The sequence below is a fragment of the Scomber japonicus genome, chromosome 20, assembly GCF_027409825.1.
Source record: "Scomber japonicus isolate fScoJap1 chromosome 20, fScoJap1.pri, whole genome shotgun sequence".
NCBI classification, from domain to species: Eukaryota; Metazoa; Chordata; class Actinopteri; order Scombriformes; family Scombridae; genus Scomber; species Scomber japonicus.
In genome coordinates, this window is record NC_070597.1 from 22,705,767 (window position 1) to 22,773,591 (window position 67,825).

General features: G+C 40.7%; 9 protein-coding genes across 11 annotated transcripts in view; 4 read left to right on the top strand and 5 right to left on the bottom strand.

Annotated features, from left to right (window-relative positions):
* Positions 1-1,272: 1,272 nt before the first annotated feature.
* Positions 1,273-4,777, bottom strand: mrpl38 (mitochondrial ribosomal protein L38). Its single transcript, XM_053341367.1, has 9 exons — positions 4,692-4,777; positions 3,639-3,827; positions 3,417-3,548; positions 3,095-3,297; positions 2,889-2,961; positions 2,235-2,280; positions 1,978-2,136; positions 1,692-1,828; positions 1,273-1,515 (listed from the first exon to the last, which is right to left on the bottom strand). Exons 1-9 carry the CDS (start codon positions 4,774-4,776, stop codon positions 1,379-1,381), a joined length of 1,161 nt encoding a protein of 386 aa, XP_053197342.1. The 5' UTR covers position 4,777; the 3' UTR covers positions 1,273-1,378.
* A 517-nt stretch (positions 4,778-5,294) lies between these two features.
* trim65 (tripartite motif containing 65) lies at positions 5,295-12,611 on the top strand. Its single transcript, XM_053341591.1, has 8 exons — positions 5,295-5,359; positions 6,582-7,035; positions 7,132-7,227; positions 7,775-8,005; positions 10,121-10,289; positions 10,385-10,474; positions 10,624-10,841; positions 11,602-12,611. The coding sequence occupies exons 2-8, from the start codon at positions 6,586-6,588 to the stop codon at positions 11,908-11,910; spliced, it is 1,563 nt and encodes a 520-aa protein (XP_053197566.1). The 5' UTR covers positions 5,295-5,359; positions 6,582-6,585; the 3' UTR covers positions 11,911-12,611.
* wbp2 (WW domain binding protein 2) lies at positions 12,605-19,778 on the bottom strand. 2 transcript variants are annotated; one of them, XM_053341593.1, is made up of 8 exons: positions 19,577-19,778; positions 18,505-18,613; positions 18,232-18,367; positions 18,029-18,121; positions 17,784-17,930; positions 17,575-17,697; positions 16,338-16,414; positions 12,605-14,907 (listed from the first exon to the last, which is right to left on the bottom strand). In XM_053341593.1, exons 1-8 carry the CDS (start codon positions 19,633-19,635, stop codon positions 14,860-14,862), a joined length of 792 nt encoding a protein of 263 aa, XP_053197568.1. In that variant the 5' UTR covers positions 19,636-19,778; the 3' UTR covers positions 12,605-14,859. The 2 variants fall into 2 exon arrangements, with proteins under 2 accessions (XP_053197568.1, XP_053197567.1); XM_053341592.1 differs by having other exon boundaries at positions 17,575-17,673; positions 19,577-19,750.
* Positions 19,779-24,500: 4,722 nt separating this feature from the next.
* unc13d (unc-13 homolog D (C. elegans)) lies at positions 24,501-35,637 on the top strand. Its single transcript, XM_053341997.1, has 34 exons — positions 24,501-24,622; positions 25,539-25,565; positions 26,579-26,635; positions 26,740-26,796; positions 26,879-26,986; positions 27,095-27,154; positions 27,354-27,420; positions 28,034-28,214; positions 28,318-28,362; positions 28,461-28,532; positions 28,623-28,692; positions 28,778-28,882; positions 29,122-29,214; positions 29,295-29,395; positions 29,758-29,875; positions 30,041-30,162; positions 30,263-30,353; positions 30,439-30,495; positions 30,595-30,692; positions 30,800-30,851; positions 30,937-31,067; positions 31,515-31,632; positions 31,738-31,890; positions 31,999-32,094; positions 32,186-32,392; positions 32,501-32,575; positions 32,660-32,739; positions 32,859-32,973; positions 33,560-33,631; positions 33,757-33,840; positions 33,914-34,034; positions 34,121-34,244; positions 34,351-34,577; positions 35,054-35,637. The coding sequence occupies exons 1-34, from the start codon at positions 24,563-24,565 to the stop codon at positions 35,164-35,166; spliced, it is 3,357 nt and encodes a 1,118-aa protein (XP_053197972.1). The 5' UTR covers positions 24,501-24,562; the 3' UTR covers positions 35,167-35,637.
* Positions 35,638-36,651: 1,014 nt separating this feature from the next.
* On the bottom strand, positions 36,652-43,498 carry unk (unk zinc finger). 2 transcript variants are annotated; one of them, XM_053341998.1, is made up of 15 exons: positions 43,302-43,498; positions 42,464-42,673; positions 40,626-40,802; positions 40,405-40,535; positions 39,968-40,103; positions 39,754-39,871; positions 39,578-39,662; positions 39,154-39,473; positions 38,986-39,051; positions 38,649-38,832; positions 38,459-38,560; positions 38,164-38,349; positions 37,897-38,078; positions 37,495-37,755; positions 36,652-37,132 (listed from the first exon to the last, which is right to left on the bottom strand). In XM_053341998.1, the coding sequence occupies exons 1-15, from the start codon at positions 43,448-43,450 to the stop codon at positions 36,977-36,979; spliced, it is 2,463 nt and encodes an 820-aa protein (XP_053197973.1). In that variant the 5' UTR covers positions 43,451-43,498; the 3' UTR covers positions 36,652-36,976. The 2 variants fall into 2 exon arrangements, with proteins under 2 accessions (XP_053197973.1, XP_053197974.1); XM_053341999.1 differs by lacking the exon at positions 36,652-37,132 and having other exon boundaries at positions 37,600-37,755; positions 37,893-38,078.
* A 712-nt stretch (positions 43,499-44,210) lies between these two features.
* Positions 44,211-46,282, top strand: LOC128381964 (histone H3.3A). The gene is made up of 4 exons (XM_053342004.1): positions 44,211-44,273; positions 45,046-45,183; positions 45,296-45,449; positions 45,557-46,282. The coding sequence occupies exons 2-4, from the start codon at positions 45,056-45,058 to the stop codon at positions 45,683-45,685; spliced, it is 411 nt and encodes a 136-aa protein (XP_053197979.1). The 5' UTR covers positions 44,211-44,273; positions 45,046-45,055; the 3' UTR covers positions 45,686-46,282.
* A 2,159-nt stretch (positions 46,283-48,441) lies between these two features.
* On the bottom strand, positions 48,442-52,244 carry si:ch211-250n8.1 (uncharacterized). Its single transcript, XM_053342001.1, has 10 exons — positions 52,085-52,244; positions 51,815-51,922; positions 51,473-51,548; positions 51,194-51,350; positions 50,983-51,028; positions 50,785-50,843; positions 50,555-50,590; positions 50,362-50,414; positions 50,143-50,275; positions 48,442-48,710 (listed from the first exon to the last, which is right to left on the bottom strand). Exons 1-10 carry the CDS (start codon positions 52,119-52,121, stop codon positions 48,480-48,482), a joined length of 936 nt encoding a protein of 311 aa, XP_053197976.1. The 5' UTR covers positions 52,122-52,244; the 3' UTR covers positions 48,442-48,479.
* A 3,163-nt stretch (positions 52,245-55,407) lies between these two features.
* Positions 55,408-59,260, top strand: zgc:194990 (uncharacterized protein LOC568410 homolog). Its single transcript, XM_053342000.1, has 9 exons — positions 55,408-55,544; positions 55,673-55,771; positions 55,851-55,958; positions 56,040-56,195; positions 56,443-56,583; positions 56,920-56,971; positions 57,340-57,366; positions 58,399-58,425; positions 58,541-59,260. The coding sequence occupies exons 1-9, from the start codon at positions 55,482-55,484 to the stop codon at positions 59,098-59,100; spliced, it is 1,233 nt and encodes a 410-aa protein (XP_053197975.1). The 5' UTR covers positions 55,408-55,481; the 3' UTR covers positions 59,101-59,260.
* A 1,843-nt stretch (positions 59,261-61,103) lies between these two features.
* itgb4 (integrin, beta 4) overlaps positions 61,104-67,825 on the bottom strand; it is a 19,537-nt gene continuing 12,815 nt past the window's right edge. Inside the window, exons 33-41 of the mRNA XM_053342006.1 lie at positions 65,259-65,426; positions 65,018-65,167; positions 64,535-64,669; positions 63,741-63,890; positions 63,447-63,635; positions 63,146-63,301; positions 62,811-62,975; positions 61,455-61,574; positions 61,104-61,365 (exon numbers count right to left, since the gene is read on the bottom strand). Of these exons, the coding sequence (XP_053197981.1) occupies positions 61,235-61,365; positions 61,455-61,574; positions 62,811-62,975; positions 63,146-63,301; positions 63,447-63,635; positions 63,741-63,890; positions 64,535-64,669; positions 65,018-65,167; positions 65,259-65,426 (1,364 nt within the window). The 3' untranslated portion in view covers positions 61,104-61,234. The remainder of the gene's footprint in view (positions 61,366-61,454; positions 61,575-62,810; positions 62,976-63,145; positions 63,302-63,446; positions 63,636-63,740; positions 63,891-64,534; positions 64,670-65,017; positions 65,168-65,258; positions 65,427-67,825) is intronic.

Here is a 67,825-nt window from a genome sequence, read left to right on the forward strand (position 1 = left end):
TTATCACAAATGCTGTCAATCAATTTTCTGTCCCGCAATGAATCAATGAATCAATGATTGTTTCTGGACTTGTTATTTTTTATTTTGAAACAAAAGTTCACTATTATGAAATGTTATTTCATTGCAACATTTTATCTCAATATGTTTCATAATGACACTTCATCACAAACCTTTCATGAGTCTTTTGGTTCAGGCGCTTTATGGTGAAAAGACTATATTTAGGATAAAAGCTGCAATTTGTTTTAAATAAAAGTAGGTTGCATATTTTCATTTTACACAATATGCAAATGAACTGAAACTTTACTGAAAATAATTATAATTAATAATAATGTTAATAATGTTCAACTTTCAGATGGCATTAATTGCATAATTAATCATGTCTTGAGATGAAATAAGTTAACGTTTAGCTATGATGGTTGTTCCTGTAAGAAGTTTATTCTTAGGAATCCCAACCCAGTCCTTCCAGGAAATTGCAAATGAGTTCAAAGAGACCTTGAGTGTATGACAATGTGTAGTGTTGGGAAGATTACTTTGGAAATGTAGTTGGTTACAATTACAAGTTACCCTGTTGAAAATTACTTTCTCAAAGTAATGTAACTAATTACATTTGATTACTTTTCTTAATTTGAATGAATGCTCTCGACTGTTAACCATTTTCACATTTTAAGACCTGATAGTGTTACTGTTTACCTTCACCGCTGGCAAACACTCTTTGCATTGTACTACAATGTTAGGGCCCACGTCTGCTTTCTGTATGAAGTGGTGTTTGCAGACATCCCAACTTGCAAAAACTAATTTAAGGGAGTTTCGGTCCGAGGGGGGGTTACACTTGGGGTCGGTCCGGGGGAGGGGTGCGATCGGCGCGGGTATAAGGACGCTTTGCTCTCACGCACGCTGCATTTATAGTCACACAAATACACACACGCGCAGACACTCTCTAGTATGCACTCTGCTCATTCACTCCAGATTCAGGAGATTGAGTTTTATTTGCGGCCGTCAGGGAGTCGCTATCAATATGCGGGAGATGGGATGTCTGTGTTTGTATTTCCAACACAGGAACGTATTCTTCTGTGCCTCCCACATGTTGCTGAGTCTGACTGAATGGCACATGACCAAAGACAGCATCAGGATCTAATGTGTGTGTGTGTGTAATGTAGCCAGAGCTGGTAGTGTGTCACTAGTCACTGAACACTTTCCATACTGAATGATTTAGAGATAACTCAGACTTTACAATGTTTTGCAAAAGAAAAAGAAGACCATTAATTGACGTGAATGCTAAAAATTCTTTATTATTTTTACATAAATATGCTGAACATGATTCCACATTTGCAAGACAATGTGTTACAGATATGTGCAGCTCTGTGAGTGCGTCTCATCATCAGTAGATGCCATAAGTGTGCTCCTTTCCATCTCTGTATCTGTCCAGATAGCGTAAAGGCTTTCCTTTAGGGAATTTGACCTGGGGAGGGTGGTACACCTCGGGCCGGATGAACTCAAACACCGGCTCCCTCATGTCTGCGGGGGAGAACATACGACAGACACACTTCAGTATTAAGACAAAAAACTATTTCTTCCTGACTCAGAACTTCTAGGAAATCTACAAAAGATGGCGCCAAGTTGTTTGATTTCTCTTTGTAAAAATCTTACGTGACCGAACATGAGCCGTATTTGTGATCATTAGCGTGACTCACTGAACGTGCTGTGAAAGGTGTTGGTGACGGATTCATCCCACTGGCACTGGAAGAACGACAGGCCTGCGGGTGTCAAATTGTCCTGGTGCTTCCTGTAGAAATCCACCGTCTTAAATGTGCGATCCTCCAGAGAATGGCTGAGGAGGAGAAACGACACTTAAATGCATACTCGTGGATAGTCTTCTACTTTTATAGCCTCATTAATTAGCTGAAAAATGTGAATCTCAAAATCCACAAACATATTCACCAAAAACTCTAAGCTTAGTTGTGACTGTGTGTTTCTCACCATGGTGACGGCCTCGCATCCTCCTGGAAGTTTATTGGTCCCTCCTGCTTAAAGAGGACGTAAATGTAGCGGTGGAAGCCTGTTCCTCTGGCGGGGAAGGGGGGCAGGTAGTGACACAGCTCCTCTCCAGCCTGCACTGATCCGCCTGGTATGTTCCCCCTGAACAGGATCAAGAGAGAACACATGAGCCTCATTTTCACTGTTCACAACTCATGCTGGACATTTAGAGTCATGTTAAGATGATTTGAAGTACTTACACTAGCCAGTGCATGTATTCTGACTCATTATCCAGAAGATGCTCATCTGAAAAAATATATATATATATTTTTTAAAAGTGAGCAAAAGCTGAGAAGCCATGAATCATCTGTGTTGATTCCTACAAAGACTGTGTTAAAAAGGATCAAGTGGTGATTTTCTACATGTTCAACAAATCTCATGTTTGGAGTCAAACCAGGAAAAAACTATGGCCTTATTCAAAAAGCTTCCCGGTACAAAGACGTTTTAAGTTACAAACCTGGTAAAGATAAGAGTTAATAATAAACATCTTAGAGCCTTAAGAAAGAGAGAAGTGAAAAACTGTAAAGAGTATGGAGGAGGACTTTAAGAGTTTAAGTAGAAAATTGGGTGTTAAAATGTTTTCCGAGTGCTGAATGATAGTAAGTTAATGAAATGCTACAGATTAGGTGGTGCAGAGATATCCACTCACAGCTCCCACCCAACACAGTAACAATTAAAGTGATCACAACTGTAAAAACTGAGCATTTTCTGGCAGCTGAAAAAGAAAAACACACATGCTAAACAACACTGCTACTTCTATAGACTGAACAGTATTCACAGAAACTGATGACAGCTGAGCCGTTGACTCTCCTGTTAATAGCAAATACATTAAGTATCTACTACAGCAGTCTGACCTGGGCAGGTGAGCAGAAGGGTCCACAGAGAGCCCTCCTCTGCTTCAAAGCTGATTTTGGGGGCAGATGCAGCCTAGAGAAAAAAAGAACAGTCAGAGAAGACACATGAATATGAGTAGGGGGTAAAATATAGACCGATACAGCCAGAAGATGCAGACAGATGTGCAAAAACTAGGCTGAGACAATCTACTATTCCTTTAACATACTTCAGTTGGTGTCAGCCGATTCCCATAATGCACTTGAGCGCTGCTGTCCTGACTGTAGGAGATCTGCAGTGAGACTAGAGGCAGAAAATGGGCCTTGGGGAAGAGATCTTTGTAGACCCCATAGTGCTCTGCCAACCTCTTCACATGAAACGGACCGCTGTTCTTCTCCCAGGTCTCTTGCACTCGATCCAGAGGAATCTTAACTGTGGCAAAAAAAAAGAGAGAGAGAATAAAGATGTTACCATAAGTAGCGAGAAGAATTACTCATTTATTTCATTTTTTTAGTTTGAAGCTGTGTAAGATTGTTGCGGGCGATGCTTACACGTGCGAAGACGAGAAGACCTCTCCAGCTCCACGTTCTTCTTGTTCTCCTTCATCACCTGCCTCCTCTCCCTCACCTCTTTGGTCCTACGGGGTCGACAGTAAGGCAGCCCGATGTCTATTTGCTCTGCGCCTGCAACAAGATAACGAGATAAGACATCATGACGGCGTAGAAACACAGGATACGTCTCCATTTTCTACAGCTTCCTTCTTGGTTCCTCACCATGTTCAGGATCTGCGTTCTCCACGTAGCTCCTGTAGGTTTTCCACCAAGCCGGGCTGTTCATCGCCTCCTCGGCTTGTTTTAAGTAACGAGTGTAGCTGCGATATTTCTCTAACGACTTCAGGTTCTTCACGTCGATCTCCTCGTTCGGCATCGGACCCAACGGAGCAACCCGTCGACAGAGGAATGCTGTTGTGTGGAAACATCCGACAGTTAGTTAAATGAACATACTACACAGTTCTTTGGAATAGAGTGTTTACACCTGCTGTTATACATAATATTAGAGATAGCAACATTTGAATTTATTAAGGTTATCCATACCCAGCTGCTCATACATCTTACAGTGATTTATAGCAGAAAAAGCTAATTTTACATTCAACGCTGAACATAGCCTCCAATTTGAGGTTAAGGGAAACATAAATACTGAGATTGTACCCATTATTTTGCTATGAAAACACAAAAAAGGGCGATTCCGCAGTTTTTTCAAATCTTAGTTATAATAATCTAGTACAGATTTGACAAGTTTAAGTACAGTGGCTTTTGAGCTCTTTTGACCTCTTCTAATGTGTTGTGGATGGGGAAAAAGTAGTGAAATTGCCCTTTATTGTGTTTCCCTTCATTTTCCCTTAACCGTGAATCGGAGCTAGCTTCAGCAATGTGTTTTACATATTAGAAGGATTAATATAGACATTTTAAGTCACTGTTTCTTTCCACGTACAGTATTAATAAAATATAAACATTAGGCAGCTTTCATATTTGGTTGTGCTGCTGTCCCTCAAACAAACAGTGAGAAGCAGCAGTGCTCACATTAAAATGCTATTTTCTTCTTGGCGGTGTCTGATATGACATAAATTAGTATTAATGCTGAGTTTCCCGTCTCCACAGTTCTCTGTAAATCATCGTTTTTTTCTGTGGAGTTTGGTGAGAGAAGGTGAGAGCATGTATCTGTCAGTCAGCACGCAGGCTGTACATGCACTAGCTAACCTTACTGAAGCCCGGCACCACACTACTATTAATGAACACTAAGTCATATTTACTATATCGCTACATTACCTGTTGTGACAAACGTCCTCGCATTGTTGACCCCTAAATCTGTCCCACTCCTCAGGACAGACGTGCAAACCGTGCGTAACGCCATCTTGGAGTGATGGACTATTTTTTTTCTCTATTATACGGTGGCCGTGAGGTAGAAAATGAGTCCATTCGCTTTAACTGTTTTGTCTCAACAGTATCATATATTATTGGTTTTTTTTACACTAATATTACTAGACTACATTTTAAATATGATTTTTGTACACAGTTATCGTACAGAAATTAAAATAGTTATTTTAGTAATAACTGTGTTGCTGTTAAACCACGCACAATTGTTTGTAATGTCACAGTGTAGAATAGGTAGATGTCGTTATTCAATTAATTATGTATTATCTATCATTATTTTGTATATGAGTCATTTAAATGTATAATGCCAACACATTCAATTACCGCAACAATCTCAGTGTGAGTATTAACAATATACAGTCTATAGTATTAACGTAGAACGCAGTCCTGATCCAGTCGTCTCTGTGCGTATGTCGACTCTCCTGACAATCCGTGAAGGCAGCATTTTTACGTGTATCGACTTTCCTGACGGTCCATGAAGGCAGCACCTTTGCGTTTGTCGTCATCAGGGAAGCTTCAGTGCTCTCTGTCAGATGCTGTGCATGAATGTCACTGCTGAAGTGGTAAGAATTCATATTGTGTCCTTTTTTCTATTATGTCAAGGCGGAGAGTGTAAAGTGGGCGCTTATTAACAGTTAAAACACCGGGCCGTTGTCATATTTAGACTCTTATATATCCCTAAAGAGGGCCAGCTAACGTTAGCAAACGCTAGCTTTTCATTGCACTTGGCTAATGTGATGTGTGGAGGCTAGCTGAGCCTTGTGTTGCTGATGCTTTGTTGTTGCACAGTCGGATAACTGGCACAATACAAATTAAGGTAATTTTAACCTTTGTATACTGTTCATGTTCTGACCATTCACACTACGGAGCAGGTAATTTCTCACCCTCAATAATTAATCTCTGCCCATATTTGAACCACAAATGTATTTTACATCCATAGATGTGTTATTATCAGTCATTAATAAATAGGTGATGGATCCTTTATTAATGTTTCAGAGATGAGAGAATCATGTTATCTAAAACTTTTTTTTTTAAATGACACCCTTAATTATTACTATGAATTTAATTAAAAGTTTGGAAAAGTAGGTTTCATTATAACCATGACAACCATCAATACCACTGCCTGTAAACCACATGCCCTGATTTTCTGTCAAACTACTCAATCAACTCTACTTTGAGAGTATCTGTCATAAAACAAACAGCAAAAACAAACTTATTAACTTATTTAGGAGTAGTCCTAAAATGTCAGCTTTAAAGAATGTCATTTAGTGTTTTTAAACATGTTAAATGGGCCAAATTTGACCTGAACAGTCAGTAAAGGTTAAAAGTAAAGCCCGACCGATACTGGATGCAGACTCTGATATTAATTCCAATATCAATATATCAGCTGATAATTTTATATTTAAAGAATATGTACGTAAACATAACTTTTGAATTGAATCATTATAAATAACTTTAACAAAAAATAATAATAATATATGTATATATATATATATACATATACATAACAAATAAAACATGTCCATACATTTATAACTTGAATTAAAATCAATCAAATATACATAAAATGTTGCCTGTATAACTTTTAAAAAAATATGTCATATCGGACATCATGTATGCTAATACCTATCTGTGATAGGCCAATATTAGCTGACTGATATATCGGTCAGGCTCTAATTAAAACGTTTATCTGCCCTTCTGAGAAACAGTGTCATCCTGTCATTGAAGGCTAATCACTGTCATCTTGTAATGACCAAACTGTTATTTCTTTTCTCTTTTTCTCAGAGAGATGTCTGCTCTTTCTTCAGAGATGGAGGCCCACAATTTGAACCTGTCCTGTCCCATATGCCTGGACTGCTTCGAAGTCCCCGTCACCATCCCCTGCGGACACACCTTCTGTCACAAGTGCATCAGTGCCCACTGGGACACGCTGAGCAAGTCCGACGCCGAACCTCAATGCCCCTTGTGCCAAGAGAAGTTTCCTACCAGGCCTGTTCTCAAGCGCAACGTGTCCCTGTGTGTCCTCACCGAGGCTGCAAACAGCAGCGGCCCCTCCCACAGAGAGTCACTCACGAGGGGCGGCAAAGTGGCCAAAGCCATGCTGCTGTGCGACCGGCATAAAAAGCCTCTGGTTTATTACTGCAGGCAGGACAAGATGTCTGTGTGCTGCGAGTGCGGCATCTCTGAGTGTATGAACCATGAGAAGGCTATGCTGGATGCAGAAAGGGAAAATCAAGAGGTAGAGTAACAGAATGCCACCAGCTGGTAGTGATTGTCCTTCCAGTTTACTCCCCACATCAAAGGGTGGTTGAAATTGTTTGTGTTTTCTTTACAGCTGCTGCTGGAGAGGAAGAATAAGGAGGTGGGGAAACTCATCGAAGAGACGGAGAAAAGTATCAAGGACCTGGCTGAAAATATTGATCAAGCTAAGGTGGTGAATCTATTCTTTATGTCCAAACTGTGGCTGCAGGTTTGTATTCCAACCAAACAGGAGCATGCCAGGCTCCTCTCATTTAATCAACTCATCTCAGTATTCAGATGAAATCAGGTGCTCTTGATTGGTTGGAATGAAAACCTGCAGGTACACAACCCTTTTTATGGAAGAGTTTGGACATGCCTGCTCGATGTGGAAGTAATCTAACAAACAGCTTTACTCTGCTTCAAACACACTCAGCTTTCCCAACATGTCGGACAGTAGACTGAAAAGTGTTTCAAACTGATCTAATCTCAAAATTGAAGGCAGGCAGTGCTAACTCAGCAGTTAACCATGGCAGAACCCAGCACTTCCTGCAGCTGTCTCACAGTTTAAGCCAATTTTCATCCGAACTCTGTCGAGTTATTGTTCTCATTTCACACCCACAGCACTTGTAATGGATTTACACGAAATGTTCAGGTCTTCACTGACAAAGCAGAAGCTCAGGAAAAAAATGAAGCTTGATACATAGATATATAAATAATTGTGTATTTTCTCTCCTCAGGTGACTCTTCAGCAGACATCCACCTGGGTGAATGTCAAGTTCTCCACCTTGATAAAAATATTGTCTGAGAAGCAGAACACTACGGAGGTCTTTGTCGAGGAGCAGAGACAGGCCGCCATCTCAGACGCGGAGGCCCGGCTAGCCGAGCTCCAGGATCGCGCCCAGAAACTCAAAGAGAGCCAAGGCCAGATCGCAGCGCTGCACAAGCTCTCTGATACAGAGCTCATCAAGGTTTGAATGACTTTAAGTTAACATAGTGTTAGGCCTGTCACAATAATGACATTATCGAATGATCGTACAATAACATAATTATCAACATCATCATGTCTATATATGGACTTATCATATGATATATAGACATGAACTTGATACATTTTTTTTACCTTTATATTGCCACACTCACATTAGCAATTAATAGGCTATTCTGCTCTCTAGTTAAGCTTTTAGTAACAGAAAGAAAGAAAAAAAATCAATTAAAGAAGGTAAATTAAAAAGTGCTACCATATTAAATATCGGCACACAGCTGTGTTTTTGCTATTAACGCTTCTGTTAAAAACCTTCATACATCTTGAGTTGTTATTTAAGTGGCTGCTTTAGAAAGACGTTGCAGTGGTCTGGTGTTTAGCAGAGCTGAGTGCTCTCTAAATGGCATCCCATTGGTTAAATCACACTAAGTGTTTCATGTTCTCGTCTCCTTGCTACAAGAGAGTCACTTCCATTGAAAGCACATTTGAAGGAGATCTTTTAATAGCCAGTATAAACAGCAGAGATGATTACAGCGGGGTAAACCTCTTCCACTGCTCAAACAGGCCTCTCACTGTTGTTTCTAAGACACACTTGAAAAATTGTGAACTCTTACCCTTTACGGACTTTATTTATGTATTCATTTTTGTGTGTGTGTTACACTTCTGACCACACCCAGCAGTGGGGGTAGAGGATTCTTCATGGTGAATAACTCTAATGCTAGGTGGCAGCAAAAGCAGGATTATTAGCCTGTGTTTAGTTTTAGAAGACTTGTGTGCACACATTTGAATTTCAGGGGGGTTTGTTTTTCATCACTTTGACAGCGTGTTTATGCAGGGTATATTCATATCTAAAGGATATGACATCATCAATTCCTTGCTGTGAGTCACCTGCTCCACAAAGAAGAAGAAGAAGAAGAAGCAGGGTCAGAGACAGTTTAAAATGAGCAGAATGAACCTGTTGCTTATTATGTTTGCTGGAGCTGGGATCAAGCCTCTGATTGGATATTGATCACATGATGATGATGATGATGATGATTTGGATACAGAGAGTATAGGTAAAGGCCAAGCAGGTAAATAAATATGTTAAGAGAAGTGTATCACTTAGCTATGATGTAGGCTGTAAATCCCAGTCCCACGCCATACAGCATCTAGATATGATATCAGCACTATATTAGTATATTTGCTGCTTATCATTTGTGCTGATAATGTCTAATGGTTATTATGAAAAAATGTTGTAAGACTGATTTTGTTTTTTTATTTAAATTGATGCAGTAGAACCAGAGATATTGTTTTTTATTCCACTCATTCTTCTTACTTGTCGAAACCTGGCGCCTACAATACCCACAATGCAACTCAACCGCTGACAGTTCAGTCAGATGAAATTGTGTTATGGCAGTATTATTAGTATTATTTAGTGTGGTTTATTGAATAGGGACAGATACAATATACATAGACAGGCTGAAACAACTGATGCTAGAATGGCTTTAGTCAAAGTAAGAGATTAAAAGTAAAAAAAAAAACATGAGTACAGGTTTGTTGCTGAATTAACCAGGATTTGATGAGTTTGTAGCTGCTAATGTAGCATGGAGCTAACCTCCAGTAGAGATGAGGAGCAGGCTGCAGAGGTCTAATAACCTCACTGCTTTCTAACTACACACCCTCAGATTTGTTTTATTTTGAAATTTGTAATCTTCAACTCAAACTGAGACTGACTCAAGTGACATCGCTTAAGGCGGTTTGTCGGGTTTGACACAAAATAATAGAATAGAATAGAAAAGAACGTTTGTATTGTCATTGTACAAGTACAATGAAATTGAAAAGCAGTCCTTAAAGGTGCAAGAAAAACAACAATAATACATCATTGCTTCTAAAAAGAAATAAAACAAACACATAAAACATTTACATTCTGCTGGTGTTGCATGATTCAGATGGATATTGCACAGTGAGTATTTACAAAATGATAAAGTTTTTTGTTGTTTAGTGCAGTCATCTGTACACAGACTTGGATGTGAAACATTGGTGGAATTCCCCTTTAAACTCAAAAATCATCATCATTTTCCAAATCATAAAAGTCTTCTTTGTGCTGCACGTCTCTTCACAGGAATCAATGCTGGTAGAAGTTCCTCATTTTGAGGAGATCCCTACAGACATCCCTCCCAACCTACAGGAGCGCTTAAACGGTGTCACTGAAGTCCTGTCCCGAGTCTCCAAGATGGTTTCTGAGGACCTGGAGAAAGCTGTGAGCACGGCCGTGGGTCAGGACAAAGAAGGTAACGGTCCTCTGGGAATCATGTCTGCTCTGTAACAAGCTGCTTCACTGCAGACTGTTCCTCACTCTGCTCTGTGTTCTCATGTTGCTCTGCAGCTTCTCCTCAGGACAAGAGGCCCATCCTGGCTGTGGTTCCCAGTCCAGCTGCTCCGTGTCACCCTGGAGGGAAAGAAGGACTCAGCGCTTGTAAGTCCTGCATTATTTAAAAATGAACTCATGTGTCAACCTGAATATCTGGTTCTTGTTTTTGTGATGATAAGCTAAAGCGCAGCAAAGGTCACACACTGCGTTAAGACTTGTTAACAGAGTCTTGCTTCCTTTCTTCCTCATCACAGACCGATGCTCTCTGACCTTTGACCCCCGCACGGCCAACGGGCACCTGTTCCTCTCCCAGGAGAACCGGAGGGCGGAGCACCTGACCTCCGGCCCGCGCCCCGTCCCCGCCCACGAAGCGCGTTTCGACCACACCTGGCAGGTGCTCTGCTTCCAGGGCTTCAAACACGGACAGCACTACTGGGAGCTGGAGGTGTCCAAACCCTGGGCCTACCTCGGGGTAAAGAAACCCACCGACCCTCTCACAACCCACCCCCTGCTAATAGTTTGCTGTCACTTCTTGTGGCGTTGCTCTCTTGTTCTGTATAAAAGGTCAGGACACTGAATGTGGGACAGAGATGCTCCATCAGTAAGCGGCTACAGGACGCTGTCATTAGCAGCTGTAAGTCGATCAAGCTAGAAAGCCGGTGAATCAGGTCACTAACACGTTATTTTCTGATTGTTTGACAGCTGTTATGTTCAACAGCACAAATAAACTTCCCCACACACCTCCACTCAACCCTGCAGTTCAGTCTCAAACTTCTGAATCTGACACACCATGCTGTTTTAAACACAGCAGCAGCTTTATGCTGCTGTAGTTGGTTCAGTTTTAAAAAGCAAAGACTTACTGACAGATCTTCTTTATTTCCATCTGTACAATAATTCAACATCAGTTTAATGCTGCTGTTGAACATAACAGCTGTGAAACAATCAGAAAATAACGTGTTAGTGACCTGATTCACCTTTCTAGCTTTCTAGCTCGATCAACCACAGCTGCTAATAACAGCATCATGTAGCCGCTTACTGACGGAGCAACTCTGTCCCACATTCAGTGTCCTGACCTTTTACACAGAACAGCAACTACAGACTAAGACTAAATAAAAACTCAACTAAAATTATTTCATCACTTAAAAAAAAAAAAAAAAAATCCAAAACTACAATAACCCTGCTTTGATCAGAGTCTACATTTCCACTCACATCCTCTCTCCCTGCCCCCCCAGGTGACCTACGAGACTATACCCAGGAAGGAGAAGGGGAAGAGGTGCATGGTGGGCATGAACGATCTTTCGTGGAGCCTGCAGCTGGACGAGAGGCAGCTGAGCGCATGGCACAACGGGCGGAGGGAGACGGTGGCGGGACACTCCCAGCACAGCCGCATCGGCATGCTGCTGGACTACGAGGCGGGGACGCTCACCTACTACGGAGACGGGCAGACCAGGCTCCACGCCTTCCACTGTGCCTTCACCCAGGAGCTGTTCCCCGCCTGCTGGATCGGAGAGGGGGTCAGCATCACCCTCTGCTCCACATGAGCTCCACTGTGAACAAGAAGAAGAAGAAGCACTACCAATCAAACGTCGGCACTCGCTGACTCGACATAGACGACACCCCCCCCCCCCTCCCTTTACCCCTCCTTAACTATTTAGAAGGATTTTTTTATTAAATAACTGACTTCTTAATTATTTTAAACAAAAGAACCAACTGAGACGAGATGAAACTTTATTGATCCTCACACACTTGTTACTTGATGGGCTTTTTCTCCCCCCCAAAAAAACTTGCCTCTTTGCTTCGGCTTACTTGCATTGTTAAATACCATACAGCGATGACGTTGCTATGGAAACAGGCACAAACTCCAGTCCTTAAAACTTTTAAGTTGAAGGACAGCACTATTTCATTCTAGTGTGTTTCATTTTCTCCTCCTTCAAATAATCTTTGAAATAACCTTCAGTTTTAGATAGAGGTTCTTTTTTTTCTAGTAGAAAAGGACTTTAGATCTCCTCAGCCCAGCGTGTTGAATTATTTTACTTTATTTTAATACACTACATTCATTTCTGTTCAGTTCTTCTCCCTCTGCTGTAAGACACAGCTGCACACGCTGCATGCGGGCAAACACATCATCATAAAATCATGCTGTCATGTCTCAATCAAAAGAAATGGATTAATAAGTGTCTGTCCATCCTGTTCCTGCAGTATTCTCCTGGAGCTCAAAATCTTCATATTCGCCCCCTTTTTTTTTCTTTGGCTGTGCCTGATACAGACTGAGTTTCCTCTTGAGATCACAGTTCTTATTTAACTTGCGCGCTCCCTCTGATGTGAAGATAGAATTAGATGGAGTGCACTCCAGCGCTCTCATAAACATACACACAGACGCACACTTGTCATACCATGTGGGGACATCACATAAACTAACACTGACCATAAAAAAATCAGCTTTTTCCCCAATTGAGAACAGTTGGACAAGCCATTCCCAATTAACTGCTCCTGAATGTGACATTTGTCCCCAAAAGTAGCTTATGACAGAGCACACCCTCACACATACACCAGAAGTCAACATAGAGGCCAAAAAAAACGAGTGTAGGCAACAGAAGGGGTCTTTTTTTTTTTTTTTTTTTGGCATTTGTTGTGTAATTCTTGAAGCATTTTTTAATGAGAAGCACTTAAAGAAAATCATAGCTGTGACATTGTTACGTTCGAGGTACTGGAGGCTCCGGACATCACACATCAATCAGTCTTATTGGGAGAGAAAAAAAAAAACTGCTGTGGATTTGCACAAGTCGTCTGAAAGAAAGCGCAGACTACTGACTGAGTGATGGAGAAGGGGAGAGAGAAAAAAAAAAAGAACAAAAAAAAGCACACTTCCAGGCTGTGGAGGCTTAAATGACATTTAAAACAACCCCTCCTCCTCTTCCTCCTCCTGCTGACTCTGGAATATGTTCTTGTTGTTGATGCCATTTGCTACACTGTACTGTGTTGGAAGGGGACTTTGAACAATCCTCATGTGATATAGAGCAATACTCTGTAGACAAATAAAGACCAGACAGTTCTGTTCTACACCAGATCCATTTAATAAAATCCAATCCAATGCGTACATGCATCAGTTGAGATCATGCTGTTTTTTTCTTGAGCCATTGTACATAAATTATTCAATAAATTAGTTTGAAATAAATACAGAGCTTTATTATCATCATCATTATCATCATCATCATCATCATCATCATCATCATTATTATACATAGAGCCATGACAGAGCAAACAGGAGCCCGATGCATAGCGTTAAGAAAAGTGCAAAGAATGAGCCACGGATGTGCCACAGATACAGAATATAGATTAGTGACCGTAGAGGAAGGAAGAGAAGAGGCTCAGATCAGATTCTGAGAGCGACCTCACACTGAAGCGTTAAAGATCACGACCACAGAAAGAAGTAATGGTGAGAAAATCTTGCTCTCGTTTGTTCGTTTCTACGTTTTTTTTTTAGAAAATGTACGTCAGAAGAATGAGGGGCTGAAGCAGGCGAGCGGTGAGTCGAGAGTCTGACAATGATGTGTGGGGGTTTTTTGTTGTTTTTTGTTGTTTTTTTAAATTCTCGAACGTTCGGAGGCATGACGAAACAGGAAGTGACATCGTTGGGTGACTGCTCTGCTTAGAAAAAAAAAAAGGAAAAAGAAAACATAATCCCTCCCGGCTGGCTGTACGTGCCTCCAGGCCACGACCCCTCCCCTCCTCTCACTCTCCACTCTAATCCAGGATCAGGGATCCACTGCCAGGGGTTCTAATCTTTATGACCCCCCTCTCATCCAACAAATATGTCAAAGCAGACCAGACCACCCGCTAGGCAACCCCTCCCCCTGCCCCCCTTTTACAAAAAGCTTCTTTTTTTTTTTTCCTTCTCTAGGTTTTAGTGTTCTTGAGAAAATATCTCATTTTTTCTTCAAAAGTCTAGAATATTAAAAGCCTGTACACACTTAATGATAGAAAAATAAAAGACTGCATTTAGCCTCTGGATCGCTCGGTTCAGTCCAGGGTTGATCCTTGTAGAAAATTATAAGTTAGTGTCGCAGCAGGAGCTTAAATCTACAGTTTTTTAGGGTGGCAGTATCGCGATTAATGCTTAAACTAGCTAGTCAGGCTACGGCGTTTTAAACGACTGTGCCGAAAAGGAAAAAAAAAAGCCTTCGAAACCTGACGACTTTGGCCTTCGTCTCTCTTAAAAAGATCACTACTCATACTTCTGACTTCCATCGAGTAAAAGGTGCTTGGAAGGAGAATGAAGCTGGTTACGTTATATGAAGTATTAAAAGGGAATGAGCTGGGGAAAGCGATAGAATGAGAAAAAGGAATGAGTCAGAAGAGGTCAAGAATAAAAAGAAAAGAAAAGAAAAAAAGGAAGGAAGGAAGGAAGGAAGCAATGTTCAGAAAGAAAGCGTGGTCCTTCTGGATGTCCGGGGGTTAGTAGGAGGAGAGGTGGTCCCGGAATGACTGGTCTACTGGTTCTTCTTGTCTTCTGGAGGGGAGTAAGGAGGGGGCTTGTCCTGGGGGAGGAGAGAGAGAGAGAGAGACAGAGAGAGAGAGAGAGAGGGAGAGAGAGATCCGGTACAGTGATCCATTCAGAGCACAATGACAGCCTTTCTAATATAAAGTCATCACGTCCACTAAGACAGAGGCTGCTTTTTAACCCTTAACACAATTTTCCTAATGTCAATCTAAATATACAGAAATGAAATGAAATTTTGTGCAGCTGAAGCACATTTTTATATATGCAAAAAAATTAAAAAACATCCAAACATGTTATAGTCTTCATATAGTCTATAAAATGTTCTCCTGGATCATCAAATAGTGATTTAGAGTAGAGTAAATAAATAGAATACACTGTTCACTCTCTAACAGCTTCATTAAGCATCCATCAAACATGTATTAATGACTGATGGAGAATGGATGGAGTATGAGTGAGAATATGAACAGTACTGTTTAATCATGAACATAGCTGAGCATCTATTTATAAGTACACAGGTCTGATATTACGGATAACTGGATCTGAAGTGCTGTTTTTATAGTTTTTTAAAGATCATTATCTGGGATCTTTGTTGCATCTCTTTCTCTCTTCTTGTTTCCCATCTGTCTCTACACTACCATCTGTCTATTAAAGGCAAAAAAAAAAACTTTCCTAATCTGGTGCTCCAAAAGAAGATCTAGTGATTTCTGCCTCTAAAGCACTCCCACACTGCCTTTAAAATGTTATTACGTCAGTATAACTCAAGTGTGTTGAGCCAAAATGGCTCTTTTGTCTGATACAGAGGACTCTAGGGCTGCAGCTACCGGTAATGCTTATTTTTCTCAATAATGATAATCATAATAAATGACTTTTCTGTGTTTTTAAAAATGAATAACTGTTCCTCAAAGCCCAAAATGCAATCTTAGATGTTTTGTTTTGTCTCCACCTGAAGTCTACATCCTAAAGATATTCAGTTTACTGTCACAGAGGACTGGAGAGACTTGAAAGGATTCACATTTAAGAAGCTGGAACAAGAAAATGTTTGAAAAAAAAAAAAAAAGACTATAAATGATAAATTATAAAAATAGTTGCTGATTCATTTTCTGATGATCAACTAATCATTCACTCTAGAGGATTCCACCATGTAAATGTTGCCATGTGTGAATCCCAACTAAAACAGGAGAAAGTCTATGTTGAAGAGGATGAAATATGTATTGTATGTGTTCTTACAGTCAGTGTAATGTTTTTAAATGACGTGGATTACTAGCACTAAACATTATACTCCATGTTAAAAGGCAAGTTTTTTTCCTAATGATCAAAAGCAAAAGAAACATTCTTAATAATGACTACATAGACACACACACTGCATATTCCCTCAGATATAAGAAGCACTTTAACAACTGATGGGAAGTCAAACTGCTAGTAAACTGTGTCCACTGATCTACAGCAGAGACATGGAGGACAGCTCACCTGCGGCAGGTACACATGTGTAGGAGGCAGCGTGGCACAGCTGGCACTCGCTGCTGCCTCGGCTGCTTTGGCCTCCGCTGGGACAGACACACACAGAGAGAAAAAAGAAAGAGAGGGACATGAATTAAACATGCTCTTATAATGAATCCCTGAGATGGAGATAGAAATATATAAATATATATATGAGATGACCGGAGCTAATCGAGCCTGAGGGATGATGATAAGCAGCACAACGAGAAGAGAGAGTGAGAGAAAAGCAGTGATGAGATGAGAGAGAGAGAGAGAGAGAGAGAGAGAGAGAGAGAGAGAGAGAGAGAGAGAGAGAGAGAGAGAGAGAGAGAGAGAGAGAGAGAGAGAGAGAGAGAGAGAGAGAGAGAGAGAGAGAGAGAGAGAGAGAGAGAGAGAGAGAGAGAGAGACTTTTTTTGAAACCTGCTGATATGAATGATTTATTAGCAGGGCTGAGTGATGTGGTTGGTCACAGTACAATCTGACATAACTCAACGTCCAATTACTATATTTTTCTAGTGCTTTCAACCACATCTCATGGTCTTCATCAGCAGATGGAGATTGCTCACAGTAACTGAAATGACTGAGTTGTGATGTCTATGACCACAGCAGTCCAGTTGTCATGGAGATTGCTCAGTTTGGTCCGCTGATAAAGATCATGGGTTGTGGATGAAATCTCCACAAACGATATTTAGAATATTTTATGATTATATTAGTTAGTTTGGTTTTCTTCTTCTTCTTCTTTTTTTATATACATACAATTTGCATGGAATCATTATTTGGTACACTATGACGATGATGATGATGATATAATCATGAAACAGCTGAAAGCCAATAAATGAGGATATTTAATTACTGCTCAGCCCAGAAGCACTATAGAGTGATTATAATGAGATTCTCCAACAATCAACTAAATTAAATTAGTTTAAATTAGTTTAAATTAAGGAAAATTTAAAGACACTATAATAGGAACAACTGAGGTTGTTTTTAAATGTGCTTTACAGACTAATTCTTGACTTGACTTATAATAAATCATATAAAAAAGAGATTTTATATAAAAATACTGATAATAATAAAAGTCTAATCCAGATCCAAACACAAGGGTCTGCAAGCAACTCAAGCTTCACTTCTTTCTTTCAACACTGTCGTTTTTATTTATGCTGATCACTGCAGTAACGTCCGGACTGAGCTGGAACTATCAGTCAGAGCCTCTCTGCTGGAGAGACTCACCTGCTGCTGTGGAGGGGAGGTCTGGGTCATGGGGGGGCTGCTGGCCCAGAGGAGCAGAGTACGGAGGTGGAGGTATGTAGGCCGCAGAGGCATCAAACGCTGGAGGGTTGGGGTAGAATCCACCTGGATTAGACATTACACTGATGTCAACACTTTTATACACTTAAAACTGTTTGCCTCGATCCAGCTGCTTATATTACAGCTTGTACCTTGAGGAGGAGGGATGGGGTAGGAGTAGCCAGGTGGAGGTCCGGCAGGGTAGATCCCATTAGCGGGGGGAGGAGGGTAAGCGTAGGCTCCGTTGGCCATGTAGGGGCATCCACCGAACCCAGGAGTGACTGGCTGGCCTCTGGATGCTGCGAGACACAAAGCAGGAGGAGAAGGAAACATAAGAAGAAAAAAAAGGAGGAAAATTTTAATTTAGGATGCTGTTAGCGTCGCTTTGTCACCATACCCTGAGCCGCAACCTGCAGCATGTACTGGCCAAACTCTATGGCTCCTCCTGCAGCAAAGATGAGCTTGAAACTAGCGGCGCCTTCCCAGCCACCTAGCACAAAGACAACACAAGGGGTTAACATTTAGCTCAAACACAATAACTACACAACTCTGCTCCAGGAACACGAACACACACGAACACACGAACACACACACACTTACCTCCAGGCTCTGCATTGATTGTGCCTTTGATGTAATTAGCTCCCAGCACAGGCTGTTTGACCTCACAGCTCTTCATCAGGTAGAAGGGCATCATGAAGGACTGCAGCGCATCCCGACCTTTAGCCAGGAAGATCACCTGAGAGGAGAAGAACACCTATTAAGCACTCATCATGACTCAACTTTGCCTTGGTATCGGTTAACACAAGATCCCAAACTTAATCGTAATCCTGCTCAACGTTAAAGAATCAAACATTTTAGGTTCTTGTCTCTCACCCTGTATGGAGTTAGGTAGATGCTGCCCTTCTTGCTCTTTCTGAAGGCTTCAGGCAGAGTGTCAGCGTCACAGAAAACCAGCTCCACGTTATCATAGTTCATCAACACGCTGGTGACAGAAACAAAGCACAAGAATAAGGTGTACCGTGTTAAAAAAAAAAAAATAGACATTATCTCTATGGGGGTTTTGTCTGTATGACTCACACCTTTCATAAGATTTACTTCAAAGCTTTAAAAATGACATCATGGGTGTTGTGCAACTGTCCAGTTACCAAACGTGGCCCATCACTTGCTTTCAGTAAATACAGTAAAAGGATTAGTTGGCTTTGGGTTAGCTGTAATGGGGTTAGCATCACACTGCAGTATGTTCCAGAAGAATCTGCATGTGTGGTTAATTCATATTAAACTGCAGTGACTTGATCTGTCTGGATGTAACAAGACTAAACAAACAGAGCAGGCCAGAGAGCAGAGAGTGAGGATAGTAAGCAATGCAGCAGTACCATGTTACTGTTAAATACAATATTATTCAATTACGTTTCACTTTGAATGAAAATAACTTTTTTTTAAACTAATAAACGTTTGTGTAATCACACATAAAGCCCGCTATGGTTGACTGCAGTGGTGATATAACAGGCCGTGTTCGAGTCACAGACCCGGTTCCGTTAACTGCAACACCAGAGTCCCATTAAGAAACACGGCGTTAAAACAATTCATTTATCCTTGCTTGTCAGCTAGCTTTTAACTGTATATTTAGTGTTGGTTATCACATATTAGTAGCCACTCTTCAATTCGGCTTAGGTGTGGTATAATATAAAGTACGTCATTTAAAATAAAAATGTTAAGTACAGTTTTCACTAACGCTGGCTTCACCGTGGAAGTTAGTTCACAGTGAGGCGGTGCTTTGAGTTGGGCTCCTAGCATTTTAAATAGTTTTCGCTAATTAGCATAGCCACAGTTTTAAATTGTGTCTATTCATACAGGAGTTTGGTGAGGCGTTTTTTCCACACAGGAGAGAGAAGAGAAAGCATTTCAGTGTGGCTCACGGTAACGTCAGCCGGCCCTTTAGCGTTACCTCTCGCTGTTGTTGATGATGACTCCGCCGGACTCCGAATGGTTCTGGTTGAGAGTCATGTCGACGAAGCCTCTGCACTCTCCGGGCAGCGAAGCAGATGAAAGGTGACGTTTCTGTATCTGGAAACCGATCAGTGCAGGCCTGTCTCCAGCCTCAGTAGCCGCGGTGGCCTCGGTGCTGATAACGGTTGTTGTGGTGGTGCACCTGCTCTTCCGCCATACGTGCCAAACGCCCACAGCGTGACGTCACGCCGCCATAAACGGTCACGTCAACAAATATGAGAATGAAAAATGCTCCTTTTCACTCCTCATATGTTTTTGTTTTTTAAAATAAGGAACAATTGATATATTTTGTATTTTAAAAAACAAATATTTTTTAATAGTAGTTTTTTAAGTCCCCCTCCACTCAAAAATCTGTTTTTATTTTTGTTCCTAAAGTTGGATATTTGCTTCATTGTGCAGGATAATGCATATGTGTGTGCATATGAGTTTGACACTTGAAGGCTTTTTTCACTTTCAGCTGCTGAAACTAGAACATTTCTCTGAGCTCATTGAAAATCCAATTTTTGAGGGGCGGGCCTGCTAGCAGGATTTGTGACATCACAACTATTGGAGCCAATCCTGGTCCAATATTAAACTTACACAAGTGTGATGTGCACATACACTAAGAAGGAGGGAGAAGGTGGAGTTGTACATTTTAAGGATTTTAATTTAAGCTAATTGAACTTTTTTATATAAAAAAACATAGAGACTATTATTCAAAGTAGAGCATTTTATGTACATCTTAAAACATCTATAAGGGATCTTTAAGTCCATTATTCAACTAATATGGGTAACTCTATAATTGTGTTGAATTTATTTAACACCCTGTTTCACCAAAGCATTTCTTAGTTGTCTATAATGCTGTCCACTCAGGTATTATTTTGCTATTGCTATTTGTATGGTCTTATGGGAAATGACTCACTCTTTACAGGTAAATGCAACTGAAACAACTGTCAGATTAAGAATTTTTAAAAATCCAATCAACTTTTTTCATACACCCTCTGTATTATCATACTGGATCTCATTTGTTGGTTTGTTGTTCACATTAACTGCAGAAACTGAAGTAAGACATAATGTAGGCTGTAACTGTGGGAACCTCAGAGAGTTGACAATTCATTGCTGAATATATCTACCCTGACTTTTTATTACTTTGTAAAAAATATATATATATTGTTTAGGATTCACTGAATATGACAGGAATCTCTGCTAACAGTTCTATTTAATTTGTTCACTATTTTGGCCTAATTTAATATTCACAAATCCAAAATTCTAAACAAAAAGCCAAACTTCTCAAAGCTGACTGTCCAATTCAAATAACCACTGTAAGATTTACAAGATATTTATTTGTCTATTTCTTTTTTTTATTTGTTATTCTGCTTTTTATTACAACATTTAGTTGCAATGGCATGTTAGTTATTGTACACTGAAGTTGAATACACAAGGTGCTTTAAACTTCACTAAAGTTGTGTATTAGTTTTTTTCAAATTAAACAAAAAAAATAAAACAATGAAAAATGGTCATCCCTAATAAACAAAGAAGTACATACAAAATTGTGCATAATATAGAAAAAGAGGAATATTTTGGATTCTTGGAAATTCCACATATACAAGCAGAAATGGACTGATTCAAAACTAGATACGACTGCAGTTTTACATTTTGAAATGTTTTTATTTATTTATTTATCACTATGTGCCTTGTAAGGTGACCTTGAGTGCTTTGAAAGACCTTTAAATAAAATGTATTATTATTATTATTATTATTATTATTGCTATTATTTAGCTCTGTCTTGAGCTTATAAATATGTCCACTTGAATTGACAACTACATTATGATTATGTTGATATTGCTTATAAAGTTATTTTTTTTAATTAAAGCAAATAAGAGACCGACACCTTTATTAAACCATATTGTTATTAAATATGGCAAATGTGCTCTCTGTGTTCATATTTACATGATGACTGTATGTATTCTTGAATGTGTTTTTTATGTATTTCTTGTTCTTCATGTATGTTGATGTAAAGCACTTTGCAAACTGTGTTAAAAATGGTGCTATATAAATAAAGTTTTACTCACTATATGTGTTCTAAATTCTGTTAATGAAACATGGAAAAAGAGAGGTAAACTTTGCTATATTACTTAACATGACAAGTAAAAAAAAAAAAAGTTTTAAATCTGGCTGTAACAGTAGTTTTTTTCTATGTATGATATCAGTGATTACAGTATCAGGCCTGTGGGGCTTACTGTAAGGGCCAGCCTTTCTCAGAATAAGTTAAGGAAAGACGAGCGGTCAGGTTGCAGAAATACCCGCACGCTTGTGAAAGACGCGACAGCATGCAGCAAATTTATGGTGTGGGTTTGAAAACAATAGAGGAGGTCTTTGTCTGTCTGTGACTGTGTCTCTCTGAAACCACGCACACACACACACAGTCCCACAGTCCCACACACAAAGTGAGGCAGAATGGAATTAGCAGTATTTGTGCAAAGGATATAACGAAGTACAGTACAGATGAAGTTGCATAGTTGCCTAAAGTGGCTGGGTCACATGTGGTAACTAATCAATGTAGTAATACACAGGATGTCGTGTAAGCCCTACCATACACTCAAGTCTACACTACACTACAGTATGACATCCTGAAGGACCTCAGTCTTGTAGCACAATTCTCTTAACACTTAAAACGTTCATAAGTTGGATTGTTACAGATACATATTCTCATGGTTTCAGACTGACATACATGTATTTAATATGTGTGGCCTTATACAGACATGTTTATGTCACTCATGCTAGGTTCATACTATATATATAAACATAGCACAAAAAGTAAGGAGATTTGTGTTTAGTAGATTATTGGTATAAATCTTGGAAAGCCTGTTAATGTCCCTTTTGAATGGTGCCACATTTGTAAGTATCTGGGTTGCGCCCATGTAAAATTTGTCAAATCTTCTCTTCCTTCTTTGGTGGAGGCAGTGTGATGGTGTGGGGCTGCATCTCCATCACTGGATAAATGAGGCTTGTCATCATTGGAGACCATCTCAATGCAGAAAGATATCGAGATGAGATTCTGCAACCAGTGGCAATCCCATATGTCCACAGTCTGGGACCGAACTCTGTCCTCCAAGATGACAACTCGCGCAGAATTTGGGAGTGGGGAGGATGGAATGGCCTGCCAGTCCTGACCTCAACCCCATTGAACACTTGTGGGAGTGACCAGCACAACCACGTTTGACTGACCTGCGACAAATGCTGGTTGAAGAATGGGATGCCATCCCACAGCAGTGTGTGACCAGCATGAGGAGGAGGTGCCAGGCTGTCGTGGCTGTGTATGGTTCTTCCACACACTACTGAGGCTCCTGTTTGTTAAATGAATAAATTGTTAAATTGCCAATATGTCTTGTTTCTTCAGACTTCGGTCATCCAATCCACCAAACAACACCAAACAAAACTCAATAGAAGAATAAGCTGTTCGGCATTGGCAGAGATGATTTGACACATTTTTCATGAGCGCAACCCACATACTCAGCTCTTCTGCTTATCCCACAAATGGATGTTCCTTACAAATGTAGCACCATTTAAAGATTAATAAACAGGCTTTCCAACAGTATGAGATTTATTCCCAAGAAACATTGTGACAATAAAGAAATAATCTACCAAACACAAATTTCCTTACTTTTTGTGCTATGTTTATATACTGTTTTAGGTGTGCAGACACATGGGATTCATTTTTGTTAAAGCCATTACATTAATGTAAGAATGAAAAACTGTTCAGGTGTAAACTAAGTGAAAGAATGGTGTGTGAACAAGTTTGGACTACCAAATGAACAAAACACACAACTGCTGCTGGGCCCCAGAAAAAGTCCCAGGTTGCATGTCAACTGGTTTCAGTAACTTCATTACCAGCAGTTTTGCGGGGGATTTTGAGCCGCCAAAGCTCAATATCAACTAAGGCAAGTCCTGCATTCTGAGCTAAGTTTGAGATCATGTCCTGTGGAGTCAAAATACCATTTAAGCTCTTTGATTATTTAAGTTTATATTGTACTCACATGTATCATACCAGCCAAAAGTTTGGACACACTGTCTCATATAAGTGACTGGGTAACTCAAAGTAACTATCACACACAAAACCTGGGACTAAGTCATGATAAGTAATTAGTAGTTGAAGGCTGCTGGGAATTCAGACAATGACAATATGTTGGGTGGGGGAGGAGGTAGAGATAGATGTAGAGATAGATGTATCTGTAAATACCTATTAGAGTACAGGCACACATTAAGTCTCAGTGTAGTGACTACAATAGTAATATAGAGTAAATACAGCTTTGAATAGGACGCATCCTAATGGGACACAGGCATAGCAAACACTACACATAACACAGATGGACTGCTCTTGTTTCATGTAGTTTCATTTCTCATTCAGCCAAGTTAATAATGTGACATGTGAGACTTCACCATGATTTACTGTAGGATCCATAGTCATATACTCACATTAAAATAATAGTAGCCCGCCTGAGCTTCAGATGATCAGCGATTACAACCAAAGAGCCAGTAAATTACAAGGTTTTTGCTTTGAACGCTTGTGTGTGTGTGCGTGTGTGTGTGTGTGTGTGTGTGTATGTGTGTGTGAGCAAACAAAGTAGTTTGAGGTCTGTTTGAAAAGAGAAAAAGAGAAGGAAAGAGAGAGACAGAGAGGGAGAGATAGATAGAAAGTTTCTATTTTTATATTCAGGCACAAAGTAGGGCACTAGATGAACAAAAAAGTTATAAGTCACAGTTATTGATGTTACCACCTTCTACAGGAAGTGATGACTTCCGGCTGCTGTGTGATACTTCATCGAGACGCATCGCACACACACAGCTTCCCTATCTCACACACACAGAGTACAGCAGTTTACTAGACCAGGAGTTAAGTGTCTGTGTGTATGTGTATGTGTGTGTGTCAAATATTATTATCATTATGTCAGGTCAAAATCAGCTCAACAGGACAGAAGACAACAAACTGCAAACACCTGTGAAGGTAAGGATCCACTTTGCACTAGAGTGTGTTGCTGTATGAAATAATAGTCAATATTTGGCTCCCTGCCAGTTATCATATATCATGGTAGTGATAAGAAAAAAACAATGATGTTGACAAGTATAAAACTGTCTTTTGCGTTGAGGAGAGGGGGGGGGGGGTATTTTAATCATTAACAAACAGATTTTAAGCCTTTTTGTCATTTTCTTTGGGACAAAAAAATCCCCCAAACCTCAAACTGTCAGATGAGTTACGAAGAAATTGTTTCCAGAAATGTAGTCATTCTTTCCAAATGCCTATTTAAAGACGCTGTGACTATGATTCACAATTGTATCTGGATATATGCTTGGATCGCATGATGCAGAGTGAAGCATATTCAACAGGCAAGACTATACAGTGTATTTCTGTATCTGCGTATGTAGCAGTTGTTGTCAACACATTTGGAGGACACTTGTAGCTTTATTGAGCCACCATTTCAGACATGGTGTTTTTACAGTTTTGCAACATCCCTACTATATGCAAACACATGAAAATGATTGCGTGTGATGCTGTTGAGGACTGACACATTTGCATGTGTACCTATTTTTAGGATGTGTTAGTAGTGACTCTCTTTCAGGTGAATTTCCTTGGTTATATTGAGAGGGTTGTTGCCACATTCTTGCCTTGAGCTCAGTTCCATTATCTGAAATAGAGGAAGTCCCTTACAGAACCGACTCAAAGATCAGAAATCAAAAGCATGACTCTTACTTGAGCCAAGTCTATTTCTGTTTTGCATTTGGTATTTGAAGGTGTCTTTGCACATTTGTAACTGATGATGAGGTGTGGTCACCTAGAAATAACTGTTTAACTTTGACATCATTATTATCTGTATTATTTGGTATATTTCAACACTAAACCATCTTGGTCTTCTGTGTTCCAGGACAATGCCTTACCAGGAAAAATACAGGTAAAACACATCACTAGTTGTAGCATTTCTTATAGAGGATTTGTCTGAATTGACCAAACCAGTATTTTTGAATGTTTTAGCACCTTATTACTATTTAACACTTATTTCCATTCATTTATGCAGTATAACTACTACTCAGAGTCTACAGCCATGCTAAAATGGTGACATTTAGCATATATTGTATAATGCCATACCATGTTTACCATCTTTAGCGTTAGCTTCTTCGCTTGAAACACAAAGTACATGTTAGTAAGGCTGATAGGATTGTCATTAGTTTTGCAGGTTTTAGGTAACAAATGGTAAATGGACTGCGTTTATATACACCTGTACTAAATTTCATGGCAATCCATCCAATAGATGTTGAGATATTTCGGTCTTGATCAGAGCAGTGGACCTACAGGCTGACATCGCCACTAACATGACTCTTACTTCAGTTGTGTAATCCGTCACAGCAAACATGAAGTCTATACTGTTTCATTATCATTGTATGGTATCTAGTTCAATTGCAGATAAACCCCAATGATGTCTTCAGACATCATCTCAGCTTGGGTTAGGTGACCACAAATCTACAACTGACTGTAGAGTTTGAAACACGGATATTTGCGAAGCAGTGAGGGTGTAAAAAAAGACAGTTGTTGACAGTAGTTGCAGTATGGGAAGTGTAAGATCCAACGTTTTCGTTACTAGAAATTAAAAATCAGGCTTCTGCTACATCCATTATGTTGATAATCTTTCAAATCCCCCAAAAATTGCAATAATTACCTTCATCTCCTTCCATTATTCACTATGATGGTCAACCAACACAATTGTATACTGCATGGAAATCAATGGAAATCAATGGCAATTTTGACAATAGGAATCATATGTTCACAAATTTGAACCACCACAGTATGGTTTACAAGTATTGGAAGTATTCAAGATTGTAGTATGTGAGCCATACCATTCAAAGTTGCTGCTACTGTCCTCTAAGTACCTCTTTGGTCATTTCATCTTTTTCGTCTTTTTCTTCACAGCTTTCACCAGCTCATGCACGTAAACTGGGGTTGACGAGAAAAGCACGAGACAGGAGGGTAGGTGACGCTCCGTGACTTTCAATCACCTCAAATTTAAACTAAGAATATCTTCACTTGCCACGTGCATCAAACAGAATCACAGATTTGCTTGTTTCCTTCAGGATTTCAAGGAAGCTGAAAACCCTGAAGAGAAAGCAAAAAGGCACAAGGAGCAGGAGGTATCATAATTAATATCTTGTACTTCACATAAAACAAAACTTTCCCCTGCCAAATTCTCACATTGTTTATTTCCATTTAAAGCTCAAGCCTTTGTATAAGGATCTGTTGTACACCATCGCACACAAGATGGGTAAACCGTCGTCAACTGAGGCCTTCACAGATATCCAGCTTCACCAGTATATCAAAGAGGTTAACACCTCCGCTTCACACTTAACATAACCAATAACTTGGCAACAGTGTTGGCGTATGACTGCAAAGATTTTTGTTTTCTCTTATTCTGTCTGTCCTATCTACCAGGCTTTCACAATGACAGAGACAGAGCACAACAGTCTGATGGAGAGTGTACAGCGCACAGAGGTGAGAAAGGAAGTCAGCATGTTTTTTCCAATAAATGCGCCTTTAGAGACCCCTAATATCTATTGATAGTAATCATATCAAGAATCTTGACATTCTCTGTGGTCCAGAAGTGGAAGAAATGTGTCATCTGCATTTCCGATGTTACGCAAAAAGGCTTTCTGTCTACCAATGTATCTAAATCACTGTTTGAATCTTCCAGCCGCCTGCGTACTGCCTGATGGCCACAGTCAAAGAAGCCAAGGAGATTATCGGAAAAGACGTCAGCGGTGAGTTTTTGCTTTGCTTTTGCAGATCAGACAATTGACAAACTCAGTGAGGCAATGACTGGGACTCATCTTCATGTACTTTTATGAAGATATACCTTTCCAGCCAGACAAACTGCAGGTCTCTTGATCGGTTGATTGGTTGGTCCACAATGTACTGACCTGACCTCTTCCTCTGTCCCAGAGGATTAAACCTATTGACTTTGGCGACCCCTGACATTTCTTCCTCTATGTTACAAGTTTTGATTTTGAGTAATATGTTTTGACAACTATTATATGTGTTGCCATGAAATTTAGTGCAAATATTCAAGGTCCCCAGAGGATGAATCCAAATGACTTGTGAACTCCTGACTTCTCATTCAGAACAAGGATACTTCATGTTCATCCTGTGAAACCATTGCTAATTTATGGATTTTTAATTTTTAATTTATAAAATTAAAATACGGAAGTTTTTCAATACTTTGGTAGTATTCCTCTATACTCGTGTGGTGTTTCATGTGATTGTCAGTTCTCATATGGACATTTTATCCTTCAATTTCGCTTCTTATCAACCCTTTGATTTTTGCCCTATCTCTGAATTATGAAATGACCACAGATCTCTGGTGTTTTTGAGCAGGTTTTAGTGACCCATACTGCCTGTTGACCATACTGGTGGACGAAGAAGAGAATCGGACACGCCAATCCAGATCAAAACCATGTAAATCTGTGGTAAAGGACGCTGTATCAAATGATAAGATTTGCGAGACAGATGTAAAGAAGCAGACTCTGAACCCCATCTGGAACCAAACCTTTATACTGTGAGTCTAAATATCTGTTAATGTCCCATAAAAGCAGTTGAAACTTGCATTTCCTTAAAGTTTTACTTATTTTCTTACATTTTGTTATTGTTTTTTTATTTAGGGAGTTTGAAGACATCATTGGCGCCAGCTTCCACCTTGAGATGTGGTGAGAAAAACATCCAGAGATCCACTTGGTCTGCTTTGAAATCATCGTCATTGTAATTCATTCATTATATTTGCTTTGTTGTGCCATTATCATTTCAGGGATAAGGATGAAGAGGTTTCACTCACTCAGAAACTAGAGGACTTCAAAACCAACTTACATAACTTAAGAAGGTACTGTACTCTCTTTCAGATTCTAACTCAAATAGTTGACAAAGCAAAGCAAATGTATGAATCTTTGAATTTTGTTGTTTGTTTTTTTAGGATGATCAAGGAGGCCAAAAAGGAGAAAGGCACTGATGACTTTTTGGGAAACGTTGTCCTAAAACTACAGGTAGTAAATGTATAAACTTGACAAATGCTTTTCTTCTTCTTGTTGTCACCCCAATCTCAAATCCATTCTTATCATCTTAATTTAGGATCTCCACTGCACAGAAGACAACTGGTACGATCTAGAGCCAAGAACAGAGACGTATCCAAATCGCGGCAAATGCCATCTGAATCTCAAGTTCATCCATAAAGCGGTACATCCTGTGACATTCTCTGAGTTTTATATATTGATATATAAAATTACCTCAAGATAAATGAGGAAATGTGCATTCTGTTGAATACACCGATGAAATACCTTGCGGTGGTCTTAAACAGGAACTAGAATTTATGGCTTCTGTACTTAAACAACTTTTCATGAAGTAGTCCAATGTTCTGACACACTTTCTCATTAGTGTGTCCAAACTTTTGACTGTATGTATCATTTGACTGTCAGAGAGACAAGACGCTGAGCAATGGTCAAAGTGCTTATATCAACTACTGTGGGATTTTGCAGCAGTTTGTTCAGTATTATATCTCCAAGCAAAAGGTAAAGGACAAGTTCATTCTTGATCAAATTTATTCTCTTACCGTTGTTTCTTTGTACTTAACTCCCTCATCTTGTTTCAGAGCTCTGCTCCGTGGAAAGGGGCGTTGTGCGGCGAGGCTCAGATTCTGCTGGAGCTTTATGCCACACAGAATGACCTCTCACCTTTTCTTCAGGACCTGGCGTAAGCACCAGTATAACATGAGGCAGACTTAAAGCAGATCAAATGAGTTTTCTTAAGGCTGGGCAATAATTCAGTATTATAAATGAGATATTTTAGCAGCTTTCAGTCGTATTGTATATTGTTGATATGACTATATTGTGCCATGGTTTCACAAAATGGTTAAGTCCAAATTAGTTATTCCAAACAAATTGAGGGGTTTGTGGATACACTTGTCAATAGTGTGATATCAGTATCCCAAAAAAACTGCATTAACATGATAGTGTTTTCAAGTATATCAGACAGCTCTGTGTACAATATTTTACTTTCGGTTGCACTTCTACGTATCAGCTTACTACATTTAAGGATGTTTGTACCCCTAACAGGAAGTGGGTGGCTTACAGTAAACTCTACCAGATCCTAGAAGTGGACTCTTCTGTGATGCTCCAGCAGCTCACCAGTATAGAGTACCACTGGCATCAGCAGGAGCTGCCATACCAACAGGTATGACTCACATGAGATGACTTTCTCAGTCATCAAAATTCTATCTCTCTTGTACAAGGATTATTTTCTTGTTATATAATAGTAGTAACTCATTAATGCCCCAAAACAAGACTAAGTCTTTAAGCACAGGTGGATTTTGAAAAAGGTTTTGCACTTTGTGAACAGAAACAGGAACTTGGGGATTCTCTTCATGGTTTCCTGCAGTATGGACTATGTCTTGTGTCCAAATATAGAGACATCTTCCCCCCAACTCCCAGTGCTACTCCGAAACTACACACCCTGCTCAGGTACACCTTGTTGTATCTCTATATATACTGTATTTGTGTTAACTGACATAATTCTTGTAATTTAGTGAACAGATTACGCAACACGATTCATTTTTTTCAGAATCTTGGTCCAGATCTGTAAGACTCAGGCATTTCAGAAACTGAACCCAGCTCAGGTTGAGCTGAATGATGAAGTCATGGAGGCCATACAGGTCAGTAATCGTACTAACAAGGTTATTACATCCTGAAGAGATATCATACGTTTTTAATTACTTATGATATTACTTTTAATATCAGACAGGTACACAGGAGTGGTTTGCCATCAAAAAAGGTTTACATCAGCCAATGACAAAGGTAAAGAAAGCTTTCACTGTGAATTGTAATTGAGGTTTCTAAATTTCCCCATTTTATTTCACAGTAATCATGTTATTTTTTCACAATGCTGACACACAGGACCGGTCAGAGATTGTGAACGCCCTCTCCAGGTTGATCGGAGAGGTGCAGGAAGATGTAAAACACAACAAGGATGTTTGGAACAGAGTATTTGTCAGGTAAGGAGGGGGAATCTGTAGGTGTCAACAGATACTAACAAACTAAACTTCATGAAGAATATTTAAATTCTTGTTATAATGAATATGTTTCTTTCTCAATCTCATAGTGCTGTGCAAGTGGATGTGTTCACTGTCGTCTATCAGAAGTATGACTCTCTGGTAAGTGGAACTGTTTGAGTCATCTTAACTTCCTGTCTTTTATTCAGTTATTTCACTTCATCATCTTTCCTCCTCTCCTACATAGCTTGCAAAAGAAGTGGGGGAAACCTTATCCCTGATGGAGGGTCAGATGGAGCAACCTCTAGCCAACAGCCTGTTCCCTGTTTACCTTAGCCTGCAGGCCATCCACAAAGACAAGGCCTTCTTACAGAAAAGGTCAGAAATCATCCACAAAACACTCTCCAGCAGCTTTTTTGTTTGATGTAGCTCAACATCTTCATCAGATCAGAACAGGTAGCCCTATACATAAAGTGGACAAAGTGGATGTTAACACTACATAAAGGTTGATGTTGTTACAATACACTTTTATGCAAATTTAATACTTTTACCCAACTATTTCAACCATTTATCCATTACTTTAAGCTAATTATTTCACAAGTTAATTGTTTACTTTAACTTTAGGGTATTCTAATTAACTAGGGTTGGTAGGGGACGGTCTGTGTTCTGTGCAGTTGGCATATTACCTAGGGTACAAGAGTCCTAAGTTGGGCATCACTACTCTACAACATACATCTCAAACAGGAAAACACTTTCACCCTGCCACTATAGTCATCAAAATGTTTGAGGTGGTACAGGAGGTCAAGAGTTTGTCTGTTGTTTCAGGGGATTACTCCAGCTGACAAACTTCCATGAAGGCTTCAGAGACGCTCTGCCTTACTGGTTGAACCAGGCATTCAGCACCACTCAGGACAGGGTGGAGAAGGCTGTGCAGATGGACCAGGTAACACTTTTTGTTTTACTAGTGCATGACTGTTATTATAATGGCCGTATTTTATTTCATCCACAGACAGAGACAATATTATCCTTATATGTTTTAAATTCTCAGCTACAGCCCCTTCAGTCTGGTTCAGTACCCATAAAACACAGTTCCTCAGCAGTGGACCTGGTGGCATGTATCCAGCCGATTTGCAAGCTGTGGGAGCAGCTGTCCTGGCCTGACCCTGAGGAGGCCTTCATGCTCATGGTCAAAATCACAGAGGTAGATCATGTTGCCATTAACATGGTCGTAATCAGACATTCAACTCACTAAATCGACAGAATGCCAGTAGTTGGCTGTGGTCAACTTTCTTTCTCTGTGTGTTATCAGGATGTGTGTAAGATTGTGGTGACCTATTGTAACATCCTGAAGGAGAGGGTGAGGGTGCTCTCTGAGAACTCTGACCACGGCAGCGCCATCAACATGGTGAGCACAGACAGCAGAAAAGACTTTATTAGAAATGTTTCTGGTGCAACATGATCCACAGGAATCTCACATCTCCCCCTTCTCTCTACAGCTGTGTGTGGTAGTGAATGACCTGGAACATTTACGAACCGTCCTCAACCGGCTTCCTACGCAGCTGAACTGGGCAGGACTTCGAGAGCGGACTCATCACGTCATCCAAGAAAGTCAGTTTCATAACACGCTGCCATCTCAGCTTCAGCAAGCACAGAGTGTCCTCGGAAAAGAGATCCGCTCCGCTTTAGACACTCTGGGGAAAAGGGTGTGTACATGTGTGAGAGTTTGATCACTAATAAATCACCTTTATGGAAAATCAAATGACAATATTCTTAAAAATCATAAATATCAATCTATATGTTTGTCACTGAAGCTGAATACAGACATTGGGACTCATGTCAAAAGCATGTCAACCAGGCGGAGGATTCCCTCCAAGTCCACAGAGGATGTGAGTGACCATCACTACCAATGATTTTAGCACAGATACAGATGCCTATTATGTTTGCCTAATACCCAGACTCCTCTATTTTAGGCTGCAGCTCCTCTCATGCGTTATCTGGAGAAAGAGCTACAGTATATGAACGAAAACCTGGTTCAAGAGAACTTCAACAGGTGCTAAACTTGATCGTCTTTTCTATCACCCTCATTTCTAATGGCTCCATATGTTACACATTTTTAATTTGTTTTGTGCCATTTTGTATCATCTCATTGTTTTTTTCTCACTTGTTCAGTCTCCTGACTCCTTTGTGGAATAACTCAGTGATGATCCTCTACCACGAGGCTACGAAGAACCCACAGCAAGAGGGGCTCATGGTGTTCTGCCAAAGACTGCTGTATACACTGCAGGTCGGTCCTCTGCCACATGGTTCACTTGACTACCAGGGCAGAACACTACTTTTATTGTAAATTAGCACACGTGTCAGCTCAGGCTACCATGCTTCCTTGCCAAATTGTTGAAATAGACTTTTTATTACTTTTTATGGCATAATCAGGTAGCTAATAGTAGAGAGATTATAAAACATTAGGGAATATAGGAAAACATAATGTAACAAAACCCTAGTTTTGTTACATTATGTTGGCACCCTAACCCTTAAGTCATAAGGGCATCCCTACTCAAAATGTTTAGCCATGGGCAAATGATCTACACTCATTCATAGTACCCAGAGGATAACCAGCTACCTGCAAAACTAATGACATTTCCAACAACCAATAACATTTGACTAAACTAAGATGGTGAATCTGGTAAATATTACCTGCTAAACATTAGCATTTTAACATTATGAATGTAACATTTTACACTGTAAGCACGTTATGCTTATGTTTGCATTTAATTCAACACATCACTGTGACTGATTACAGCTTCACAGACTGCTAGCATGGCTGAAGACTAGGATTAACGATGCTTTTGTTTTTTTTGTTTTGTGTATTTCAGTGCCTAGAACAGTGCTTCCATGCAGAGGGAAATGGACTTCCTCTGAAGACACTCCACTCTGATCAGTACAAGGTGATAAACTTGAGGATTACGTGTTTTCATTTGTTCAGACCAAAGTGAAATAGGTTGAGAAAAGTGGCAAAAAGCAGAGTGAAAAACACACAATTTACAATGAAATCTCTCTCCCGTCTGTTCAGGTTCTCAAATCTCACCTGACTCACCATTCCCTGAGCAGCAATCAGCTATTTGAGAAGTTCCTTGAGAGGAAAATATGGGAACAGGTGAGATAGTCACCTCTTTCATGTTCTGTTTGGAGAATTGTGTGCATTGTTTTAAACTCTGTTTCTGCTTCAGAATGTGTACAGCGGAGAGAAATACGGTGCGGTCACCCTCCTCACGTCCTACAGGAGGTCAGATCACAGACTGAGAGTTGAGGTGTTGAATGCAGTCAACCTCTTACCAATGGACTCTAATGGTGAGCCTTCACAGAACAACCACAATCATAGATACATAAACACAAAACAATGCCTATTACTATGATATCTCTAATGCTTTTGGCAGGTTTGAGCGACCCGTTTGTGCAGCTGTGTCTGGAGCCTCAACACACCTTTCCCGAAGTTGAGGCTCGCTGCACTCAGATCAAAAACTGTGATCTCAATCCCCTTTTCGATGAGGTCTTTGAGTTGTAAGTTTAATCAATATTCTTTTGCGTATCCGATTTCTTCCTCTTTCTAGATGTTTTACAACTCTTTTACCTCCATACTCTGCTCTCCATCTCCTTCATATCACAGCATGGTTTCACTAGATCAGTGCCAGGCTCCCGGGGCTTGCCTGGTGGTGACGGTTCTGGACCACGACACCCTAAGGACAGATGACTTTGAAGGAGAGGCCTTCCTGGCTCTCAAAGCGATACCAGGAGTTGGTGGAGTAAGGGAAGCAGCTGCAGATGGACTCGGTTCAGAGTCAGATCCCACCCCAGCTCAGATACGCCTGCCTCTGATGCATCCTAAACCTAACGGTATGATTTGTCAGTGAGTTCAGACAGGATAGACAAGTTGAAGTAAGACTAACTGGTCACTATAGTATTGAATTTAACAGCTAAAGATCCATACATTTCTCTTATAAGTGGAGACCAAAATCGTTTGCTGATACATTGTGTTGCAGATTTTTCTGCTGCAAGTAGGTGAATGAAAAAAATAATTCATTCTGCTTCAAGGCCTGTATCAAGTCTCAATATTGTGTTTCACTTCTGCATAGTCCAAGATTTTTATTAAATTTGCCCAAACTCATTGAGACACAGTAAGTTTGGGACTTTGCAATATTGGTGCAAAGATATCCTGTATTGGTAGCTTCAATACAACAACCTGTGGTCTGGTTTTAAGCAGCTTACTGCATTCTTTGTGTCTGATTCTGACATCACTAAAATAGCAATTTTAAAGTGCCACTAAGACTTCCTGCAAATCTTGAACTTGTGTCTCTATGCACATTTTCCAGATGACAGTATCCTGAAGTTACTGGAGTCCCGTAAAGCAGAGCGGGAGGCACAGGCCTTTGTGAAGAAGCGAAGACAGAGAGAGAAACAGTCCCAGGAAGAGATTCAACCGTGAAAAACACACTCAGACAATTCTTTCCTCCAAAAATATACAATTTGTTTTAATGATCTGTACCAAAAAACAAACAAAAAATTCCACTCAGAGGGAAACACTGGTGTTGGATGAGTTGTGTGTGGACAGTATGCTGAGCACGAGTTTACCAGAGACCATCACAGTGATCATGAACACTTTCACACCTGCATTTGAACCTCACACACCTTTTAGCTGTCTGTTTCCTGATGCTTTGTCTAATCAGTGCAAGAGATAAGTATGACATCACTTAACTATGTATATATATAATATATATTAGACTACATTTGACACACTGTGAAATGTCAAAGATTACTACAAATGTAAAAATTTTGGCAGAGAAACCTGTCACACATTGATTTTAAACATAGCTAAAGGGCTGTTTTTAACAAAAAGGTGTACATTTGAGTTAACATGAAAAGCGTAAGTAAAAATAAAAAATATGTAATTTCAAAAGACTACACAAGTTGACTGAGTATATTTGCCTTGATTGTGTTAACATGCTTTCCTCTTCCAGTTTATGCAGAAGAATATTTGAGAAAACCTGAGTGCTTTAACAGAGGCCATCTGTTATAAATTTTAACAAATAGTACAAAATGTTAAATATTTACTGTCATTATTGAACAGTAATTGACATTTTGTTTTAATTTATTTTGCTAAAAAACTATGAAAAAAAAAGAAGAAAAAAAAATTCAATATAATCTAGACAAGCGCTACCAGCACACTGGTATGACGGCCTCCTTTGGCTGTAGCAATATAAGATCATTGTCTGGATGAAACTAAGTATGCCCTTTAACTGTTTTCAGTCAGACCTGTTGATTTTGTTGAGACTGATGGTCACCTTCAAAAATATAAATTAAAAAACCTGCTAACCTGCCATGTCATCCATCCATTTACACATTTTAAGATCTTTGCTGGTACTAAATTCGCATCTTTCCAGAAACCATGATACAGATACTCATAATACCCTGATGTGGGGATTTTGAGTAGCTCACTGATACTTAAAGCCCATCAAGCACCACTTAGCTATGCCTCAGTCAAGGAGATCTTGTTCTATGTGGCATAGTCACTTTAGCTAAAATTACTTTTTAGTTAAACGCCTCCAAATGAGGACTTCTCACAATGGTGTAATATGAGGACTATATGGTTTATGGGGACTGTGGGGTATCATAAGTAACTTGATTTCTGGAGACATTCCTGTTGAACCTTTAAATAAAATGTTTTGGAGCTTTGAGTACCAATAACCCAAATGCCATTGACCTTTGTTGAACTACTCTGACAGCAGACATCTCCAAACCTCAGCGAATCACATTGAAACTATCCACATGGACATACAGCACTTCAGAAATGTTTTCTTTAGGGTGCTTTTGCTCATGCTTTAAATAGATCAAAGTATGATTGAGAACCATTGATGTCAATGTTCATAGATAAGGTAAGAGAAATAACAGCTGATGGAACTTGGGTAAAAAAACAAAAAAACAGTGTTGCTGGTCAAGAACATTAACTAGTAAATTTTACTGGTGTTCCAATGGAATCACTGGAATATATAATAATCCTAAATTACACATTAAGAGCTCTTACTTTCTGACCATAGCTCACTAAGGTCATTTATCAGTAAACATCATTGTAAAAGTACAAAACCAGATCAGTGCTTGTGTTTTTTCCACACTATAAAAAAAAGACCTCGACATGATTATTCGAATGCCGTTTGAGATCAAAGGCTGGTATCTGTGGAATCAGGATTGACTGGTCTGGAATCTGCAATGGTCCATGGTGGTCTGACTGGGCCGTGAGGTCAAGAGAGCTGCTGCTCCAGCGTTTGTTCGGGGCAGAGCGGACACTCTGTAGAGGTGGAGCAGCTCTCACACTGTAGTCCGTGACCGCAGGGCAGGGACACCGAGCCCTGCTCTCCACACGTCACACAGCACTGTCTCTGTTTCCTGTACACCACCTTGGTAAACACAGAGGAAGATTTTGAGATCTCTTTAGCTGAAGAATGATGATTTAGAGGTTAACCGCTGCTTTATGATCTAAGTAACACTAACACTTAGGAATTTGGGTGCAGTTTCCTACAGTTGAAGGCAACACTTTGTGCTCTGGGAACTTGTAATGGGCATTTATCATCATTTCTGTCATTTCATACACCATACAAATAAAAAAACCTGTTTAACATTCATTAAAAATACCAATGGGCACTGATTGGCTACAATGCTAGCACTGAGATGTTTAAATTACGTGAGAATTCTTAAGAAAACTATTTAAGCAGAACACACAATTTTGGGGTGATACAAGTTTAGCGTAGTCTATTATTACCTGTTCCACAGCGTGTAGACAGCTGCAGAGCTGAGCCTGCAGACTGAGGACTGATTCCAGAGGCAGTCGGTGCAGTAGCTGGAGTTGGTGCAGTGCTAGATGGGGATTGTCGCCGCTCCTTAAGCTCTCCAGCGCCTCCTGCAGGAGAGAGGCCTGTCTCTGTGCTTCCTCCTCTGCCTGCCTGGCTCTCTCTGCCTCCATGGCTAACCGTGCTGCATGGGCACGAGAGTCCTCTGCATCTGATTTAAGTGTGGCCCAAGACTGCAAGACAAAGGAAGACGAAAAATAAGAATAACTCAACAGTCGTTACATTATGTATAAAGATGCAGGTGACTGTACTAAATCAAACACAAACAGCCCTTTAACAGATGTGCACACACACATGCACCACTACATACCTACCTGAGCTGTGTGTCTCCAATTGTGACCCCAATGCTTCAGTGTCCTGTGAGCCTCCTCCAGCTCCTGTTTGAGCCTGGAGGACTCTGCACAGGGACCAGAGGCCAGTAGGGTGGGGGGTGTACCAGGTGAACCCTGGCCTGATGGGAAATGCTCCCATATATTACTGCTCATACCATTCAGACCTTCAAAGAGACAAGATTACATGTAAGCAAAAATCAGAGTATCTCAAAATACACTGCTTGATTCACTGAATTACATTCCACGAACCTAAAGAGCTATGAGATGGTCCCAGGAAGGAGCTCTCTGATTGGCTAGGTTGTGACAGGTGAGCAGAAAAGAATGGTGAAGCGTGTGGCCTGATTGGAGGAGAGGGTGAAGGGGAGCTGAAAGGAGCAGAGCTGCTGAAGGATCCTGGGATGTTGACTGGGGCGGAGCTCTGAAGTTGACTACCTCCTATAAAAGGCAAAGAGACAAAGAGTGATGAGTTTGTGTAAAACAGTAAATGCCTTTATGTGCAGATTATACACAATTATGAGTGTTCATGCTTGTGTCATTAAATTACCCAGCATCACTCCTACACTGGGCAGACCAGAGCTACTCTCCAAGCTCCTCTCCAACGCTGACACACCAAAATCATTCAGGTCAAGATCATCCAGGGCTGACTCTGTAACACACACAATTTAGATTTACAGTTACTCCACATCTTTTAAGTCACTACAGCTTTGTAATATGGATTCAAAATGTTGACTTACCGACAACTGACTCCACTGTCTCGCTGGTGGGGTAGAAAGGCAGGGCGTTGGCGTTCATGCCTGATGAGATGCTGGTTAACGTGTGTCCGAGAGGGGCGGGGCTAGGCGGTGTGGCGGCCAGACTTGAGGGGATGCTGGAGGACAAACTCAGAGGGCTGCCCACCGGCAAAAACACCAACAAGTCCTGAAGTAGACAGAATGTAGTCGTAAGAGACACACGTGACACTTTAGTTACTCACAACAATAGTATTCTACCTGAAGAAAATATGTGGACAAGATCAAAGTATGTAGAATGTGAGATAGAAACATCATTTGTTATGTACTGTAGTAATTCTACCTGTTTGCTTTGTGCTGTTGCTATTTCTCTGTGACGCTGCTCTAGAGCAAAACTCCTTTGCTTGGCCTGAAACCACAAACAATATATTGATGATGTCAAAAACATGAAGAAAAAGAAAATCCAACATTAATCCCCAATTCCCCTTTCTCACTCATCTGCCCATCTCACCTGATCCTCCCTCTCAAATCCAGGCGCCCTGCCGTACCCTCCCTCTCCTGCCCAAGGAGACAAAGGCTCTCCTCCTCCTCCTCCTCCTCCTCCTCCTGCGCTCATGTCCTCGCACAGAGACAGGACGCTACCCAGCAGTCCATGCTCCGCCACACGCGACCCGACGGAGGGGGAGAAGGGGTCAGTGACGGACCCATGGCCCATGTTGTGTCCGCTCGGACTTGAAGAAGCCTCTTGGGAAGAAGGGAGGGGGTCTGGAGGTCTGGGAGGTGGAGGGGAGCTGGGCATGGGGAAGGATGGTTCCTCGGAGACGAAGGGCTCTGGAGGAGGTTTTGAAAAAAAGGAAAAATATGATGAATACAATGTTAAATGAATCATGAGATGTTTGTTTTGTAGTAAATTGAGATGTATTATTGGGACTTACTTTCAACATGAGCAAAGGCACAGAAAGGTCCTCTGGGACAGCTGCCACACTGCTGCATGTCATTACACTTTGTGGATTTATAGATCTGTGACAAAACAACACATCGACACACAGTCATACTCATGCTCTGCGATGCCTGGTCCAGATGTGTACACTCTCTTTTAAAACTGACAAACCTCTGGATGAAACTGTTGCTCCGTTCTCGTGTGGCAGTACTGACATCCCTCTGCTCCTTCACATTTACTGGGATCTCCCCACTCCTCGCTCTGTTTTACAGCTGGACACGGCAGAGCTCTGCGGAGGCAAGAAAAAACAAAACAAAAACGTATTGTTTTAAACACGCTGATGGCTGAACTGAATCAGCTCTTTTTAAATAGAATAATAAAGCACCTGTATTTGTGCTTGTGGGGGCTGCGTCTCCTGTCTTTGCTGTTGTGGTAATATGGACAGGCGTAACCTTGACGGCACAGACGAGGAGGTTTCTTACAGAGTTCTGTCTTGTAGTGGGACAGCACGTAGTTGTTATCTGAAGAGTTAGAACACAATGGGAGAAAATGAAGCAGGCATGTGATAACAGCTGGTTAAAGAGACTTTAAATTGACTTATTTGACAGTGAAATGATGGATAGCCTCTAAACACAGCAACAGGAGAGAGACTGTTGCTGTGTTTACAGGTTTGGCACCAAAGGCAGCAATAAAAAGCTTCATTAATACAAAAGAATAAAAGATATAGCACTAGCCAGCATAAAAAAACAGGTTTAATCATTTTATGAGAATTATCACACGAGGTGGAAAATGAGTCAGATGAAGCCGTTGTGTGTGATTAACCTTGCCAGCGTGGTTCCTCACTCAGGATCTTCTCTATGAGTGCGGTGCTTGCTGCCTGTCCTGACTGTCCGTCTCCTCCGCCTCCCTCTGTGGGTCCCGAGCCGCCTTGAGTCTCCATCACCTGCACTTCCCTGCAAGATCCACAGTGTGTAAAACAACTACAAGACAAACATTTACACACACACAGTATCTTTATCTGATCAGAGAGTTATTCTGTGCACCTGATGTCATAAACGGGGCTGCGCAAGTCATGTGACCCGTGTGCAAAGGCGCAGTGGGAGCCGTTCTTGCTGCAGTGTCCTTTCGCGTCTGTTTCATGGATGCATGAGCCCGTCTTATAGTAGCGGAGGTGGTATCTGCGCTCTGTGTCCCCCGCTGTCCGATGGAGGAACGAACATCTGGAAATAAAGATACAACGTAAAGACATGCAGTTGTTTTAAAGCACATTGTGCACATACTGAAAACAATCTAACTAATAAGGGTGAAACACTCATTTTTTATATAAAAGATTTTTTTTGTATGTGCAAATGTTAGGGGTTTAATAAAATCTAGAATTTGACAGTAAAACAGTTGTGCAACCACCAAACACCCAAGTTACAAGTGCTAGTGATGTAAGGCTAATTCTTTTCAAGGATCCAACACATGAGTCATACAATAGTTTTACTGGACAACATTGCAATTACACAGCATTTGCTTATTTGCACAAAATCACACTTAATTGAAGCTTTTTAACAGCTAAACTTTGACTTTATTAGACATACAGGTATTTATGCATGTGTTCTTTCCCGATGAGCCTGACAGATATATCAGTCAGCTGATATTATCAGCTGATATTGGTCTGTCACAGATGTATTGGTATTGGCATATATGTTGTCTGATATGTGAAAGAATTTTTTTTAAAGTTATACAGTTAGCATTTAATGTATATTTGATCATTTTGTCTTGATATTATGTACATGTATTTTTTTTAAACTTATTTAGTTATAGTTATTTATAATGATTAACTTCCCAGTGTAGTTTACTATCTCACTGCATTGACGTCATTTTATACAATAAAGTTTATTGTCAAACTGTAAAGTGTCATGCCTTCATTTCATATCTTTGTCACAAGTGTTTGATAACTACATTTAAAGGATTGCTGCAAAAATGTGTATTTATGTATGGGCTGACATATTAAGTTTTTTACTCTTTACCATCAGTATAAGCCCCAAAAATCCAGTATGGGTCGGGCCCTACCTATGACTTCAATCAGGAAGTTCTAAATGCTTTCCCTCCTTTGTGTATAAGTGGTTACAAGCTATACTGAAATGAAAAGTGAAACAGGAATAGTCTGAATAGTTCACGTAGCGTGCCTTAAAATGAATCATTACCATATATCAAAGACGTCGCTTTTTGACCCTGAATCTACTTCCAGCCATCACATTTGCCTTCTCTTTGTCTGTATAAACTGTATAAAAGACCATAATGGTTCAGCACATTCAGTCTAAAAGAGACCTACAGTGTGAGAGACGTTGAGGGTGTGTTGCTGTTCAGGTGCTAATGCAAACTGTGACATTTATGCATCAGCTGCTATTTTTCCAAGATTGTTCATTTGACTTACAATTGTCCATAGGGTGTTTCCTCAAGCTCTACCACTTCACTACTTTAAATCCTGAATGTGCAGGATGTTGCATAACAAAAGAGCTTCTTTTTTCATGGGTGAAAGCTTGCAAACATTGGAGATGAGATGTGAATGTTGCTCTAGTTAGAAGATGGAAAAGAGGTTTCTGTCAAAAAAAACCCCAAATCTATTAGATGTATGAGGTTTCCATCAAAATCCATCCACTGAAGGTTTAATTCAGTCCCTGGTACAACCTTTAAATATTTTAATATTGCTGATATTATCTCCAATATCTCCAATCTTAGATATAGTGTGGTCAGTTATGCAATTCAGTTTAAAATCAACAAAACACTTCTCCTTTACACAGTCATCTGAGCTGTTATGTTTCAAGTGTTTGTTCTCTTTAGGCGACAACGATCCCTGAACATGCAAACACGCTGAAATCTTAGCTGCACTCACTCATCTCCATCAGCACATGTGCCCGTTCCCTCATCGTATTTGGTGCAGTAGACGTCGGGGCTGTAGTTGAAGGTCCCGTCCCGTCTGCGGATTGGTCTGCGGCGCCGCTGGTTCAGGAAGTGCCAGTAGAAACAGGAAAAAGGCCGGTGCTGTGTACACTTGTGCTGTACGAAGAGAGGGCACTGCTCTGTTCTGAACTCCTTCAGATATCTGAAAGAGAAGCAAGAAAGAAGAGTGCATTAATACCATCATTCTTGTCTTTTACGTGAAGTTTAAATGCACTTACTCAAAGTAAAAGTGTTTGCATATTTAATCACAGTACATTCAATATGCTTTCCTGTAGTTATCACTTCTCCTTACTTGAATATCTGCCATTAAACCACAGTTTCCCCTTGGAGGACCACAATAGAAACAGTAACTGTGTTTTTATCCTTGAAAATGAAATTCTATGTCAAGACTGAGTAACTGCAGTCGTGCATAAACTTTAATGTTGTCAAATCAATATCTATCTATCTCTCCATCTGTCTTACTGTGTGTTTTGTTGCTGTGATGACGCTCTTCCACCAGATAGACTATTGTATAATTCACCTAAATTAGCAGTAAGCGATATGTAGCAGTAACATATGTTAAAAAGCAAACACATTGAACATTGCTGTGCTACAAAGCTTGTAATCTATGGCTAGTGTCAGTGAGTAATGTTAGGCCTGCTCAAATTAATAACCACATTATATCAGAATAAGCTCGGTTCAATTAAAACAACACCAAGTTTATTATTTGCTTATTTTTCCCCCTGAAAAACACATTAGCTGAGGTTTAGTATACGCTACTAGCTACGTACGTGTAATGTTGAGGTTTCTCGGGCTGTACGTTCAACACGGTCGCGGGAGATGTCGAGCCCCCAGCGGGCGAAGACGAAGAGGACGAGGAGGGTCCCCCGGTGGTCGTCGCTGCCGAAGATGAGGGGGGCTGTGAGTGTGTTTTAGACATTTTTTTTGGCCGTTTGAAGCGTAACGACGAGAAGCTTGTTTTTAGCTTAACGGCTAGCTAGTCTCGTTAGCTTCGAAATCCGCATTCTACGACGATGTGAGTTTGCGCAGGAGAAGAAGGAAGTAGTACCAAATGCCGCGTTCAGGTCACGTCGGAGTAATCGTTAATTGCGACATTCCGACACGTAAAAAAAGTTCACGTCAATATCCAAGTAACAAAGTTGAAGATATAGCCATTATGTGCAGAAATTAAAAAAAGGGCATTGGTAATAAGTCGTAGCTTTTGTGTGGAGCCCAGAACGACGCTGGTACATGTATTTTGGTCTTTGGCCCACATATAAAACAACGGTGGTGTAAATAGTTCAGATGAATTGCTTGTTCATATCAACCTCACTTTGTATTACTTTAGAAAAAAATGTATTGTTTGGTTTCTAAATATGCCAGCAATCCCTGCTCGCAGTTCTATTTCATTCATTTGTTCACTATTTTATTCACTATTAATCTCTTTATGACGTTGTCAGCTGATGTAATGATGGTGTTAATCGTGAAACATGACAATATCTAAAAGTGCATCACATGGCTACCTTCATACAAGGAGCATGTAAGAGGTCACGTTTATGTTTTTTGATGTTCTACATCTTATTGGATGTACCAAGTGTCCATTTCGGGAAATGGACCAATGAGTGTATAGTCTTTTACACGCATGACGTCACGACTAACTATTAATACTCGGCCTCAACCCCCTTCCGTCACAAACAGTTTTCGGCGGAGTGAACGACGGACTATTTACTCAACAGTTGCTTAATTTTAAACTTGTCCTAAAGGTAAATATGACTTTTTACTATATATATAACATGTTCCTTCGTTGTTGCTTAACTGTGTTATGTACCCGGGCGTCGTGACCCTGTTTACAGACATTTTGTTTAGCAGACAGGCAGACATGCTAACGGTAGCTAAAAATAGAACAATGGGATCTTTTACAGTTGATTCTAGTGAAACGACAACGATAGCTCACTAAATGAAACTGAAAAATCACTACTGAAGCCAGAGTTGACTAGAATTATCAGTCGAGATTGAAAAATGTTGCCTCTCGTTGTTGTTGTTGTCAAATAGTCATTTGCTATGCTAATCGTTAGTGAGCTAATGTTGCTTTAGCTGAATGTCGCCTGGGGGTGAAATGAGAGAAAATGGCGAAGTCGGAAAGCATAAGGCTGTCCGGTTGTGCTGGTGCTGTCGCCGGCTGTGGAGCCTTAGCTGCCTCTGTCTCTGATAGATGTAGGCCTCTGGGTTATACATGTAAATTGTCATGACTGGATTTGTCTTTTTTAATAGCGAATATTAACTTTTATTCGTAGAATGTCGTTTTTACCGATTCGACGGTGACTATAATTCAGGCCTGGCTGGTTTATCGGCTCACTAGAGCAAACCAGACGCCTCCTGTGAAGAGCCGGGGGGAGGGGCGCTGTGAGGGTTAGCATCTTGGCAATTCATAGCAGCTCTGCACGACTGCTTCGGTCTAGTTCTGCTTAGCGTGAGGCTGAAATGTGACATTCCGACCGGACTGGTTTTTACCTTTAACTCTCCTGTTTTATTTAGCAATTACGACATGGCCCGTACCAAGCAGACTGCCCGTAAATCTACCGGAGGAAAGGCGCCAAGGAAGCAGCTCGCTACCAAGGCAGCCAGGAAGAGCGCCCCATCCACAGGGGGGGTGAAGAAGCCCCATCGTTACAGGTATGTATTAACGATACTTCCGTAAAAATACTGCGATATTTTCTGTACATTTTAAAATCTATGGGACACAATCGCTGAAGTCCTGTTGATTTAAATATGTAATGTTTCACAGGCCTGGAACTGTGGCTCTGAGGGAGATCCGTCGTTATCAGAAGTCCACAGAGCTGCTCATCCGCAAGCTGCCCTTCCAGCGTCTGGTGAGAGAAATCGCCCAGGATTTCAAGACTGACCTGCGTTTCCAGAGTGCTGCCATCGGTGCTCTTCAGGTAAAGATTAATTGCAATTTCAATGTAGAGTATTACTTGCTACATGGCAGGAGTAGTTCAATCAGTAGTTGATTCTAATGCATTTCCTTCTTCCATTCTTCTAACAGGAGGCCAGTGAGGCTTACCTGGTGGGTCTGTTTGAGGACACCAACTTGTGCGCCATCCACGCCAAACGTGTCACCATCATGCCCAAGGACATCCAGCTGGCTCGCAGGATAAGGGGAGAGAGAGCCTAAATGGCTAGTGGCAGCAATTGTCAAGATGATCCTATTTATCGTACCTAACCATATTTTTTTTTTCGTGGACACTTTTATTTCTTGGGTATTTTTTATAAGTTTTCTTTTGGATTTTGTATTGTATGTTTAGAGACAATATGTCAGCCATTCCACAAGCCTGAGTAAACTTAGGGTAGTTGGAAATGTTGTGCAGTAGGACTTATCTACCTGTTTCCATCATGGGTCATAACAGTCGTCATTGCCACCCCTCAAGTTGTTGTGGGCATCAGGCTCCCTCTGGGGGATGGAGTTGTCTTTTTGAAGCGAGGATGAATTCTTCACATCTTCCATGGGGTCCAAGGTTTTACTTCGCCCATCTACCATTTTACCACAAAATGCCAGCATGTCTTGCTCAACAGGCCTCACCGCAGTGTCAGGATGTCTTCTGCCACAGTTGATACTCTACACTCGGTGACAAAGAGCATGGCAGACCCCCCTCTGTATTTTTCTGGACTGCTTTTTACATGTTTTCCAACATAAAATCTTGGCAGCTACATTTAATACTATTTATGAAATTGTTGTCACATGTCTTTCTATTAAAGGTCTTTATGAGTAGAACACACTTGTGTTGTGTAGTTGATTGCGATGTTGCACACTAAAGCAATGTATACTACTTGTTTGTTTAACACATTTATTTACAACACAATTATCCCCCACTGTTTTGTCATACAAACCACTCTGTGTGCTTGAAACCAGTAGCTGTAAGAGGAAAAACAATACACATAGTAAGCTGGTTAATCATTCATGATAGGAATTTGCATTTACATAAGCTCTATAACTTCCTCCTCACCAACACGGCACACAATCTCTTCACACTCCTTCATGGTGCCGGCTTGAAGCACCACGCAGCAGAAACCTGTTGTCTGAGGGGTTTCTGGGGAGTCTCTGTCAACACAACCAATCATATGCTTAGATGGCATCTAGGTCTGACCAATGACAACAGAGCTACATCAGCTTGGGTATTGCATCACCGCGCAGTGTCTCGAGGGGTGTGACCTAAACTAAAGTGGGGCTGGATTAACAGGGATGTGTAGAAAAGACTGATAACCTAGGCTGGTGGTTATGTCATCGTTTGTTTTGTTGACATCTATTGAAAATCAATAGTGGCTGTTTCCAAAGCAGCAGGTTTTGTATGTAAATGTGATACTTACGCAACACAGAATGCAAATGTTGTGTAGTCCGGTCGACCGTACCTCCCTACACATGAGATCTCTGGATAGTGATGTTCAAACAGCGCCTGAGGAACGTGAACACACAAATACATGAGCATGGTATTAATTCTGTCATCACATGCATGAAAATACAGCTGATGTGTCTATACTCACCGATTTACTGTTTCTGTCTGTACATGTCAGATGAGTTTCCTTCAAATCTAAAAGAACTTCCTGTGAGACAAATGACAGTGATTGGATGTTGATACTAATGAATGAGGATACAGGTCTGCATACTGTAGCTCCCATAGATTATGTTTAATGAGACATCCACCAATCACGTTTACAGCTACACACTTGAAACTAAACAGAATATGTACTGATAGATCTTAAACAGATCATAGGCTCTGGTCACATGATATATGTACAATACCCATTCTATCACTGGTCAACACATTACATTCCAGTCCCAAAACACGTTAAAATAAATAAATATATGCATATAACATATATAAAAATATAGAAGTAACAGTAAATAAATGAAGTCCCACACAGCACAGCACAATAGAAACAAATCAGGCCAGTAACCTAGATTTAAACAGAGGCATCTCTATACTCATTTTTTAAGTAGGAGTCTACTATATAAAACCAGACTTTCACTCCAAATATGAAAAATACTGAGGGTAACCATGTCATAAATAAATGCAGATATGACTAAACCACACAGGACATGAACATGGCAGCAATAATTATCACTGCCATGTTCTTGTCATTTAGAATTAATTCCTGTGCTGCTTATTAATAACTTATTGCTGCCATGTTGAATATAGAGATACCTCAAATTAAATCTAGCTATAATAAAGATATGACAACCTGATGTGTTTCTTATTGTACTCTAAGGATCCTTTCTACATTTCTTTGTATTATATAGTTCTATATATTATATGTATGCATTGTTATCTTTACCTGGTGTTGACACTTGTATATAATGTTGATCAGTGATAGAACAGGTTAATACTTGTTTGATTGTTTGTTTCATTGTTGATGTAGGCCTATAATTTTACTGATGAAGTGAGGACCAATACCACTAACCATTCAGAATAAGTCTTTAGAATGGCTCACATGGTCAGGACTTTTAAATCATCGCAGTGAAAATGAGTGAAAACATCTTCACAGATTTGACGTGATGACAGTGAACACTTCACACTAAGTATGACAACATTCTGCCAGCGCTCAGTCAACAGTCTGGAGGCTGCATATATTAATTCAGCCTGTTGCACACAGACAACATCCATCAGGCAGTGTGTCCTGAAGCAGGGGAGTGGTTTAATTACCTTGCTGGGCTCGTTTTTCTGCAGCACTTGTGGAATAGCATGCTGCAGCACCTCCTTTCCTCCAAACTAACAAAGAACAAGAGCACTTATAAAGACATCGCTCAAATGTACACGCAATAACCGAACATGCATAAAATTATAAAGCGATTACCAATCCGATGTTTGTTTTTCCCAAGAACTGCACAATGTACACAATCCTGCTGAGGAGAGGTGGGATTTAATGTCAAGACTACACTTGTCAAAAAAAACGTTGTTTATACTTTTAAGGATTTAGTAAATGACTCGCCTTCCTTCTTTCAGACACTGTGACGAGGACTGTTTCTGGTCTTTGGCGGTCGTCTGTTGGGTTGGAGCAGGGCCCAGCTGCAGCTTTGGGTTCTCCACCCTCAGGGCCCGCAGGAGTTTGATGAGAGGCCGATACACCGTCCCGTCATGGGCCCTCCATCGCAGGATCCGCATGGACAGAGGACGGCCCCTCAGTCGAGACAGAACCGTGCCTGCCTGACGAAACAAGAGGAAAAGAAATGAAGCAAGCTTTGAAGCGTGCTGACAGCGGCAGGATTTTAACGTTTGTGAAGGGTGTGACTGGCCGGCGTGTCATTGATTTGAACAAAAGGAGAACACACACATGTAGAAAGCGAGCTGTGCTATCTGTCCCTGAAGAACATAATCATCTGCCTATATTGCACGACTCATTTGAAAATCATTACTGGTTATCTGCACATTGAGCCTCCTTTACAATGCTGTGTTACAACTCCAGTACACCTGTTGGTTTGGAGTTGCTCTGACATATTGTTAAATGCCATATCTCTCAGAAAACACAAAAAACAGGCCACACTATATCTAAAAAAAAATTTAAAAATCACTTCCTTACGCTTATCATTTTTGCACATATTCTTTGTTATAGGCTTTGGCTTGATCGTAGCTTCAAATGTTTACTATGTTATCTAGAGGAGTCGGGCCAAACCCACACACAGATGTTTAGTCATGCTGGCTGATAAGAGCTATGCTGAAGTTAGGTGCAGCCATACTCAGGAGTTGCGTAATACCACCAGACTACATGTACTAATAAAACGATAAAGTTGAAGTTGTTCCAGTAACAACTGGTGCCACAAAACTAACAGTCTGGACACAATTTGAAGTAGAAGGTACTGTATCAGGGAAAATATGTGAAATAACAGCTGTGAGGTTAAGTATGGTGGCTTTAAACTCATTGTCACTGCAGGAAAAAAACACAGGTATAGATAATAAAATTCATGATGGTTTTATTATATTATGTTTCAGAATCAGAGTCCTGGTATTGTGCATGCTGACTCATTGTCACACTATCATAAGCCTGTCACAATATCTACAACACCGTAATTATCAGCATCATCATGTCTATATATGGACTTATCATATGATCATGTATCATGAGCTAATTTTTTTTACCTCAGTATTGCCACACTTCACATTAGCAGCTAAGAGGCTATTCATGTCACATCATTTTATATCAGTGGTATAAAATGATCTTCAAATGACGATAATATCGTTTATCGCGATTATTTCTGAGACAATATATCTTCCAACAAAAGTAGTTATCGTAACAGGCTTAGAGCTGTCTTTAATATAGTTAGTAAAACCTGTGAGTTTTCTACTACTACTATAATGTATACATCTGCTGTGAATAAGGCTTATTGTAACCTGCCATCACATAACATGAAAGGTGATGAGCTGGTACAATGTTGAATCTTTAAGAAACCCTGTGTGTTCTGTGCTGCTTCAAATGTCAGATGCTCATATAACAGCATTTTGCATTAAGTGGTAAATGGCAGCCAGGTTTTTATCTCTATCTAAACTGTGGTGCCTCGTAGAAAGCAACAGATAATGTCTATGAAAATGTGACCGGTTGTTATTTGAATATTTGACAGTGCGTACTTGAGGATTTTATTACCTGTCCGTTCTTAGAATTCCTCAGTGAAGTGCCGTTGACCTCATCAATGATGTCGCCGGGAGAGGCGAACTTGTCGACGTGAGCCTGGCAACCGGGTATCAGCTCCAGGATGAAGACGCGCCCACTGAGATACCTGACACACAGAGAATGCAGAGATCTATTTAATAGCGGACATACTCAGTTAATCTGAAGTATGTTGCAAAAGTAGCAGACACAAACCTCAACACCATCCCCAACTCCCGACATGGCACCACTTCATATATGTCACACACCTAGAAACACATACCAACAATCAGTTTACTGTTTTCATTCCAGCTTGAGAGATTTTATCCACATCATCTGTATTTCTCATGGAAAATAAAGCTGTATTAACAGTTAAAAATAATCAGCAGCTATAATAATCGTTTCTTACCGGTAGAAGCCAGCTCTCATCCAGAAAACTGCAATTCTGTACGGAGACAGGTAGTTATTATAGAAGAGGCATACACAGCATCGTGGTAATGTTCCACAATAACATGAGGAATTAGGTGTCAAAGTGATTTAAGAGGATAGTTTCTTTGGTTAATGAGAACTAGACTGAAAATGTGATGAAAATGATATAAAGTGCATTGGTAGGTGGATGATACGTAGATAAATTCTGACCTCCATGTCCAGTTTGAACTCCATGTGAGAGAGGACCAGCAGCAGCGACATGAAAGGCTCTGGAACAGGAAGAACAGAGTCGCTTAAGGGCTGTTGTTGATGTTCGGCACCAAGTGACATTGATGACAGCTATTTCCTTATGTTGACACAAGTTACTGTATTTAATGAAAACAATCAGATTAAGTAAAAAGGACTCACCCACAAATTCCTCATTCCTAAGGATTGAAACGGCTGGGCTGTACCACTGGAGGGAAGAGAAACAGTATGATTCCTACACAGTCGTTTCATTCCTCTGTGAACAACTATTATTTCACTCTATTAAACTGATAATCATCTCTAACTCTATAGCCCTGAGCATCTGAAAGTGCCAGGAAAAATAATATGTAGTAATATAAGAAGTGTATCTGACCTCCAGGACTCTGGGTGTGTGCAGCAGGTGTGTGATGAACTGTGGCAGGACCTTGCGACTGAGAGCCAGTCTGAGTAGGTAACGACCTCGGCCTTGAGCTGAGAGCAGTTTACTGCAAACTCTGGTCTGCTCCACTGCCAAAGACAGAGCAGACAGCCTACACACACACACACACACACACACACACACACACGCACCAATTACCGACAGCTATTACTGACACTGTAAAAATGTCCTCCATGCTCTCATTATCAGTTCATCTGAGCAGGATGTTGTTACCTGCCACAGGCATCTTGGTGGGGAAGCTGCTCAAAACACTGCCAGTAGTCTCTGGGTACTAAACTAAGAACTGGCTCTGGAGAAAAAACACACACTTAGTCCATACTATATTTCACACTTAGTGCTACAGATGATTCATTATTAATTACAGTGTTTTATCCATTCATTTGAAGCATAAACTAACATATCTATAGGTGTGTATGGCAGGTATACAAGCTTGCATTATACCTGGGTTGTTGTTTTTTTCAGCATTATGAGCATTTTAACAAATATACATATGTAGCCTATATAAATGTAATATTGTTGACATTTGATAAGCACGTATTATATATTAATACTGACGTTGGAGCCCTTTTCTGAGGAGCAGCTCAAGAAGCTCACAGCAGGAGGCGAGATGAGGGTTGCTGTCAGTCACCGTGTCTCCATCTGACTGCAGGTTGAGCACACACACTGGGTGGGAGAGAAAAACAACAGGACTGACAGCGGATCTGATGTCGGTGTGCAGAAATACACACCTGCTTATTAATGCAACCTGCACGATCATCGGCTTTACACTGCTGCCGTGAAGCTAGAAGGATCAACCAATCACATCGCGTTATTATAGATCCTTACCTTTGAGAGTGCCGAGTAGAGGGTCTTTGGGTGCCATGATGAGAGACCAGCTGTGAACAGCTGACAACCGCCTACTGTCATTTCAGCACGCTGCACGCGCTGGAAGCATACTTCCGTGTGGCTGCCTAACATACCGAGAGACACCCTCCCTGTCTACCTGACTCACACACACACACTCACACACACCTACACACACACACACACACACACACACACATATACACACAGAAGGATACTGTGTGTTTATTTAGTCTTTGAAACTAATCCCAAAGATAAAAATGATTCAATAAACACCATCTGTCGAGACTAAAGCAGTTTAAAGACGCTCCTGTGCCACAGCCTTGAAATAATCTAGATATGAGCTGTTTATTGACTTTGGTGACATCTGCTGTTCAGCCTGCAAACACAAACACCACCCAGAGGCAAAGACTCAGTGTAGACTCAAGTGTCAGTAACGTATATGTACACAGTACTTTCTTTTAGGTTGAAAAGCTTCACAGAGCTGCTTATTTAATGTATGAAATAATCTAGGGTTGTCATTCTGTGAATATAAAAGCTGTATTAATAAATATATTATATATTATATATTATATGTATAATACACAAACTAAACACCACAAAACCTTTACAGTTATAAATATCAGGCATAAAATGATGTCTTAAGCAGAAACTGGAGGCAATGATTTAAATTAAAAAGTATGCAGCATTTTGAATAAGACCAACAAACCTGCAATATATACATATATAATAATTTATAGTCAGTCATGATAATATAGTATCAAAATCCTATAAAATAGGATTTTATAATGTTTTGTATGGAAGCCCCTTTTCCGCCAAATGTGATTTTTTCAAGAGTAATTTTAATGACAAACTTTCTTAAAATAATGACTTATGACTTATAACGTATCTAATTATTTTGAGATATTAAGACATTATTATGAGATAGTTTCTCATTATTTTAAGATACTATGTCATTATTTTTGAGATAGCTTGTCTTTATTTTGATATACTAAGTCATTATGTTGAGAAAGTTTCCCATTATTTTGACTCACAGATCTTTTTTTCTCCATCACATTGGCGGAAATGGGTATAGTTTTGCAACTATAGGTCCTTGAATTTTTGTAAGACTTAATCCTGTGCAACAAATTTACACGATTTTTTGCAGCGTTAATCATGAATAAATCAAGTAGAATATTTAATTGGAAATTCCTTTTGGATTCATTCAGGACTTTTCGACCATTAACACGAGCCATATTGGCATATTGTAGTATTGGCAGTCTACCAGCACTCTATTTAAACCGTTTATTTGGCGTTTTTCACGGTGTTTAGCTCAGTCAGACCTCTGTAGACATCCATCACAGAGGCGGACCGTCGTGGCTGCAGGAGCCGGGCAGCAGCGCCCTCTGGCGGCTCTTCTGCACAGGAGGAGCCGTTGATAAGAGAGCGCGCTCCTTGTTGCCGTCGCACACAGGTGAAGTGAAGACGAAACGGCGCGGCTCCCAAAATGCTGCTAAATTAGTCCGAGTTGGAGGAAAAAACACGGAGGAATAACGCAAAGTTATCTACTGAAAGGACTCTTCTCTCATAAAAAGGTCAGAAATCTATTTATTCCACAGAAATATCCGTTTGAATGCTTACGCTCGTGCTGATATTGTCTGGTGAGCCACTGCCCAGCCTCGTTAATTAATAATAAACACTAATATTATATTAATCTGCCTCATCTGCACCAGGACCGTTTATTCATAGCATAAACATTCATCAAGATGCATTTTAATAACGACATATTGTCCAGAATAGCCCTAAAAGTATGTAGATATATTTTAACATTGTTTCATTTATTATTTAAAAAAGACCTAGCCTCTATTATGTCTGTGCGTGCATGTGTGAGTGCGCTCGTGTGTGGTTTTTTGTTCTGCTTATTATTTTTGCATTGCACTCGCTATTTGTTTTGATGCTGCCTCTCAAGCATCGGTCCCAATATAGAAAGTCACTACCTGCGGCTGCACAGTAATGGCTCCGGAGGTAATCCTGGATTTCCTCTTAATCTTTCAGCTCCTCTCCACCACACAAACACAGCTCTTCTGCCACCAACACCCTCTGCCTCCACCTACTAAATTAAAAAACCTCTATGCAAGCAGGGATGAATATGAATAATATGAATCTATCCACAGCTTGATAAGGATGTCATGTATTGTGTGATTCCTCCATATTTACTCTGAAAGGTGTTTTAGCCGGATCCACACTGTATCTACTTAATGAATTAACAGGCTCTGTCACAGCTTGTACTCTCCATTAGCTGCACGTGTCACAGCCTCTGTGGGCTAAAGTTAACCACACTGTCATTAGGATCATTACCACTAATGACTCTTATATTCTGCCTCATTTATAAGTAAAACAGTCAGTGATCATCATGGATAAAACACCCTTTCTATACATTATTAAAGCTTTTGATGTGTTTCCTCTATGCTGGCTGATGAGTCTGATTTTGCTTCACTTAAAGGTCAACTTTACATTTCTGGATACTGTTCTCAAACTCCCTGTACACTGTATATGCTCCTCAGTCCTTGTTAAGTCAATACAAGCATCCTTTGGCTCACAGAAAGAACAGCAAATCCTCTCAGCACATCAAACCGGCATGAAGGGGGAGGACTGCTGAATCAACAACAAAGCTGTCCAACGAACCCCCGCACCCTCCGCAGTGTTTTAAAAAGTGCTCTGCGCTGCTGCCTCAGATCTCCTTGGAATAAATTTCCGATTGCAAGGCCCTGATCGAGATGCATCGACCCACACACACGTCAGAAAATCCTGTTACTGTGCAGTTTTGGGTTTTTTTTTGCCTGTTTTCACATTGTTTGTCTCTTTCAGTGCGTGGTAGTGTGTGTGGGTGTGTGTATGTTATGTGGGAGGGTTTTCTCTTTTCACTTCACTATCAATGTCCCTCTTCCCTCCTCCTCCTCCTCCTCCTCTTCACCTAATCGTAGCCCTGGGTGCCTCATAACAAGCTCTCTGTGGACTCTGGAGTGCAGAGCTGTGATGAAAGTTCTGCAGTGCTTTTCTCTCTCTCTCTCTCTCTCTCTCTCTCTCTCTCTCTCTGTCTCTCTCTCTCTCTCTCTGTCACTCTCTCTCTCTCTCTCTCTCTCTCTCTCTCTCTCTCTTTCTCTCTCTCTCTCTCTCTCTCACTTTCTCTCTTTCTCTCTTTCTCTCTCTACACACACATACGTACCATTTGCCACCTCTCATAAATTCCCCGTTTCCGCTCTCTCATCGATCTGTGTGGGGGCGACGAGAGTACAGCCAGCTGCAGTTTAGCTCCGGCTCTTGACAGCGCGAGTGCCACTGTGCTAAAGCTTTTTATTATTGTACCACAGGGCATCAGCCTCACTCTCCAGCTGCCAGCATGATGAAGGACTGCCTGCAGTTCCTTATCGAGCCGGCCAAAAAGCTCAAGATCCGACTCAAGGTACAAATATATACAAGCCTGCTCTTCTCTGATAGAAATGTTATTTTGCTAAATTTATATACCTCTCTCCAAAATGTGCTTCAAAGTCATATTTTTTTTGCTGTTTGTCTCCTGTGTCTTTGCTCCAGGAGTCTCGTAAACGAGTGAGGCTCGAAAAGAAGGAGCCGCTGGTGGAAAGTCAATTATTTATTATGGAATTGGCTCGAGAACTCAACAAAATTTGCCAGGTAAGCTCTCCTCCTATCTCCTTTTTTTTGGTGTCAAAGTCTTAGACGCTGGTCTATAACGTCTCTCTTTAACCCCCAGAGGTCAAGCATCCTCGGCCATATCTGGACCAGCGAGGACATCTGGCCGGCCAGCGTGTGTCGCGACTTTATTGTGGAGTGGGCCGCCATACTGGAGACGAAAGTACAAGTACGAATACGTGCATCACGGATCACGAGATAAGTTTTGTTGCTTCGTGCTCCTGCTCACGTGTCAATGTTTCTCCTGCAGCCTAAAATCACGTCTGACTACCAGTGTGAGAAGCGAGAGAAGAAGGACTGGAAGGGTCATCTCCTCTGCATCCTGGAGGCAGGAGGAGAAGGCGACATGGGGCCCCACAAAAGGGTCATCATGGACTGGACGCGGAAGATTAAAAGCGGGCCTCAGGTGACTATACGATGGTGGATGTTCAGGATAATGTATGGCAGCTTTGTCTCATTGGAACTGGTCTGCGATTGACCCAGTTCACTCCTAAAGATAAAGATGATTAAACTAAACCCTGCCCTTGGCCATCATCCAGCCATACTTTGAATATATTGGAGCTTTTTATGATGTTTTACAAGATTTGAGTAAACACACTTTGATGAATCACCACGCTCTTATATCCTTTCCCTCTTTAACTTCTTCTGTCCAGCCCACCGTCTGGCCTGGCGAGCCTGTACTCATGATGCTCGATGACCTGGAGTTCCAGTGGAAGAGGGGCCGTCTACCCAACCTGCTCCCAGCCGTGGAGCTGGTCATACTGGTCGTGCTGAACGCACACAACCCCATCAAGGTCTGGATCTCTGTCAAAATGTCTCACTGATTAGATGGAGTTAAATATTCATCTTGTTCCAGGACCAAGAAAGAAATTGATTCTCTCTTCTCTCCTCTTGAATTAATTAGCAATGATTGGATGGCAGTTTGCTGATGTAGTCAAAAAAGTTTAAGGGATTGAAAACATGAGACATTTAAATGATGCAGTCACTTCAGCACTGTAAAGAGTGTGAAGCACAATGTATAGACACAATACTCAGTGAGAATAATCCCCTTATCTTACCATTCAGCTCACCTTGTCCTGCTTTGTCTTTATGTCTCCACTGTGTCTCTGCATGTGAATGTATGTGTATAGGAGGACGTGACTAAGCAGTGGCTGGTGAGAAAGCAGAAGAGCCAGAGGATTGGTGAGTGGAGCTGTGAGATCATTTCAGACATCTCTTGTTAACTCACTAAAGAAAGTGTTAAAGATAAAGAGCAAGAAAGATAAGACTTCCTTCAAACTATTCACATGATCATTAACTCATACGGTCAGCACTGGAGACTCTAAAGAGCCCTCGCAAATGTGTGAATTACTATTGATCATATGAGCATGGGCGCACACAGAAGCACTATTGACTTAATCAGCTGGAGCCCATTAGAACTAATCAGTATTGATATGTAATTAAAGGATGGTACATATACAAGTTGGGAGAGGAGCTCGTAGACAGATTTTGGTGATGAATGAAACTCTTGATTGTCTCCTTGTGATCAAAGTAATTACTTGTTCTTTCAGACGCTGTCCGATACATCCCCCACAGTGGTAAGTGGAAAGTCTGGCTACAGTGGAATTGAACTATGCTGAAATCTAATCAGTTTGCAGAGTCTGTAGGCTGTAACTAGTGATAGTATGTTAGGCAGGATGATATAGATAGAGATTTAAAATCTATACCACATTCAATTTTCACAGATAAGTAATACATTTGCTGCACAATTGTAGATAATTCAAGAAATGTGGGTTATTATCTAGCCCTACTTTCAGTTATAGTATCTTGTAGATGAAATGATGTCAGAAGATAGTAGAAAATACCAATCACAACATTTCAGAATCTAATGTGGTGTTTTTAAATGTCTTGTGTTGTCCAACCAACAGTTCAAAACTCAAAGTATTCAATTTACAATGTGATAAAACACAGAAAAAAGGCACACACTTTAGTAGTTGAAACCAGTCATTGTTTGTCATTTTAATGATTCAATAATTGTCATCTAGTCACCTCATCACCTCAAATGAATGAAAAATTATTTTAAACCTGCAGCTGTTTATTTTTTTGGCCACTTTGGGGCAACAGAAACTGTAAACACAACGCTGACATTTATATCTTTATAAAGTTGATGAGGCTAACATGCTAACAAACAGTTGCTTATTTACACATCTAGCAGACACGGAGCAACATCAGTATTCAGTTGTGATTGTGTCCTTGTGATAAAGGTTTTATATACAAATACAGTATTTACTCTCCTTTTGCTCTGTTTTGGTCTCCACCAACTCCTGAGGAACAAATGTGGCTCTTTAGCGGCTAAATGATCAACTATGAGGTTTTTAAAAGCTTTGTAGTGTCAGTGATGAGAGCGGGGAGACTGAATCATGACAGTAAAGTTAAATCCAAAGTGCTGAAAGATGCAGAAATGTGAAGGGACTGTGGGGAACTGCAGCGCTGGGTGATAATTATTTGTGGGCTCATCACTACAACAATCCTTTTGCACATTATGCACAGTCTTCTGATCTGTTATTAATATAAAAATATTTATTCTTGCAGCAGCAGTTTTAATAAGTGTATCTTCTTTTTCTTTACAGTGTGGAATTGGATTTGTGAAGCAGCAGGTAGGAAGACTTTTTGCCATGAAATCACTTTAACACTTTTCTGCTCTTAGTCAGCATCTTTCTGTCATTAGAGTTTACATTTGTGATCTTACATTCCTGCTATGTAACTCCACAGAGGACGTCACCTTGGACTCCAACTCAGCCAACCCAGACCTGCTCATCTCCAATGATGAAAAGCGCATGCGGTGCGACCTGGAGCGTCACAGTGTCCCACAGTGCCAACAGCGCTTTGACGGATGGTGGTGCGCAGTGGGCAAGGAGGGCTACGTCTCCGGGCGCCACTACTGGGAGGTGGAGGTGGGCGAGCGGGATTGGCGGCTGGGTTTGGCCAAGTCGTCTGCTGTGAGGAAAGGCTTCCGCTCACTCAACACGGATACAGGCTACCTGACCCTCCGTCTGGAGAGGAGCATGGATCTGAAGGCTCTGACAGTACCCGCCACCCAGCTGCCAAACTGCTTGGTGCCCAGGAAAGTTGGGGTGTACCTGGACTACGAGCAGGGCCAGCTGTCCTTCTACGACGTGGAGAAGCGTTCCCACCTGTACACCTACAACGAGAACTTCACAGAGGAACTGTACCCCGTGTTCGGGACTGTGGAGGTGGTCAAAGATCTGATGATCAGGCCCCCAGATGTCAGACAGCCGTGCCTCTGCCCCGGGCCCTGCCTCTGGAACTAAACTGCTTAACACACGTCACTCTACAGTGCAGTCGTGATCCTCAGCAACCCACTGAGTCTGTGCTTTTATTCTGGTCCTGTAATATTTGAATTGTTGGTTCTGGGCTAGAAGTCTGACTCAGCCTGCGGGTGGCCTTGTGAGATCAGGAACAAGAACCCAGAATCGTTCTTCATCACACTTTCTGTTACTCTGCCTTCATAGAGACATATTGGTGACTGTTTGTATTGTAAAGACTCATATTTTAATTCATATTTTAATGCTGTAAGGTCAAAACCTCAACAACAGCCTTGTTTTTAGCTGAGTGGCAATGGTTTTTCATACTGTATAATAAGGTTTGAAAGGATTTTAGATGTGAAAAGAACCTGTCTTTTTTTCATTTTTGGAGTTAAGATAACATAACTAGACTTGAATGTTTTCATGCCACAATAGTGACATGAAAATGGGTTTTCTTTTGGTTTTGGATTACATTTTTTAATCATTATTCTTACTTAGAGATGAAAAAACTATCTTAAGAAATGCAAGTGTGTTATAAAAGCATGAAGGCACTGAGAAAGAATGTACAACCAGCTACTTAGAGCCTCTGTGCAGTTACACAGTGCTGTTGATGAGGGCTTGCCAACACGCACATGCCGATAATTACAGACTGGGTTAACGCACGTGAACAGCTGATTCTCACTCGGTTTGCTTCTTTGTCTCAAGCTTCCTGCACAGATTATTGTCAGGCATGAGCTTGTTTTCGCAGCTGTATTTTTATGTGTGGAATATTAAGATGGCAATGTTTCTTTCTCCCTCAAAACATCAATAAATTAACTGTAAATGCTCTGTTTTCTTTTATAGACATAATTTTATATATGAAAGCAATGTCTTTATTTCAAATCTTTATTAAGTGCAACAGAATTGACATACAAGAAAAGACACAAGGTCAAATGCATCAAAGTAAGTGATACATTTTGAGATAAAGTACATGAATACTTTACTGATGCTGTTTTTGGTGAAACGTTGATCCACATTAGGCTCCCCCCACATAAAACTGTCCTCTTGAAATATGATTTACAAAAGCATCAACATAAAGTACAGTCAAAATACAGTAGGACTTGACTATATTTCTGCAATGAAGCAAATACAATCGTTCTGTCTTTACACACCATATCTGCAAAAATACTAAGATGTTGTTCAAGGTTAATCTGCACAAAATTTAAAAAATACATTGGCCTCGCAGAGTATAAAAATCCATGAAAAGTATTAATTTGAAGCCCCATATTTGAGTATAAAACAATCATTAAAATGCAAAACTATGTTACATCTAATAGATTGCATCACGTCTTGTGTGTTTGTTTGAAATACCTTTATATTTGGCATTGAATTCAATGTCAGTTTAAGTAAAAAAAATCTTATAAAGTATTAAATACACTCATGCTTGGAAAGAAAAAAAACTATCACAATATAATATTATACAAATCTATGAACAAAAATCCCAGATACACCGCTTTAATAAATCTCAACGACGAGAACACGCAGGTGAAAATGACGAACCTTAAAATCTAAGCTTCCAAGACGAACCTGGAAACCAATCTCTCCTGCAAACAGAAGGATTTCAAAGACTGACAGTTTTTCAATCAAAACATATCACGCACAGACAAAACTCTTACTGACAGGTGGAGGGCAGGACAAGGTCACTTTGGATTATTGGACCTCAGTCAGATTACTGGACTGTGCTAGACTGATTTAAAGCTGCAGTGTTGTGTTACCTGATCTGATCAGGCAGAGTAAGCGGAGTCTAACAGTGAATGGTTTACTTACTAAAAACAAGTAACTGTAAATTAAATACAAAAGTTGCAACAGTGAAATGAATGTAAATATTAAACTCAAAACCTCATCTGAGGAAGAAAGTGGCAGTGTGTAACAGGCATAAGAGAACAGCCTCCTCTCTATCTATCTATCTATCTATTATTACATGAATGTGTTTTTGGTCACAGGATCTCATACCCACACACACACACACACACACATACACATATGAATACATACACTGATCATGTGTGAGCTCTCTGACTCTTTTTAAAAGAGAATCTCAGATATGATTCCTCATCATGTTTGGACCTTTGGTCGTTCAAGTTAAATAAGCGTGGGGATTTTAAGAATCGTAAAACATCTTCTTTGTGACAGTGGTTCCTCCCACGACGCTCCTCTGAACCACTTCCTTGGTGATCTGCCGGGTTATCATGCCGCTACTCTCTGTGTGCTGTGTGGTCATCATCATCCCCTCTGTTTGAGAAGAGCAGTTGGTATTAATTTCAATATACTGCATTGATATTTTTAGGAGTACAAAACCTAAATTAAAACTTCACATGTACCTGAGAAGTAAGGGTCATTGAGCATGGTGTTGGAAACGGTGGTTCGTGTGTTCACTTCTGTTGGCAGTTGGAAAACTTCCCTCCTTGTGAGTGATTGGTTGTTGTACTGAGACAAAGCACCTACAGGGGGCGATGATGGAAAGAAATGCAGACGTTAGTATACCACTATCTACTAGAATGTAAGAAATGATAAGAAGGTGATAGGGTATTTGGGTGACCCCTTCGATCTTTAAGTACCATCCTCCAACAAATTGACAGGAATTTACACAACATATTAGAATCTTAAGGCTTTATTTGCATGAAAAATGCTGTAAATGTTCATGGTCTCCAGAAGTTGAACCATTGTGGTTTCTCCAATACTAACTAATTCCATTTTCAACACTATGAACTGTGCTCTACTATGGTCCCTTAAGGCCAAAAGGCTAAAATAGTCTAATAGGAAGATCTCCATGTGCCAAATTAGCTATTAGTAGTTCCTGTTCACAGTGTACCAATGGATGTCCAGACAGCTATCACTGGATTGCTTTGATACTGAAAAAAAAACTTTAAATGTGATTCCCAGGCAAGTTCTATAGCAAAGAGAGCATTTTTTTGGTATGATTTATAGACATGTATTCCAAAGGACACTGGAGCCCCTAGATATCCTCGAACAATGTGTCCACTGAATCTAAAAATATGTTGATCATGTCTGTGAGGTCAGATTTGACTGAGTTATGACCCTGAAAAAGAATATGAATTTTGTCCCATATAGCAGCAAGAAGGGTTATAAAGTGTGTAATTGCCTCTATAAGCTGTTTTTCACAGTTACTGCTGCAGCTTGAACTGCAGATCTGCAGCCACACTACTATAGCTAACTGTGTGTTGTTTTTAGAGCACCTGAATGCACCCTCAGGCAGAATCTATGCATACTGCCGCATTCCTCTGGGAAGGCATGCCTCATAGTCTGAAAACCTCTGCTGTAGTGCCTGAAGATGAAGTTTGCAATTGTAGTCCCTACTACTAATACCACTAATACTACTACTACTACAACTACTACTACTACTACTACTACTATTACCACTACTACTACTACTACTACTACTACTAATACTACCACTACCACTATTACTACTACCACTACTACTACTATTACCACTACTACTACCACCACCACTACTACTACTACTCCTCCTCCTACTACTACTACTACTACCACTACTACTACTAAGACCCTAAAAATAGTCAAAACAACAGCATGGTTCCTGTCATACTGTGGGGCTTAATAGAAATCTCAGTCTCTAGCAGCTATTACTGCTAGAGACTAGCAGCTATAACTTTTGGTTGCATTCATATCTTGTTCAGTAGAATTCATCTTACTTCCATCCTGAGACTCGATGGTGATGATGCCCTCCCTCTCAGGTCCGAAACCCTGTGTGGTTCGAGCCTGAACTTTAAACTTGTAGGGAACATTCTCAGTCAGGTTTGGGACGGTCAGACTGGTTTCGGAACTGTCACCGTTCACCTGGAAGGACCGCACATCACCTGGAGGAAACAGGAAAGAGAAGGACCAAGAAGTGAATGAGACCTAGAAAGTCTTGAAATGCAAATAGTAGCATTTCACTTTTATGATTACTTTGTGAATGTGGGGATGTAGTCTTGTATAGCATAACTACAGAAAAGAAATACTGTATGGAGGTTCCTGAAAGTCTTACCTCCACCATGCAGCTGTTCGCAGGTGACTACATAGCCCAGGATGTCTCCGTTGGGTTTGCGAGGTTTCTCCCAGCTGAGCTGCAGTGAATCAGGGCTCAAGGCTGTGAAGACCAGGGGTCCTGGAGCACTGGGGGTGCTCAGGGTGAAAGGTGAGCCTATAATAAAAAATTTAAAAAAGTCCAGAGAGAACACAAAGTAAAGACATGGATATTGTGCTTCCAGTGACTGCATAAAAACAACGTCATTGTTTCTATTGGTTAATTCATGAAGCTGTGACACTAAAATCAATACAATCAGCACCTGGCATTGGGCTGAGTGGACTCTTGGGGTCAACAGCGGACTCAATGGTGATGACTCCCTCTCTCTCTGGACCCCAGCCCTCCTGGCTCTGAGCCTTCACCTTAAACAGGTAGGAATGGTTGGGCAGAAGGTCCTGGATGATCACAGAGTTCTCTGCTGGGTTGGTGACATTGATACGCTTCACTTCACCTACGAGAGAGGACACAGGCTGCTCAGCATCAAGGGAATAAATACTGAATTAAATCAAAATAATTAGTCTCTGTAAGGACTGCTGCAGTAGAAGTTGTTTTTTACCTCCATTGAGCAGCTGATAGAGGACACAGTAACTCAGGATGTTCTTCTCACAGTGGGGCTCCTGCCAGCTGACTTTCAGGGCAGTGGGACCCAGTGCAGAAAACACCAGTCTGCTTGGGGTATCAGGGACACCCGGAGAGAGTCTTGCATCTGATGACAGACACAAAGAGACAAGTGTGAGAAAACATTGGGATATGATCGATATAAATACATAGTGCGTATTAATAAATAGACTGAGTGAGACTGCCGTTTGGTGCTGGGCAGATAGTGTACAGTGGGTTTATTTGGGAAGGGGGTTGATGAAGGCAGTGGGACTGAACTAAAACAGTACAGTTGTGGAGGGCTGACGGGAGGTGGAGTCATGTGATAGCCACCTATCTGATCTATTGTAAACATAAAACAAATTGATTAGTGAACACTTTGCTTTTCATTAGCCTACACTCAAATTTCTGATGCATTCTTGACACCAACAGTTATTTTCATAGATTACAGATATGAGTGGAAACCATTAGCTAGTAAAACATTTACACCTTTATATGTTTAAATCCGCATACAGTACCAGTCAAAAGTTACCTTCCCATTCACTTGAATGAGAAACTCTGTCTTAACCTTTGACTGATACTGTATACATGTAATTTGAGAAATAGTTGCCAGTAAAACACAGAATACAGCAGGTATGATCTAAAAAGATGAGATCAGAGAATGGGACAAAGAGGCAGAAAGAAAGAGGATTGCATTACTTATCAAACCACCAACACATCCAGTGCCTTCATGCTTATATGCAGCAGACTTACCCTGGAGGACCCTGTCCAGATTATATAGGGCTTCATGGACATCCGAAGATTGGGTCCTGGCCCTCGAAACCTGAGGCAGGTTGTAGCTGAACTGGCTGCGCGAGCTGCTCTGTGTCCCAATGTAGCCGTAACCACCTGATGGCGCATTGAGCAGGAGGGGGCGCAAGAAGAGGACGCAGGGATGGCACAGGAAGTAGCACAGTAGGAGGGAAAGGTGGGAAGAGGGGGTGGGGTGAAGTAAAAAGGAGGTAAAAAAAAAATAGTGGAATGTAAAGACAAGGGGAGATAAAGGAGAAACAGCGATAGTCAGCATAGCTCCTGCAAAGTCCTTATGGATAAGCCTGCTGTGCAGCCAACAGCCCCAACCCCGCTAACAGATGTCCAAGCCATCGGCCTCATGCGCTAGTGCAGAGGCACTTCAAAAATTGCACTCCAGAGTAAAATATTTCCTTAGCCAGAAAGAACTTTGGAATAAATTCTTACCTAGATCTGGGAATTTGCTTGACACCTCTCCCATGACTATAGAGTCCCGGATGTGTTCATCTGTGTACATCCTGTTCTCTGAACGCTTCCTCATGATCACGTCAGTTGTGTGTACTCCACCTACAATCATATCCTGTCTATAAGAGCTTCCTATAAGAAGAAAGAAGGATAAAAGATAAAATCAGATAACTTCATATTCATTTGACATTTTTGCCAATGCAATAACTATCATCCATCTTACCTGGTCCAGACATGTAGCTGGTGGTGGTTTCTGTGGTAAACGAGTTGTCCGCCCCTCTGTAGTTTGAGCTCAGGGTGGACATAGGAGAGGACGATGTAGAAAGGTTGCGTGTCACTGAACCCCCTGGGAAAAGGAAGTTCTGGTCCCACTTTCCATTCATCATGTAATCTGTGAAATAATATCATACAAAATTGTCAACAGAACACAGAAATTTGGATATTTAGCAGTTAGCACTCAAGCATTCGGATACGGATTTGTGTGTTGTTTCAAATATTCACAATACACGCTTGATGCAAAGCACCCAAAACCAAACTGAGCCAATCAAAAGAAGAAGCAGCAGTAGATTCAGACAGAAAGTTCCGGTCCTACCGGCTTACAGGACAGCAACAGCAGTTTAGCAAATGTGCAGCGTTTTGTGTCAGTTGTGCCCCCACTGCAGACAGTGAGTATGTATTAAGGTATTTATGAGTCTGTATTTGGTGCTGAATATTTAAACAATGGAATTGCCCCTGTGACACTGTAAAGGATAAGCAGTATAGCTAATGGATGGATTGATGTTTAATGGTATAATAGTGACAATTACTTATTTTGTGGGTCGTAGAAACGAAAATCAATGTAACTTAATTTACAAATCTTTTAAGGCTGTTTTACATCCAAAAGATGAATGTACTTTTAGTTGAGCATTCAGTCATATTTTCATTGGTTTTATTTGAGCTAATGGTAAAAAAAACCCCACACACATACAAACTAAAAATAAGAAAACTGTCTGTTTCAGATTCTACATTCACGATGGTGCCTCTAGCTAGATGCTAATGTCAGCATACGAACATGCTCACAATGAATATGATCACACATACCTGCAGGTATAATGTGAGAATTGAGATAGTCTGAACACATTTTGTGACCATCAATCTAGGAGATATTGAGCTATTTCACTAGATAAATGAATTCTTTGACTTAGTTATGGCGCTAATTGAAAAGTCGGGAGGTCAATACGTTTTGTCCTGCATTTCATGGCAATGCTTCCAATACTTCATATTTCAGTTTGGAGCAAAGTGCTGAACTGACCGACAAATCAAATCTGTAACATTTCCTCCTGTTTGCGTAAGTATTAAAATTGCAGAAATGTTTACTTTCTTTGCCTGTGCAGACATCAATCAACCTGCCTACATTTGCAAAAACTGATGATGATGTAATTACTCTACTTTTCCATAGTGTGCAGGTTGGGCATGTGAAGAGCTGGTCTCTCTTGTGAAGAAACTGAAGCCTTCTAAACATCAATAAGCATGTTTTTGAAGTAACAAACCCATTCCACGAGATGCTTCGATAAAAACAAATATAGCTGCAAGAAACAGTATCATCGCTGAAACATCACTACACTGATGGGAATGTGTAATCAAGTACCAATTATTCCCATACAGCCACACAGTAACTAAGCCTTTACACACACCGACAAGCTCCAGATGAGAACCTTCCCACTGGGCTGTAGAGAGGACAGACACTTGAAAAAGCCTGCCCTTGATCATCAACTGGAGGTGGGACAGTTGATGCCAGTGCTCCTCTCTGGGCAGGTGGTTGGGAGGATAGATGGGATAGGTGCCAACTAGGGGCAAGGGGACAAGGACTGAAGCCCGAAACTGAATGATTAGCCGAATGATGATATTTCTGACAGGATCAATCATGAAGGTAGAGAGAAACGTTGGTTGCCTTGCCAGGCATATGACTGGCCGTGCATGATAGCTGGCATGCTAGCTGTCTTGTCTGTCTATCTGTTGGTCTGATGGAGTGGTCTTCACCTGGCTGGGGCGTTTGGGCGTAGCTGGGCCGGGGGGCCTCATCTGAGCTTGCCTCTGTGTCTGTGCTGTGCCGACTGTTGGGGATGACGTCCACTCGCTTTTTCCACGACACCTTACGGAGATCCAGCTTGGATCCCACCAACTTGACATGTTTCCAGTCTTGTAATCAAGGTTCATAGGGAGGAAAGCAAGCAGGCGGAGGATAGATTTGTAGGCAAAAATTGTCAGTGGTTTGTTTTCTATACATTACCTTAGAGGAAAGCTATAACTCGTGAATGGGATTACATAATATATATTGGTTTGTCACAGAAGTCCAAATAGTCTTGTAAGCAAGGTGCAAAGTCAGCAATGTCTTCCAGAGAAAATTGACGACTAAGAGCACAAAATTGGCTGCAGAAAGCAGAAGAATGACAGCAGATTTAACAAGGGAAGGCCTTGCGGTTTATGGTTGTGAAGCGCTTTCTATTACAGATATCTGGGAATGCATTGGAAGCAAATTTGTTGATGCCTGGCTGAGGGCGTTGCCTGCAGGAAAAATGCCCACCCAGATGGAAGTGATAAAAAAAGCAGAGCCATGAGAACGATGCCATCTCTGAGCTTTACAACTCTTCCAGCTCATCCTATAAAGTCACTCTTGCAAAAAAGAGGAAGAATATTAATGACTCTTTTAAGCATTTCACACAGAAAAACACAAATGTGAGCCAGAAGAGAGCAGAGGAAGGCTTTCTCAACCTGATGCTTTCAGGATGAATCTCACAAGTTGGATGATTG

Excerpts from the sequence above, each read along its gene's own strand:
- trim65 (XM_053341591.1), top strand. The coding sequence starts at position 6,586 with ATGTCTGCTCTTTCTTCAGAGATGGAGGCCCACAATTTGAACCTGTCC. Across the intron at positions 8,006-10,120 it reads CTGATACAGAGCTCATCAAG|GAATCAATGCTGGTAGAAGT; the intron begins GTTTGAATGACT and ends GTCTCTTCACAG. Across the intron at positions 10,475-10,623 it reads GAAAGAAGGACTCAGCGCTT|ACCGATGCTCTCTGACCTTT; the intron begins GTAAGTCCTGCA and ends TCCTCATCACAG.
- unk (XM_053341998.1), bottom strand. The coding sequence starts at position 43,450 with ATGTCTAAAACACACTCACAGCCCCCCTCATCTTCGGCAGCGACGACC. Across the intron at positions 40,104-40,404 it reads TGAGGAACCACGCTGGCAAG|ATAACAACTACGTGCTGTCC; the intron begins GTTAATCACACA and ends CTAACTCTTCAG. Across the intron at positions 39,052-39,153 it reads GATTTGAGAGGGAGGATCAG|GCCAAGCAAAGGAGTTTTGC; the intron begins GTGAGATGGGCA and ends TTGTGGTTTCAG.
- mrpl38 (XM_053341367.1), bottom strand. The coding sequence starts at position 4,776 with ATGGCGTTACGCACGGTTTGCACGTCTGTCCTGAGGAGTGGGACAGAT. Across the intron at positions 3,298-3,416 it reads GTCTTCTCGTCTTCGCACGT|TTAAGATTCCTCTGGATCGA; the intron begins GTAAGCATCGCC and ends TTTTTGCCACAG. Across the intron at positions 2,281-2,888 it reads CCTTCTGCTCACCTGCCCAG|ATGAGCATCTTCTGGATAAT; the intron begins GTCAGACTGCTG and ends ATATTTTTTCAG.
- zgc:194990 (XM_053342000.1), top strand. The coding sequence starts at position 55,482 with ATGATGAAGGACTGCCTGCAGTTCCTTATCGAGCCGGCCAAAAAGCTC. Across the intron at positions 55,545-55,672 it reads AGCTCAAGATCCGACTCAAG|GAGTCTCGTAAACGAGTGAG; the intron begins GTACAAATATAT and ends TCTTTGCTCCAG. Across the intron at positions 58,426-58,540 it reads TTGGATTTGTGAAGCAGCAG|AGGACGTCACCTTGGACTCC; the intron begins GTAGGAAGACTT and ends GTAACTCCACAG.
- si:ch211-250n8.1 (XM_053342001.1), bottom strand. The coding sequence starts at position 52,121 with ATGGCACCCAAAGACCCTCTACTCGGCACTCTCAAAG. Across the intron at positions 51,923-52,084 it reads TCTACTCGGCACTCTCAAAG|TGTGTGTGCTCAACCTGCAG; the intron begins GTAAGGATCTAT and ends TCTCCCACCCAG. Across the intron at positions 50,276-50,361 it reads GAGTTGGGGATGGTGTTGAG|GTATCTCAGTGGGCGCGTCT; the intron begins GTTTGTGTCTGC and ends TCTGTGTGTCAG.
- wbp2 (XM_053341593.1), bottom strand. The coding sequence starts at position 19,635 with ATGACTCTCAACCAGAACCATTCGGAGTCCGGCGGAGTCATCATCAAC. Across the intron at positions 18,122-18,231 it reads AATCAATGCAGAGCCTGGAG|GTGGCTGGGAAGGCGCCGCT; the intron begins GTAAGTGTGTGT and ends TCTTTGTGCTAG. Across the intron at positions 17,931-18,028 it reads GCTGCAGGTTGCGGCTCAGG|CATCCAGAGGCCAGCCAGTC; the intron begins GTATGGTGACAA and ends TGTGTCTCGCAG.
- LOC128381964 (XM_053342004.1), top strand. The coding sequence starts at position 45,056 with ATGGCCCGTACCAAGCAGACTGCCCGTAAATCTACCGGAGGAAAGGCG. Across the intron at positions 45,184-45,295 it reads AAGAAGCCCCATCGTTACAG|GCCTGGAACTGTGGCTCTGA; the intron begins GTATGTATTAAC and ends AATGTTTCACAG. Across the intron at positions 45,450-45,556 it reads CTGCCATCGGTGCTCTTCAG|GAGGCCAGTGAGGCTTACCT; the intron begins GTAAAGATTAAT and ends TTCTTCTAACAG.
- unc13d (XM_053341997.1), top strand. The coding sequence starts at position 24,563 with ATGTCAGGTCAAAATCAGCTCAACAGGACAGAAGACAACAAACTGCAA. Across the intron at positions 28,363-28,460 it reads AGCTTCCACCTTGAGATGTG|GGATAAGGATGAAGAGGTTT; the intron begins GTGAGAAAAACA and ends TTATCATTTCAG. Across the intron at positions 32,393-32,500 it reads TAGACACTCTGGGGAAAAGG|CTGAATACAGACATTGGGAC; the intron begins GTGTGTACATGT and ends TTGTCACTGAAG.